The sequence below is a fragment of the Nuphar pumila genome, chromosome 14 (genome assembly GCF_984573655.1).
Source record: "Nuphar pumila chromosome 14, dmNupPumi1.hap1.1, whole genome shotgun sequence".
NCBI classification, from domain to species: Eukaryota; Viridiplantae; Streptophyta; class Magnoliopsida; order Nymphaeales; family Nymphaeaceae; genus Nuphar; species Nuphar pumila.
Genome location: NC_143262.1, coordinates 78,998,865 through 79,070,953, shown reverse-complemented (window position 1 = coordinate 79,070,953; position 72,089 = coordinate 78,998,865). Strand labels below are relative to the sequence as shown.

Sequence of the window (72,089 nt, the reverse complement as noted above, 5' to 3'; positions counted from 1 at the left end):
AGGTTTGTATTACAAGATTTTGCTCACTAGCTTGAGAATTCTTCCTCGTCACTTGTTTGACTTTCGCCTTCTTATTTTTCTTCTTCTTCATTGTTTACCCATCCACTTGGTACATCATTTGGATCACATTCTTCTATGAATGTTTCATCGGCCAATGGAGATATGAAATGCATATCATGCGCAACATCGTGACCATAAGCGAAGTCATAGATATCATCTGATTGATAGTAATCACTGTCTTCAGCTAACTTGTCTTCTTGTAACTGATCATACTCAGGTATAGTTTGGACTTCACCTTGCAAACTGCCCACCATTCATTTCTATCTAACTTTTTTATACTCCGATATGAAGTATAATAAACCTGTTGAGCTTGCGAGGCTAATATAAATGGTTCATATGTTCCAAACCTTGATTTATGATTCACCTCCACAATGCCTTAAGCTTTGTCGAGTCTTGTTGTAGTTGGATCAAACCAATGACACTTGAATAAAGTTACCCTATTATTTATGCCTAAGTAAGTCAACTCCATTATTTCCTCTATAACATCGTAGTAATCATGTTCATTTTTACCGTAGCTGCTACCCTTGACACACACGCCACTATTCATCATTGATTTGTTTATACCATAATCTTTTGTATGGAATCAATAATCATTTACGATGTACCCGTTGTAGCATTGCACAACTTTGGTCAGACCATTTTCTAAATCACATATTCCTTGATCTTTAACATCACCATGGCGGACCTACGCACAGACATAAACAATGATTGTGATCACGACCAATTAAGTAACTTAGTGTTGTTTACAAGTACAAAATTTATGTTAGCGTCTTTACCAACTGTTTCAACCACTCCGCAAACTTAGTTTCACGTTCTTTTTGTACTTCTGCATCAGTGAGATGTGGAACTTCTCTTTGCAAATCCAGATCAAATCGTCTGCAAACCACAAATACTTATATTACCAAACCATGTATGCACGTATAGAACATAAAAGGATTTATAATTGTGTTGCGTCTACATATACTTACTCGATGTATGGGTAAATCGCAGAGCAATTAAAAAAAATATAGATGTGTGCTGCGTTTTGCTCTCGATCTGTCAAGAGCCTTAATCGGCAACTACCAAATGCATGGCCAAGTGGTTGAAATATCAACAACTTGTCAGTTACAGTTACTTGTTCTCCATCATCGTTACGGGGCGGGCATGTTTAACGTGTTGGAATGTGAGGTTCAAAGTACATAGATGAGAAATTTGAAATCTCTTCTAAAGTGTATGCCTCACAAATAGAGCCTTCTACTCTTGCTTTATTACGAACCTTTTTTTTGAGGTCAAACATGCATCTGACAAAAATATACATTTCAAATTTTAAATAGTTGTCATTAAAGAGAGAAATATAAAAAAACATATACCTTTCAAATGGGTACATCCATCGATATTGCACATGGCCACCAACCCTTAGTTCATATGGCAAATGTATGATCAAATGTTCCATAACATCGAAAAATGTTGGCGGAAATATCTTTTCTAGCAGAGTGATGACAGAGTCCTCGAGATTCTTTACATCAGATACTACGACTTCCGATGCGCACAATGTTCTAAAAAATCCACTCAACTCAGACAATACCCCCCATATAGGTTTTTCTAACATATCATGAAATGCCAGGGGTATCAATCATTGCATAAAGATATGACAATCATGGCTCTTCAACCCATGTAACTGTCCATCGTCAATCTTCACAGCCCAAGCAATGTTAGAGACATATTCATCTGGAAATCTCAATTGTCTCAACCATTGACATACATGTTTTATTTGATCAGGTCCAAGCACATACTTTGCCTTTGGTTTCAGTACTTTGCCATTATACTCTTTGAGTTCCAATTCTGGTCTTTTACATATTAATTTTAAATCCATACGGGCCTTCGGATTATCCTTCGTTTTCCCTTTAACATTCATTACTGTATTCAACACATTATCAAACACATTTTTCTCTACATGCATCACATCCAAATTATGTTGTATCAATAGGATCGGCCAATACGGTAGTTCTCAAAAAATAGATTTTTTCGTCCAATTATGATCCTTCTCAAATCCACGGAAGGGTGTAGGACTGCGGGCATCTGTTAATACATCTGGAAAGTATCGCAATCTTCTTAGAATCTCTATGCCAGACAATCTTGTGAATGAACCTTCCATTTCAGTTGTGCCTGCTTTAAACACATTCTTTTGTCGTCGAAACGGATGGTCGCTGGGTAGAAATCGACAATGGCACTCAAACCAGCAAGGCTTCCTTCCATGCGTCAATCTAAAAGCTTTGGAATCCTCCATGCAGTATGGACATGCCAACCTCTCATGTGTGCTCCAACCAGATAGCATACCATATGCAGGGAAGTCACTGATTGTCCATAGAACAACGACCTTCATGTTGAAATTTTGTTTTTTGTGGGCATCATACGTGGTAACACCTTCATCCCACAGTACTTTTAGTTCATCAATCAATGACCTTAAATATACATCAAGATTTTGGCCAGGTGAGGTCGGACCAGGGATCAACAGAGACAAGAAAAGATTTGGACGTTTCATACACAAGCTTGGTGGAAGGTTGTATGGAGTTACAAATACTGGCCAGCATGAGTATGGAGTTGATCTACCCCCAAATGGATTAAATCCATCTGTACATAGACCGAGTTTAACATTTCGCATTTTCATTGCGAAGTTTTGATGAGTACGATCAAAGTGCTTCCAAGCTTCAGCGTCAACCGGATGCGTGATCTTATTTTCATCATGTCGAAATTTATTTGCATGCCATCTCATGTGTTTAGCTGTCCTTGAAGACATATAGAATCGTTGCAATCTAGGAGTGATAGGAACGTAGCGAAGCGACTTGTATGAAACTTCCTTTGATCTCGTGCTACCATTGCCTCTTGTCTTTGGCTTGAACCGAGGATGCCCACATGACGAGCATGATATGTTGTTTTCCTGCTCCTTGAAATACAACATGCAGTGATTTGGACAAGCATCAATCTTTTTGTACCCCATACCTAGAGCGTTGACCATAACTTTCGCACGATAGAAATTTTGTGGCAATTTCTCATCTTTGGGAAACATACTCTTCACAATCATGCACAAACGGTCAAAACATAATTGACTTAGATTATACTCGGACTTCAAATTCATTAGTTGAAGAACTGCAAACAAGATAGTGTGACTCTTGCAACCGTTCTAAAGTGGCTTATCAGCATATCTAAGTAAATCATAAAATCTACTAGCTGCATCGTTTGGTGATTTATCATCTACGACAATTCTTACATCACTAGGACTCATAGCAGAACCCAGTTCTGTTCCTGCGGCATCAAATATCAAATCCATATATGAATTATCGTGCACCACATTCACCCGTGCATCAAAATTGTTTCTGAATTCTTCTCCATGAAACGTCCAATTCTGATAATCACTCACAAAACCCTTTCTGTATAGGTGATGTCTAATGCCATGAGGTTCTACAAATCGATTATTCTTACAAATCTTGCAGAGACACCTAATCCGACCTGTGGGATCCACTATACTGACACTTGCCATGATAAATTCAAAAAAACTTTCAACACCATCCATATATTCTTGCGATAACTCATTGTTCATTATCCTACGGTACATCCATTCACGATTTGCAGTCATTTTCTTATGATGTTACGAATAATAACCTAACCAATTAAAAGAGAACCATCAGAATGCTATGATAAAGAAAATATCAAACTTATCATGCAATATATGATGTCATACAATAATAAGAATTATGATGCATGCATTGATAACTTAATATTTTCATGTGCAAACTATTAATGACATGATACAATCATTTAAAACATGCTTTCATTATACAATTTCACATGGAAGCCATAATCAAATTGAAAGTAACTACATGCAAGCATGGATACAATTACATCAAACATTGCAATACATCGTAATCATTCATATCAAACAAATGACAAGCATGTATCTGCAGCAAACACACTTCAATATTCCACTAACTACTACCATGCCTAGCATGAACTTCGTACTCCAAAAATAAAAACACTTCTACATTCATACATTAAAATCATGCTCAACATGATCTCCGAACTCCAACAAAGCAACCCTAAATATCAACAGCTAAGTGAGTGTGAGAATAATAAAGTGTTACATCTAATAAATTAAATAACATGTGATACACTTGCATCACTTACTCACCACGGGTATTTACCCGATTTGCATTGTTTTTGTCACGTACTTATCACGTGGGCTGAGCACAAGCTGGTTCCGTTGAGAAATCTGTAAAAAAAAATACTATTTTAAAATAAAGTCACCACAAAAAAAAACCGAGGCAAATGAAAACATTTTGCATAGGCCTTGAGAAGCCTAGTACCCAATGACCTACCGAAACCGCAGGGGGTCGACCCCCTGCAGGAACACAGGAGGTCGACCCTCTGCCGGAAGTCGCAGGGGGTCGACCCCCTGCCGGAACGTAGGGAGTTGACCCCCTGCGTTTCAACAGGGGAGTCGACCCTCTGCCAAAAAGGCAGGGGGTCGAATCCATTCCGGAACATAGGGGGTTAACCCCCTGCCTGTTTCGGCAGAGGGTCGACCCCTGCCTTTTCGATAGGGGGTCGACCCCCTACCGGAAAACGCAATACAACCAACCCCCTTAATACCTATTTCTGGGCGGCGACGAACGACGGGACAGGCGGACGGTGTGTCCGACGAACGAAGGAAGCGGCGGGAGCCGACGAACGGTGGGAGCGGGCGAACGATGAACGGTGGGAGTGGGCGAACGGCGAACGACGAGAGCGGGCGAACGGCGGGAGCGGGAGGAACGAAAGAAGAAAAGGAAAAGGGTTCTGGGATTAGGTATATCGAAAATTAGCGACGGCTTAGCGACAAATTAATTCTGTCGCTAAGCCGTCGTAAATCAAATTCACGGACATAGCGACGGAATATATTCCGTCTCTAAATAGCGACAAAAAAGTTTCCGTCGCAAAAAAAGTCGCTAAATGGCCGGACATAGCGACAAAATATTCCCTCGCAAAATCCGTCGCTAAATAGCGACGGAGTTTGCAAGGGGATATATTCCGTCGCTATTTTCGTAAATTTTATTGATTATAGCGACAGATATGTTTCTCTTGTTAATTCGTCGCTAACTAGCGACAGAATAATTCCCTCGCTAAATTTTGTCGCTAATCACCTATTTTCTTGTAGTGTTTGTTGACCGAGAGCCCAAACTAGAAGCAGTGAAATCACCCCCCAATCAAACCTACACCACCCTTCCATCCATACTGATGAGAGACCTTTGTCACCCATCCAGAAGGAGAATGGCTTGGGCTCTTTTTTAGTACGGTCTTTTTTACCTTTGAAGGGAGACGAGGCAGTCTTTTTTTGTCTAGTTAACATAGAGAAATGCATACTTAAATGACATATGGATTGCACCCATGATCAGAGAATGCATTGCATCTGATAGATCAGCCGTTCCTCCCACCCTTTTCGGTTGCCTCTCTGACTGATCTCTTCTGCTTGTTCCGAGCTCGTCTCAAGCAAAGTTTTGAGCTTACATGTCCTTATAGGTGTCTTTCCATTCAGCTTGGTGATGGCTCGTTTCTCGCTAGGTAACTAATGAATAAGATAAGTTGGTTCCGAGCTAGCTAGTTTTGAGATGTTCACTTAAGATAAACTAGGTGAACTTACGAGAAAAAGTGAGAAGTTTTCAATAGAGTGCAATCCCTCTCTATAGTGGTCTTTTCTGTCAGAGCCAAAAGCGAAAGTTGTAGCTACTACTGTTGCTGCTACTTCAGCTGCTGCAGCTCCAACAAAGCCGCTCCCTTATTGACTAACCGTGCTACTGTTGCTGCCCCAAATGGAAATAAAAATGGAATACCGAAACACTAATAGTGTGTCAGAAGCCATCACGAGTTCAAAAGAACATAACCATAATGAAAGGTTCCATAGTTCAATGAAGTGGCTACTACGTTAGATACACATAGCCAACATTCAGGTTCAGGCAGAATTCTTGGCTACCTCTACCACGAGTAATTTTGCTTGTGAAAGGATGTCACCCAACTTCACCTCTGGGAAACAAGAGAGGATATTGTGATGGATCAAAACATCCTACAATGTTGTTTATGCTCACCACTTTCCCTAAACATGTGTAGTAAAACTTGTCTTGTACACCTGATTTATCATTTCCTTGAACCCATATTCCACTGAACTGAAGAACGTCTAAAGGAGAAGCACAATCACGTTCTACAACAATATGACACACGACAACAATGCAAGCATCAACAATCTGCTATACAACATCAAACAAGAAACAAGAAACAACAATATGCTACATAGCTATATAATTGAACCAAAACTTTGATAGAATGAGAGCATCACAACTTGACACCACATGTTTTGACTCTAATACCATATCAGATACCAAGGACACATAAACATACTCAAGATTAACGTGGTTTGATTAATGGTAACCTATATCTATGATGCAATTCTCTTCTCTCTTCTTCACACCCTAAGAGAGAAGGTTCCCTTAAATATTTATCAAGTGAGAGTACAACACAATAAGGAGATAGATCTGGATCTTGCTCTAGACATGTACTTTAACAGAGTAGATATTTAACATTCCTTGGGTCAAATCTGATTTCATGGGGCTCTTCTAAGTAGCACACTAGGGCCGATCTTGTTATAGACATTGTACTCTAACATAGTGAATACTTGATGTAACACCCCAAAAATTTCAACTTAAAAATATACAATTTTAACTCTAATTTTATTTTCAAAATAGCACAGTGAAAATAGTTTGGGCTTTGAAAAGTTGAACAATTTCGACAGAATCCAGTAATGAGAAATATATTTGAAACAGAGTTCCATTGCATAATCGTAAGAAGTAATGACCATTCCATGCATTGCAAATAAAACAAAGTTTATACATTTTTAAAGGTTTGATAAAATATTCCATTAAAATGAGACACTTGACAACTGGTTCTAAGATCGAGAACGTAGTTAGAGAAGGTTGGATCAGGGCCCCGCCGCACATAGAGTTCTCGCACTGTATCATTCTTCGTTACTTGTACCCCATAACAATGGGGTCAAACTCTTTTGAGTAGGTAAACAAACTTAAACATCATGCATTATGATAAGAAATAAAAAATCTATCATATTCTTGGATATGAAATATCAATGTGCCTAACATACTAGTAATATGAAATGACATGTTCATAAGCTTGATAACAACATCAATAGCATGATCATAATAATGAGATATCAATAAGAATAATAATCTCAGATATAACAACATTATCTCGAATAAATTGCAGCTATGTCAATGAGTTAGCAGGGTTAGTATTAAGTTTTGATAGGCTTACTTCTCTGGGTACGCAAAGAAAATTGTCATCGAGTTAGCTAGAGTATACTACGGTGTTCATTACGCAATTTTTTATATTTGCTATAATACCTACAGACCAGATCCCAACCCAAGCTACGACCTCCAAAGGACCGAGAGATGATCAATGCATGGGTACATTCAGATTGCAATCCCTATCACTGCAACAACTAAGGTCTACCCTTTGTTTGGTGACCTGAACCTCCCCGACTCCAAGTGACAGAGGTCTGAGGATGCCGTGCTCCTAATTTTTCAAGTTAGTATGACATGTAGTTGTAAAACATACATGCGACAATTGTCACTCGAGGTTATACCATCCACCCTCTCTTAGATGAACCAATTTGTGAATGGGCAGTTCCATCTTCATTATGGATATGTTAGTAGTCATGCTCTCGTGTCAGACGAGGTGTTAAGGCTTAATAGCCCCATACTCCTCGTAGGGTAGTATGTCATGACAAGGTCTATGCCCAGCCTAGGTCACGTGCTTCTCAAATAAGTACTTTGCCAGTAAAGGCATATATCCAAGATTTAATGTGTGATAGTTAGTACATGTAGTGAGACTTCTTCTCACAACATGGGGTCGCAGCTCACTAAGCTCTCATTGGAGCACTAATGCCTTCCTCAGTTAGTTTATTCTACACATAAGTTAAGAGATGTTTATCATGCCTCAATGCATTAATTCATAGCATAACAATTTTAGATACAAATATCATTTCATGTAGGCATCATAGTCATATAAAGACAATTCATAAGAAACATGAACATCGAAATCATTGGCATTTGTGCAACATATGATAATTATGCATGTACATGTAATATGCATTTTCTTCTTCGCCTAACCTTTCATTTCGTAGTCAATATAGCACTCTATCACACAAGTGTTATTAAGAATGCATATACATTATTAGATTGATATTGAGCATAAGTATGATATTCTATGTCAACGTGCTTTTATTACATTCGTGAGCATATATATGTCATTCTTGTGAGTATTTGACGGACATCACATTGTTGCCTAGCTTATGTCATAAGCTTTAGAGAGTCTAGCTCATGCCTCTTGCACACACATAGACTTGTGAAATCTTTCAAAATTGTATTTACTAGAGTATAAGTATAGACACATCTAGTCTCTCTAAGGCAACAACATTGTGCACTCATAAGCGTTTAACTCTTGAATCATGCTATATCGATTTACTTATCCTAATCAAGTATTGAATACAAACTCCTTTCCCTTTCTTTGTTAATTAGTTGTATTGCCTTTTGAACACTTTGTTCATAAAGTGTGTGTGACCTTCATATTGATAAAATTTTTAAAACTTTGTATACTTTCAAAATAAAACCCTTTGTATGAGATATTCTCAAAAGTTGAATCATTGGTTTCTTTATTTTTTTTTGTTACTGATTTTCCTCAAAACACAGCCAAGGGGCTGCTGGTCTGTCTAGTCTGACCTGGGACAATCAGCACACCTTTGAACCACAGCTGAACCAAATCACTTGGTCCAGCCGGTTCCAGCTAGGTTTGGCACAAACCAACCGATTCCAGTTTGGTTGGCTGTGCTGACCCTTTTGTGACCCAAGTCTGAACCGAGTTTGGTTCAGACTTGTGTGGTTTGATTGGGACAGGCCTAGTCTGGACCATGCTGGTTCGGACTGGTCTGTCCAGCCATGTAGGCAGAATCAAGTATATTTTGAAAAATTGTCCAAGCCGTTGAGGAGTTATTTGAAGATTTGAAACCTCCAAGATAAGAACCCAAATTCAGTCCTGTGAACAAAATATCAAATACCCGTTTTAACTCTTGAAACCTTCATTTTTGGTTTATCTTGAAATGTGGAATACAAGTAGTTAATTCCTAAACAATCACTTCTCATTTTGAAAATCTATGTTCATCAAATTCGTTTGCTCTTGAGGGAATCATATTTATCTATATTTTCAAATTCATTGAGTGAATCAAATTCATCTGAATTTCTAAAACTCATTTTTCATTTGAGTGAATCATACTCATTCAAATTCCCAAATCCATTTTTCTTGAGTGGATTGTAATCATTCGAATTTTCTTTTTCAAATTCATTTCCTTTGATTGAAACATGTTCTCATCATGTGGTATTATCAAGAGATCATCAAGCCTTTAAAAATAACATTTTTCTTTTTGTTTTGTAAATTCTTCAAGTAGGCTTTCTAAATTATAAATCTTCAAGAACTATTTTCTCATATCACATTTATCTAAAGATTTTAAGAAATTAAATATGAATCTAAGCATCGTCTTCCAATATATAAATTTAATCATGTTTATATGGATTTTCAAGAATTTATTTTCCCCAAATGCATTTCATTACTTTTCAAAAAATGATGAGAAAATTTTCAATTTCCATATCCACATTGATTATTTTCAAGAATGCCTTTCTCATAAACCAATCTTATGACCTTCACACGAATTTTTATAAAATCAAGTTTTCAAGTCTCATATTCACATGGATTTCCAAAAACTTCCCAAATTAGAGAGTAGCATGATTTTCTTAAGTAGGCCTAGGTAGAGTTAAAATTTGTGGGATGCCTCAACTCTTGAAAATGAAAACTCCATGAAATCAACTAATTTCTATGGTTGATAATGGTTCTTAAAATGAGAAAACACCATTGGAATTGATGCTTCTCCATTTCAAACATGAACATAGCCAAAATCATGTAGGTCAAAAAAGAGACATAAGAGGAAAAGAAATCATCATATGCATATCTCTTTGCCATATCCACATGTGCTATGAAAACACATGTTTATATAGTTGAGGGGAGAGAGAGGATAGAAGAAGAGAGATGAAAGATTGAATAAATATCAAGATGCATAAATAATAAATTTACTTACCTTGACTTGAGAACTTAGCCTTGAGCTTCTCCTTCTCTTGGATCTTTCAAGTCACTAGAAGGATAAAGAAGAGTTCCTAAAATACACCCCTCACTACTCCTAAGTGAGAAAGAAGAAAACTCTAAAAAAATGTGAAAGGAGAGAAAAATAAGAGAGAGAGGAAAGATATGAACTCTTGGATGCTTCAACCTCTCCAATTGATGGGGTATTTATAGGAGAAAGGTAATGATTACTTCCAAGATGAATGACTTGGATCAAATACAAGGAATAAAGGGTTGAGATTAAATCATATCACTTCTCAAAAATTTTCTCCCAAGCATAACCCTTGACCCTCATATCTCATGTTGAATTTTCCTAATATGAAAACCTGTTCAAGTTAGATATTATAGCCTTTATACTTTATTGGTTTCACCTATGAAATATTTGGAGATTCACATGAGATTTAGTGTATCTCACTTGGATTCAAAAAATCTAATATGTAATCATTATGAAAAATTGTCCCCCTCTAGTGTACTTCAATTTAGTTTGATTCAAACTTGTCATTACTCCTTAGTTGTCCTTTCTATTTACTTTAACTAATTATTATTTTATTATTCCATTTGGTTAGATTCAAACTATCATTACTACTTAGTATGTCCTTTCCTCTTTACTTTAACTAATTATTATTTTATCATTTTTTAGATATTCTATTTAACAACCTTATTAATGCTAATTCCATATTGGATATTATTTTTATCAAATTCCATATTGAGTCTTTAATTTTCCAAAATTCTATCTCAAGGCTACATTTTTTCTGAAATTCCATTTCAAGGCTACTTTTTTCCAAAATTCTATTTCAAACTTATATTTTTCTAAAATTTTATTTCAAGGTTATATTTTTTTCAAAATTCTATTTCAAGGTTATATTTTTTCCAAAATTCTATTTCAAGGTTATATTTTTTTTAAAATTTAATTTCAAGGCTGCATTTTTCAAAAATTCAAGAATGACTAATCAAATTTAATCAGTCCTACCAACTTAGAATTCTATACTCTAGAGATACAAGCAATAGGTAAAATCAATCATTTTCATATTAGGGAGTGCATTAAAATACCTAAAAATTCATGGGTCTTACACTTGACGTTCCTTGGGTTGAATATGATTTCATGGAGCTCTTCTAAGTAGCACACAATGGCCAAATCTAACACTAAAGCTGAATATTAATCTCTTGTTGTTGTTGTTTTAGAATTAACATAGTCGAAGAGTTTGTTAAAGGAGTTGTGTGTTACTTAAACATACCTCCTATTATATAGTGTGACAATGTCTAATATTGCTTTTCATGCTTGGATGAAATATATAGAGATAGACTTTCATTTTATAAGGAAAAATCAAAAGAAAGAAAATCAAAGTTAGGTTCATTAGTTCAAAGGAGAAGCTAGTTGATATACTAACAAATCCATTGCCTTCTGACACAATATGATGCTATCAAATTCAGCCTTAATCTCTCAGGTAAATTGAAGAGCTTGCAAGGGAGTGTGAGCCAAGGTCAAGAGCCCACGTACCTGAAGAAGGTCTTGAAGATGAGAATTCTATTGAAGGAAGGACACATGAGGAGAATTCTATTGAAGCAAAGATGCTTGTTTCCTCATTAGCTATAGTAACAAATTTCTTGGAAGCCAAGGTAACTAAACACATTAAGAAACCAGACATGCAGCTTGTATATATTGGTAAACACACTATGACCACTTGAAGTGAAAGTGTGTGGTATGGTGTCTTGAAGATCAATTAGGATTCTTCATTCAAAGCTAATACTATTGAGGTCCCAGACTAACTAAGATTAAGTAACACTAACATAAGGGTCCAAACCCAAGATGTACCTTCGCCTATGCACTGAATCTTTGCAAACAACCTCTTGAGTCCTGTTCATATAGTTTTGATCGACGTGGGAGATTGTTGGTTTTTTGGCTCAAAATTACCTAAGTATATCCTCTATCTTTCCATTTATCCCTAAGTATGTGGGTGTAGGGTTCCCTATAAAAGTTTAGTTCTATATTGAAAGTTGTAAGAAATTTCTTTGTTCTTATATAAGAGGGTGGTGCCTTAGAGAGCATGACCCTCAAGGGCATTAGATTTTGGGCTTGAACAAACCTTGAATCTGGGAAACAAACAATATTTATGTTTATATTTGGATTTAAATTTGGTTTCGAGTTTTTGGTTTGCGGTTTCAGATTCAGATTTGGACCAAGACCCAGACTCGACCCGACTCAGTTCAGTTCGGTCTAGTCTGGTCTGGCTAGGCTTTAACCTTTTTGGCACTTGAACGATTTTGATTCCAAGTCCATATATGTTTGTTGACCTAGCCATAATACTATGCATTTATCCTACCAAACCGATTTGCATGACCTTTAAGACCCAAACATTCCAAGATCCACCGCCCTTATCCTAAGAACGTTGACCATTAACTTTGACCAGTCTAGGGATGATTAAGGGTCTGATAGGGTCAATTTGGACCCAACCAGTACCCTTTGTGTCCAGTTTTTTTTTACTTTACCTGCTGGATTGTTTCACCTTTTATGGTCTGACCGTTTGGTCCACTTTATGACCCTTTAATGGGGTTTGGGGGCTGAGAGCTTATATAAACCTAGCTCCCCCTTCTCATTTCTCATCCCTCAATACTTTCTTCTCTCTATCTAGAGCTATGCTCTCCTCTCTCTCTAAAATTTTCTCCCTCTCTCTCTCATTTTGGTGCTTCTCTCTCTTAATCTAGACTCAAATTGAGGTAGAGATCCAGATCTGCTTTAGCCCATATCCAGTTGTAGTTTATATCCAGATCTAGTTATGGTTCGGATCTAGATTCGGTTTGATATCTAATTTTAAGATTCAGATTCATTATAGTTTTGGATCTCTATCCAGGTTTCAGATCAGGTAATAGTTAGGATTCCTATCAAGGATTCAGATCCATTATAGTTTGAATCTCAACCCGCTAACCCGACCCGCCAACCCGCCCTGCCAACCCGCCAACCCGTTTTCCTGACCCAACCCATTTATCAAACGGGTTGGTGGGTCATGTCGGGTTACCCGTTTATTAAATGGGTCGGGTTAGTGTTTGCCACAGCCAACCCATTTAATAAACAGGTCAGGTTCGGGTTGAGGTATGCTGACCCGCCAACCTGACCCGCCAACCCGACACGATTGCCACCCCTATTAAGCAGACCCCCTACCAGTTATACAACCATACCATTTGGGGTTCGAACTTGCAACGTCCAAACACGTGAACCGAAAATTTTGTTGCCGGCGAAGAGTATCCCCAGGTCAGGAAACAAGTTGTTATTTTGAAAACCCGCGATCTTAAACGGGTCCTTGTTTTGTTCCGATTTTCTCGTTTCTTCTTCAAACTGAAGAGCCCTTTTTAATTTCAATCTCTCTGGAAATCACGGAATAAGCTGAGAAGTGATTCACGATTTACCAAAACTACGATCTTTACGCGTTCCTCCTCCCTATTTAAAGGGGTCCTCTACCAAATCTTGCTTTTGTCAGTTCTCAGTTTCTCCCCTTCCAGAAAAAAGGGGAGAAAACCTTGAAATTTCTCACCGAAAAAACCTCTTCCTTCTGGTCTCGACCCGCCGGAAAAAGCAAGAAAATGGCGGAGCAACCGAAGCCCGCCACCGGGTACCCTCCAGCGCCCGGCCAGTATCCCCAGGGATACCCACCGCCTCAGTCGTACTACCCCTCCGCTTATCCGCCGCCTCCGTACTACCATCCACCACCGCCTCCCCAGCCGAATCAGGCCTATTACTACGGCTCAGCTACCGGCGGCTACCGCTCCTCCACCTTCCTCAGGCGCCAGATCATCGGCGCTATCGCCGCCTTCATCACCATCAGCGCCATCCTCTGGATCGTCTGGCTCGTCTTCCGCTTCCAACTCCCCGATTTCACGGTCACCGGCGCCTCTGTCACCGGCTTCAACGTCTCCGGTAACCAATTGGCGGCCAATTGGGACGTGAACATCACCGCCTACAATGGGAACAAGAAGATGGACATCGACTACAGGATCATCCAGGTCGTCGTCGCGTACCGCGGAGAGCGCTTGGCCGACACCTCCCTCGCCCCCTTCTACCAGGAGAAGCGCAATACCACCACGCTCCGCGCCAGCTTTGCCGCGGACTCGAGGCATGTCTCCGACTGGACGGCGGGCTGGTTGAAGGCCGACCGTGGCGCCGGGAAGGTTTTCTTCAAAATCCGACTGTCGTCGATCGTGCAGTTCATGGACGGTGGGTGGCGGACGCGATGGCGAAGCATGAAGGTTTCCTGCAACGTTCTTGAGATCGATTGGGCGGGTTCAGGAAGCAACTCGCTCGTGGGAAGCTTGAAGGCACCCGTCCGGTGCTTTGTGTACATGTGACTTTGGTGCTCTTTTGTCCCCTGTTTCTTCTTATCTTTTGGGGGTTCTCTGTTCTTCACGTAAACAGTTTCAGGCGGTCGCTGATGGGATGAAATGCTAATTGAGTTCGCAATTATGTAAAATATTTAGCAGAATTATGCCATACTAGTTCCTTTTTTTTTGTAGTGGTTACGTTGATTTAGTTCTGGTTCTGGGTCCAACCCATCTGGGTGACCCGGTTTGACACCATTAGTGGACCACATAAATGAGGAGATATTAGGTGGAAGTTACGTAAGTAACTGTCTCTTTTTCCATTATATAAGAAGATTGGCATCTACGAAGATGATGAGAGATTCATGGCAATAGCCTACCCAAATTCCACATTTGGGTTTACGTGGTATAGGGTCCTACTCACCGTCGACCTAAGGCATGGGCTAATCGTGGGTCGCCGTGACATCCGGAGGAGAGAAACTGTTTCGGTTTCTTAGGGTTGTGTAAACAGAAACCCTCGGGTTTCTGTTTTAACTCCCGATAACCGAATCGGGTGTTGTGCGGATCGAGTATTCTAACCCAGTGGCATAATCGATCCAACTTGAATTTTGGGTGGATCGGGTCTGCTTGGACCCATAAGGCATTGGGTTTGGGTCAGATCCTGTAGAATCAGACCCATTCAGAACCGGGTCTAGGTATGGGTCAGAACCAACATTTTGGATCGAGCTTAGGATCCGATCTCCTAAAGGGACCCAGATACATTTGGGGTCTGGGTCGATGATAGGATCTGACCCAGTTGGATCAGAGTTGGACCCATTTGGTTTCGGGTTTGGACCAATCCGATTTAACTGGGTCAAGATCTAAAATATTTTGGACCGGGTTGTGATCCAAACCCATCAGGTATTCGAATCTGGGTCTAATTTGGAAGACCCAAATTCATTTTTGGATCAGGTTATGGTCCAGACCCATAAGGCATTCGGGCCTGGATCTAATCAGGAGGCCCAGATTCGTTAGTACTGGGTTAGACTCGGATCCAGTTTATACTGGGTCAGACTCGGTTTCGGTTTACACTGAATCTGACCCGGATCCAGATTGAACTGGTTCTGACCCGGATCCAGTAGGGTCCATGCACTATTTGGCCTGAACCAGATCAGAGACTGATTCGACTCCTTTCGAGACCGGTTTGGAACCATTTTTGATCGGTTCTTTTCAGTTTTTTACAAGTTTTGAGATGCTAAGACCCTGTTTTCATAAATATAAGAAAATACAAGAATTTTGGCATACAGTTATAGGTTTTTTATAAACTTTTGTTTATACTTGACACTGATTCATAAGGTTCAGAATCAGTTCAGACCCTTGGATGACCGATTCGGGTCCGTTTCACACTAGTTCAGAGTGTTTTCAGATCGGTTTGGGGTCGTATAAGACCAGTTTCTGCTTGAGGTCTCTGGGTTTTACCCATATGGGCTTGTTTTAGTTATTTTTCATGTTTTATAAAGTGTTTATTGTATAGAAAGCATGACTTATGCATATTAATTTATGTATTCCATGATGTTTAAGTCATGCATGATGGTTTTAAGCATTAAGCATGAATTATGACTACATTCATGACATTTTATCATCAAAATTAGTTTATGCATATAATTGAAAGCATGAAGTTGTATTTTTTGATGATATAAAGTATCTTGTCATGAATATACAAGCATTAATATGTGTGCATGGGCATGCTCCATAATACAAATATATTTTTTTGGTAAAAGATCTTGATTGATCGATTTATGTTATCACCAAAGTGATCTGAGTCATGTTGATTAAAGATTCTTTGGACCGTATTAAGATTTGTTATTATGATTGTGTGTGAGTTTATGAAACATCGATTCTACCAAAAGGTAGGTCGTTGTGTTCCGAATTCATACAAGGTGTTATAGTAGATGTGTTTTTCAGCCCATGAAACATGTTCGTACCCAAATGTATAGTGCTAAATTACCTCTGGTTAAATGATCTGCTAGTTTTACCAATTGAAGTTAATTCCTTGAGAATTGAAGAGACGAAGCAACTATCAGTATTGTTGTTTCCATCAAAGTGGAACGATAATGACTCAACTATGCTTGTCTCAGAAAATCTTAATAATAAGGAGTCTCATATTTACCTTTTCAATATAAATCCCATATAGATCGATTTATCTCACTCATACGAAGAATAGAACAACCGTTTTGAAGGTTGTCTATGAGAAGTGAGAGCGCTCAAAATGATGTCCATGAGAAGTGAGAGTATTCGAATAATCTTAGCTTGTTGCTTTTGCAATCTTGAGTGACTCAGAATAATCGAGGTGTTATCTCTCACTGCAGGACTAACGGAATTTCTGAAATCTATTGAAACAAAAATTATTGATTTTATACGAGGTTTTATCTCATGCCATTTGGATAAGAAACTTCATTATAGGTCTTGGTATTGTGGACTCTATTGAGAGACCACTAAAGATCTTATGTGATAATGAAGTAACCATGTCCTTTTCAAATAACAACAAGAGCTCAATCTCGTGTCGACACATAGAGTTAAAATACTTTGTTGTTAATGAAAGGACTAAGAATCATGTGGTATGTATTGATACAATTGAGATAAAGGAAATGACTCTGGATCCTCTTACTAAAGGGCTAGCACTGGGATTGTATTCCCAATATGTAAAGGGGATGAGTCCTTTTGATTCCTTCATATGTATGACAATACATTATGTGATCATATTTGATTCTCTATAGCTTTGTAAATTGTTGATTTTGCATAAAGAATCTCTCATATGGGTTAGAGAGAATAGCAGAATAATAACATTAAAGGACAAAAAATAAGAATAGGTAAGAGACAAACCTATTCATAAAGGTAATTTCAACATGCTTAAACACTGAAGTTAATTATAGTGTAGTACATGAGAATATGACATTTCATAAAAGAGTGTTCATCTCCATGACTCATATGATTCATCATTGTGATAAAGGGTAGCATGTGAACTCACATGAAGAATTAAATCGAGATGACGGTAAAAACCTCGATTTAGTGCACTTTTAGTGTCAATGGATCAAGTGGGAGAATATTGAACATAATGGATATGGGTCCAACCCATTTGGGTGACCCGGTTTGACATCATTATTGGGCCACATTAGTGGACCATATAATGAGGAGATAGTGGGTGGGAGTTACGTATGTAACTGCCTCTTTCTCCATTATATAAGGGGGTTGGCTGCTACGAAGGTGATGAGAGATTCATGGCAATAGCCTACCCAAATTTCACATTTCGGGTTTACGTGGTATAGGGACCTGCTCACCGTCGACCTAAGGCCTGGGCTTATCGTGGGCATGGATCGGATGAGGAGAACGCCGAACACCCGCACGCATACTATGTGGCATCAGCCGATACACTTTTAGTCGTTCAATATAGATTCTGTTTCGGTAACTCTAGTATACTGCCATCTCGGTTGTCGTTTTTGGTATGATATTTCTTTTGGTTGTCTTTCGATTGAATTAGTTCTCCCATCAGCAAAAGTTTGGACCATTTGAATTTTATCCTTTATATGAGAACCATTTGCTAATGAGAAAGCAATCTTCTCCTGTAACTCTCTCTCTCTCTCTCTATATATATATATATATATATATATAGAGAGAGAGAGAGAGAGAGAGAGAGAGATAGAGAGAGAGAGATAGAGAGAGAGAGAGAGAGAGTAACGACCTGTCCTTACGGTTGGGTCAAATTCGAAGTACAGTTATCAGCACTTGAAAACAAAAATAACAGAATTTTATATTTGTAAAATAGTTGCAGTTATGGTTGTGCACGAGGTAATTTCAGGTGCCACAATAATGAAGGTTCAGCTAATAATCCAGAAGCAATGCTAACCAGAAATAATCAAGGAAAAAGTTAAAACTGACGTTATTGAACTAACAATGACATACTTTTTTAATGATTCTAATAACTTATATAACACAAATCATCATCCACTATTAGCGTGCCAAAGAAAGAAAAAGAAACAATACATGCACCTTATGTCTAATTTGCTTCTACCAGTAACAGTGCAGAAATAGTCGTTCTTACGTGTACCATTTTGCACAGCCATTCTAAGCAGGAAAATGCCCAAAAATTTTTACTATGCAAACTCACCAACTCCAACAAAATTTTTCGCGACAACATTATTCAAATCTGAACTCAGGTGCTGCCCAACAGTCCCAATCCGTTGTAAACTATGCTCAGCTGCGAACAGCTTACCTCACACCTCTGTTGGCTTATTCAAAGAATTTCCTAGTGTGCAACTTGTGTTGGCTGTGATTTTTATGTTTGCATCTGTGCAATGGCGAACCACTACACTACCAAAGCAAATAGGATTTACACACCATGGCATTAAATGGTGGGAAAAAGATGGAAAACATAGAAACAATCCTTCACTTGTTTGCAAGCACACAGAAGAAGTCAAAGATAATGACTAAGAATAATGTATTGTTCTGAGCATTGGATAGTTATTAATCATTCAAACAATCAGTTTTGGCACAATTGCCTTGCTTTGAAGTCAAAATGGATCCATAAACAACTAAACTATATTTGCAATCATGTTTATAATTTAATTATAAAAATGCACAAAAAAATTGTTTGCACTTTTCACTTTTCTTGTTTTGAAAGTGATGAGGTAATGTCTCCAAAGGGCCACTTTTGCACGAACATTCCTCTTTTGAAGCTTTTTGACAGCTACCATTTTGAACTTCAACATGTTATGACGACAAAATTCTTTTCTCCATTGATCCAAACATACGAAGAAATCATAAAATCCATTTATTTTCATGCTCAATTCAGCCTCCAAACGAAGTGTATCATTTTCATGCTGAAAATTGAATAAAAAAACGTTATGCTTTAGTACACGAGTTTGGTAAGATTCATTAATCAAGTTAATTGTACATTTACCATTGCAGGCATCTTCATTAAAAACAGTAACACCAAGTTCTTTTTGTTTCTTATAATCCATAACAACGATCTTCAATAGATACATACAATGAGTTTGATAATACAAGGTAAGGAAAGACATTTGCATCTATAATTTATAAATTGAGAATAAGATAAAACATTACTGTTTTATTGTAGAAACAACCCCACAACAAACAAAATTTGCTTCCAATATTTCATAATCCACATAGCCTTTTTGCGATAATTTGTAAAAGCATCATATCATGGCAAGCTACTGAAATTTCCACATATTTTGTAGATCTTTCCCTATAAATTATAGATAAAAAAGATGTAATTTATATATTAAGAATTAATGATGAGCTAAAAAGTTGAGTGGTTGATGGAACTTAAGTAATTCTCGGGTTGTATCAAGAGATAATCAATACATATAGATTTTGCATCATCAAGTTGTTTATTGGATGTGGAGTCAATGATCTTATCAGGTGTTGCTAACAAGAAATTTTGACACAAATTTTCAAAAGAAGAAGATTCATTATCAAAAGCTTCAATATCAATATTCTGTCTTTGTAACCTACAATTGTAAAAGATATATCACATGAAATTCATGCTTTTAAAATAAATTGCTTCATGTAAGTATTCTATAAAAATTACTAATCATGCAAAACTTCTATTTTCTTTGTTTTAGGGTAAATTGTTGAATCTGTAGAAGAAGTTAAGAATCTTTCATAATTTAAAAACCTTCATTGTCGTTAATGCTAGAACATAAAGACATGAATTAAGTACTTCATTAAAAGGAAGCATGGTAGCAACTTAATTCCATAATGTTACCTTGATAAGATCAACTATATATATTATGCAAGATAAAGGAATTAGTGGAAAACAAATTATTAGATGAAAAATATTTAAATAATTGAATAACCCACACATTATTTATCATGGTTAAATATCGTAATATGAAATTGTCATCAGAATCCTTTCTTTTCCTCTCAGTGAATCTTTCAACTTTCAATAGGATGCCAATAATATCTATTTGTTCAATGCAAAAAGTTAGATAAAGAAGTAACATGGTCAACAACTCACAAATAATGTGTAACTTTTTACTGTACCTTTGGTAACACTTCTATTTATAGCCTGATAATGAATCAAATATGACAAATGAAAATGTCCCACAGGGTGAACTGAAACAAAATTGATCTATTTTTTGTATTATTGCTTTTGATTCAATGGTCACCTCCATCTTGTCATATACATGAATGAAATCATCTTTTGTTGGATTAACATCGAAGTTGCTTATATGATAGACTGACATGAGTACCAATAATGAGCAATATGAAAGAGTAGATTTGTAAAAAATAGCATATCAAAGATGTTCTCCTTAGAAAGCATAAAAAAATAGTTTTAAAACATTTAAAATTGAAATGAAAATAATAAAAAAATAGTCTAATTATGTATATACTTAAAATTGATCTTTCAATGACCATCTTAAACATTGAGGATAATTTTCTATTTATTGTGAATTGCTTGAGTGAACTCATCTTAAGGACATGACATGTCATCACTGAAGAAGTATCATATTTACCACAACATTTGTTTCAATCTACAAGTAATTGCAAAAATTGTAATCAATGTTATAAGATCTCCTTGCAGACAATATTTTTGATATATAATTCTTTTTTGCAAATCAATCTATGATTTTCAATGTAAACCTTGATTGCAGTTGAATCTTTATCACGCAATAATGCAACATATAGTTGGCCATGTGCGAAAATTGGTGTCGACAAAAATATTCCAACCTTCAGTATTGTTTGCCCCTGTGCTTTATTTATAGTTATCTCAACCACAAGTTTAATAGGAAATTGTTTGCATGTAAATGGTACAATAGATTGGACATTTTCTTCAGTACTTAATAAAATTCTTGAAATAAAAACATGTTCTCCCTGCTTTGGACCGGTCATAATGATTGTTTCAATTACATTAGGCTAAAGTCTTGACAAACTAATCTTGTTTTATTGCATAGGCTATTCTTTGAATTGAAGTTTCTTAGCAGTATAACTAGGCTACCTTTTTTAGTACTAACTTGTCTAGTGAAAATATAGATGGGCATAAAGTATTTAGAACTCCTTTGGATATAGAATTTAGGAATCTTTTGCAACATTATCGAAACTATAGTATATTGTTTCATTTCGATGAAATCAAGTTAACATTTCATTATTGATTAGATAGACATTTTCATTTGTATTAGACAAAATACCTTGATCAATCAACCATTGGTAGTTGTCATGATTGCTTTCAATGTCATCATAAACAAATTCAATCAACCTGATGTTGTCCTCAATTTCATCAATAAGCAACTTTTTGAGAATATGAACCATGTTTTTGCCCACCAGTAAACTATGGCCATTTCCAATTTGAAGAATGTGGTTTGTGAATTATATATCAGCTACTACTCTCATATTCTTCACCAATTGTAAAACATACACAAAAGGGCTCAATCTTTGACCTATAAAGTGAATGTTTGATTATACCTTCTTTTGAAGCTTTAGGAACAACTGGTAAGACTTGTCTAAAATCTCCTCCCAAAATGATTATTTTTTCATCAAATGATACATTACAATCTAAGATGTCTCATAGAGTTTTGTCTAATGCCTTAAAAGCACATTTTGTAACCATAGGTGATTCAACCCGAATAATAACCTTTGTAAATTTCAGAGTTGTTGCAAGACAAGATTGCTTGGATATTGCATATATAGAACTTTTAGTAACTTGTAATGGTATCTTGAATCTTGAATGAGTTGTCTACCTTCCTAGTAAAATAGTAGCAATGCTGCTGCTGTGACAATTACCATAAACTTGTTATCATGCAAAGTTGTTATGATTTCACTATACAAATGAGACTTTCCATCAAGCATATCAATTACCATAAAGCTATGACAATTATCATCTTGTTATCACATAAAGTTGTTATGATTGCATGATAAAAATAAATAATAGTTCACATCAAGCAGTGTTCTATTTAATATGGCAATGTCAGTCATATCATCATTATGTCTATAATCTTCTTACATATCTGCATAAATTTTTTACATTAATTACCTCGTAAAAAATCAACAATGTTGCAAATAGGCTCACAAAGCTTGTGGCATTACATACTCGGCAGCTTCTTCCATGCATTTTATTACACCATTGTCATCTTTGAGTAATCCTAATACAATTGCACTCTCTTTTAAAGTATTATATTTGTGCCCATGGACAGTCTTCAAATTATCGAATTATTTAGGAGAGACAACATGATTTAACAATAGAGATAAGTAGTATCTTTCTCCTTCAGTAGCCTTTGATGAATGAACTCTTCCAATCACATAGCGTCTTTGTCGTGGCTTCCAAATTTTGCTTTTCTTATCTCATACAAACTTGCTTGGCAATTCCTTGTATGTGTTGGCACTAGTAGTAGTTATTCTTTTATTCAATTTGAAATACTCTATCAACATGGTTTTTGTTGCTAGAGGATTTGCCAAGACATTGTTGATTGAGTCATGGATTTTAAATGTAATAATTTGCTCATTCGTTAAATGTAAAGGAAGGCAATGCACAACAGGATACATATTATACAATTTAAATCTCAAAATTTGCAACTCTGCTTCCTGAGGGTATATCCAACGTCCATCTTGAAAGTCACATATTTTATTAATAATACTGTCTTGATTTTCTTCTTCTCTAATCGAAAATCCAATCTTGTAATACCCTTGTTGTATGTACTTGTAAAGGTACTTAACGACCTTCAAGCTGTTATATATCCCCACATTTACGTCATAGTTAAAACACAAAAGGAGTTTCCAATTATATGAAATAACCCAATGATTATCCATTTCCGTATCGTGAACCATTATTGTTTGCCCAGTATTTTGACGTCTATACACGGGATATGAATCATGCCCATCCAAAGTTTTCTCAGCCTATGCACGGGGATAATTATACTTACATTTACCATCTTGCATGCATGAAAACTTTTCAAATCCTTCTCCACAAGGGTCATATCCTCTATCTTTCCATTTATCCCTAAGTATGTGGGTGTAGGGTTCCCTATAAAAGTTTAGTCCTATATTGAAAGTTGTAAGAACTTTCTTTGTTCTTATATAAGAGGATGGTGCCTTAGAGAGCATGACCCTCAAGGGCATTAGATTTTGGGCTTGAACAAACCTTGAATCATGGACCACAAACAATATTTATGTTTATATTTGGATTTAGATTTAGATTTGGTTTTGAGTTTGTGGTTTGTGGTTTCAGATTTAGACCAAGACCCAGACTCGACCCGACTCGGTTCAGTCTGGTTTGGCTAGACTTTGACCTTTTTGGCACTTGAACGATTTTGATTCAAAGTCAATATATGTCTGCTGACCTATCCATAATACTATGCATTTATCCTACCAAACCGATTTGCATGACCTTTAAGACCCAAACATTTCAAGATCCACCGCTCTTATCCCAAGAATGTTGACCATTGACTTTGACAAGTCTAGGGATGATTAAGGGTCTGATAGGGTCAATTGGGACCCAACCAGTACCCTTTGTGTCCAGTTTTTTTTACTTACTGTTTCACTTTTTTATGGTCTGACCGTTTGGTCTACTTTATGACCCTTTAATGGGGTTTGGGGCTGAGACCTTATATAAACCTAGCTGTCCCTTCTCATTTCTCATCCCTCAATGCTTTTTTCTCTCTATCTAGAGCTATGCTCTCCTCTCTCTCTGAAATTTTCTCCCTCTCTCTCTAATTTTGGTGCTTCTCTCTCTTGGGCTAGACTCAAATTCAGGTAGAGATCCAGATCTGCTTTAGCCCAAATCCAGATCCAATTGTAGTTCGGATCTAGATTCAGTTTCATATCTAATTTTAAGATTAAGATTCATTATAGTTTCTATCTCTATTCAGGATCCAGATCAGGTAATAGTTAGGATTCCTATCTAGGATTCAGATCTATTATAGTTTGGATCCTTATCTAAGATTCATATTCAGTTGCTAATCAGATCTATATCTAGTTGTAGTTTGGATCCTGACCCAGTCACTATTCAAATTTAAATCCAAACCCAAGATCCATACCTAATTCAACCTTAGTCAAGAGGCTATTCAAGGTGGTCTATGTCGAGGTTGTTGGGCTCACCCAGTGTAGGGTGTGGTTTGATCATTCATGAGAAGGTGAAAGCACGGATGTATCCTAGGAGCGTAGTTGCACAAATACCCATTACACTGAGGACTTGACCCTAAGTGAGGGCAACTATCGCTTAAAAGACAACATGTTTACACGTACCTCCAAGTTCACTGGAGCAATTTCAGTTGCCTGTCCCACTAAGTAAGATATAATTTCCAACAAAGCTTATACTTAGTCTTCTCTTGTAAAAGCTCTTTCGTCGTGACCAAATCTTTCTTAGAACAATGATTAAGATGAAATTCGAAGAGAACCTTGTTGTCTCTAGTGAATTTATTCACTGATAAAAGATTGTGAGAGATACGAGGCACATATAAGACATCTTTGAGAATAAATTTCTAATTTGAAAGATGAATCTGAAAGGATCCAATTTTCAAACTCTCTACGTAGAGTCTGTAATTTTACTACAGTTATCTTCTTGTCACCATGGAACTCTTGTTTAAGAATTTTCCATGCTTCACTCGAATTTGTAGCATTTGCTATTCGAGAAAAGATTGATTCAGATACTGCTTGCTGTAACACAAGAAGTGCCTTTGCATCTTTTTTTCGGACATCTTTCATATCCACCTTTTCTTCGGTCTTGCCATTATTCTTATTGTCATCTGTTTCTGCATATCCAGATTCAACTAATTCCCAAAGATCTTGAGAAATAAAGAAAGTACACATCTTAATACTGAAGAATTCATAATTTTCACCATTAAAAATGGGAACCAATGATTGTGAGAGATTAAGCATACTTGAGTTAGCCATCTTGACTTACCTCTTCACGTAGTCTGATTTATGTATTAGTTTTCTCTCACCAAAATATAGATTTCATGCTTCAACATAAACTCTTTCAGAGTATCAACTTGGATAGATCAGAACCTGTGCTTTGATACCATAAATGTTGGTAACAAAATGCTTTTACCTGCAAGCAAGACAACAAAGCAAAAGAACAGAGCACAAAAAATAACAGAGGCAACAACACAGGTAAAAATTACTAATACCTTAAAACATATTCTACTAAAATACGAGAACCAGAACATTACCCCTTTTAAAGCAAAAGACAATAACTAACCACTAACACAACTCTCAATCATGAGAGAAACTGACGCTACATGTTTCCTTAATTTCTAGTTCACGAAAGAAACACTAATAACAAAACAAAAAAAACTGAAATGAAAACCATTCCTAAAAATTAGCATCCATCTTCTGACACATTTCTGAAACTTACGGCATGTTCCTGAAACCATGTTTGCTGCAACAATCTACAGGCATGTCCTCACCACGAATAATACAATGACATAGCCCACCTTACATCTAAGATCTGATAGCGTCTTGATTCATCTAAATACAAGTTTGGCGATGTGTTTTAATCTTAATATACATGTCAATCAAGAACAAACAATCGACCAACATGTAAAAGAACATTAAAACTTCTCTTTTGTATCTGTATTTTGCAAGCATAATATTCGTTACAAGTTACTTTGCCCTTCTTACCACATCCCAATGAACTATACACCAGTAAACGATGATCAGTAGCCCCTTCCCCCTCCAGAGCAACAGCGTTTGATTCTGAAACAATCCAGAAGATTTTGTTGATCAAGAGCCCAGACTAGGAGCAGTGAAATCACCCCTAATCAAACCTACACCACCCTTCCATCCATACTGATGAGAAACCATCGTCACCCGTCCAGAAGAAGAATGACTTGGGCTCTTTTTTAGTACAGTCCCTTTTACCATTGAAGGGAGGAGAGGAAACGAGACCGTCTTTTTTTGTCTAGTTAACATAGAGAAATGCATACTTAAATGACTTATGGATTGCACCCATGATCAGAGAATGCATTGCATCTGATAGATCAGCCGTTCCTCCCAACCTTTCCAGTTGCCTCTCTAAATGATCCCTTCTGAGCTCGTCTCGAGCAAAGTTTTGAGCTTACAACATGTCCTTATAGGTGTATTTCCATTTCGCTTGGTGATGGCTCGTTTCTCGCTAAGTAACTAATGAATAGGGTAGGTCAGTTCTTGAGCTAGCTAGTTTTGAGATGTTCACTTATGATAAACTAGGTGAACTTACGAGAAAAAGTGAGAAGTTTTCAATAGAGTGCAAACCCTTTCTATAGTGGTCTTTTAAGTCTTTTCTGTCAGAGCCAAAAGCGAAAGCTGTAGCTACTGTTGTTGCTGCTATTGCAGCTGCTGCAGCCCCAACAAAGCTGCTCCCTTATTGACTAACCGAGCTACTGTTGCTGCTCCAAATGGAAATAGAAATGGAATACCGAAACACTAATAGTGTATCGAAAGCCATCACGAGTTCAAAAGAACATAACCATAGTGAAAGGTTCCATAGTTCAATGAAGTGGCTACTACGTTAGATACACATAGCCAACATTCAAGTTCAGGTAGAATTCTTGGCTACCTCTAGCACGAGTAATTTTGCTTGTGGAAGGATGCCACCCAACTTCACCTCCGGGAAACAAGAGAGGATATTGTAATGGATCAAAACATCCTAAAATGTTGTTTATGGTCACCACTTTCCCTAAACATGTGTAATAAAACTTGTCTTGTACACCTGATTTATCATTTCCTTGAACCCATATTTCACTGATCTGAAGAACGTCTAAAGGAGAGTCACAATCACGTTCAACAACAATATGCCACACAACAACAATGCAAACATCAACAATCTGCTACACAACATCAAACAAGCAACAACAATATGCTACATAGCTATACAATTGAACCAAAACTTTGATTGAATGAGATCATCATAACTTGACACCACATGTTTTGACTCTAATACCGTATCAGAGACCAAGCACACATAAACATACTCAAGATTAACATGGTTTGATTAATGGTAACCTATATCTATGATGCAATTCTCTTCCCTCTCCTTCACACTCTAAGAGAGAAGGTTCCCTTAAATATTTATCAAGTGAGAGTACAACACAATAAGAAGATAGATCTGGATCCTACTCTAGACGTTGTACTTTAACAAAGTAGATACTTAACATTCCTTGGGTCAAATCTGATTTCATGGGGCTCTTCTAAGTAGCACACGAGGACCGATCTTGTTATAGACATTGTACTCTAACATAGTGAATACTTGATGTAACACCCCAAAACTTTTAACTTAAAAATATAGAATTTTAACTCTAATTTTATTTTCAAAATAGCACAGTGAAAATAGTTTGTGTTTTGAAAAGTTGAACAATTTCGACGGAATCCAGTAATGAGAAATATATTTGAAACAGAGTTTCATTGCATAATCATAAGAAATAAAGACCATTCCATACATTGCAAATAAATCAAAGTTTATACATTTTTAAAGGTTTGATAAAATGTTCCATTAAAATGAGACACTTGACAACTGGTTCCAAGATCGAGAACGTAGTTAGAGAAGGTTGGATCAGAGCCCCGCCACACATCGAGTTCTCGCACTGTATTATTCTTTGTTACTTGTACCCCATAACAATGAGGTCAAACTCTTTCAAGCAAGTAAACAAACTTAAACATCATGCATTATGATAAGAAATCAAATATCTATCATATTCTCCGATATGCAATATCAATGTGACTAACATGCTAGTAATATGAAATGACATGTTCATAAGCTTGATAACAACATCAATAGCATGATCATAATAATGAGATATCAATAAGAATAATAATCTCAGATATAACAACATTAACTTGAATAAATTACAACTATGTCAATGAGTTAGCAGGGTTAGTATTAAGTTTTGATAGGCTTACTTCTCTGGGTACGCAAAAAAAATTATCATCAAGTCAGCTAGAGTATACTATGGTGTTTATTATGTAATTTTTTATATTTGCTATAGTACCTACAAACCAGATCCCAACCCAAGCTACGACCTCCAAAGAACTGAGAGATGATCAGTGCATGGGTACATTCAGATTGCAATCCTTATCGCTGCAACAACTAAGATCTACCCTTTGTTTGGTGACGTGCACCTCCCCGATTCCGAGTGACAGAGGTCTGAGGATGCCGTGCTCCTCATTTTTCAAGTTAGTATGCCATGTAGTTATAAAACCTACATGCAACAATTGTCACTCGAGGTTATACCATCCACCCTCTCTTAGGTGAACCAATTTGTGAATGGATGATATGGGCAACTCCATCTTCATTATGAATATGTTAGTACTCATGCTCTCGTGTCAGACGAGGTGTTAAGGCTTAATAGCCCCATACTCCGCACAGGGTAGTATGTCATGACAAGGTCTATGCCCAACCCAGGTCACGTGCTTCTCAATTAAGCACTTTGCCAGTAAAGGCATATATCCAAGATTTAATATGTGATAGTTAGTACATGTAGTGAAATTTCTTCTCACAGCATGGGGTTGTAGCTCACCAAGCTCTCATTAGAGCACTAATGCCTTTCTTATTTAGTTTATTCCACACATAAGTCAAGAGATGTTTATCATGCCTCAATGCATCAATTCATAGCATAACAATTTTAGATGCAAATATCATTTCATGTAGGCATCATAGTCATATAGAGACAATTCATAAGAAACATGAACATCAAAACCACTGACCTTTATGCAACATATGATACTTATGCATGTACATGTCATATGCATTTTCTTCTTCACCTAGCCTTTCATTTCGTAGTTAATATAGCACACTATCACACAAGTGTTATTAATAATACATAGACATTATTAGATTGATATTGAGCATAAGTATGGTATTCTATGTCAACGTGCTTTTATTACATTCGTGAGCATATATATGTCATTCTTGTGAGTGTTTGGCGGATATCACATTGTTGCCTACCTTATGTCATAAGCTTTAGAGAGTCTCGCTCGTGCCTCTTGCACACACATAGACTTATGAAATCTTTCAAAATTGTATTGACTAGAGTATAAGTATAGACACATCTAGTCTCTTTAAGGCAACAACATTATGCACTCATAAGCATTTAACTCTTGAATCATGCTATATCGATTTACTTATCCTAATCAAGTATTGAATACAAACTCCTTTCCCTTTCTTTGTTAGTTGTATTGCCTTTTGAATACTTTGTTCATAAAGTGCGAGCTTCATATTGATATAATTTCTAAAACTTTGTATACTTTCGAAATAAAACTCTTTGTATGAGATTTTCTCAAAAGTTGAATCATTGGTTTCTTTATTTTTTTTTTTGTTACCAATTTTCCTCAAAACACAGCCAAGGGGCTGTTGGTCTATCTAGTCTGACCTGGGACAGGCAGCATACCTTTGAACCATGACTTAACCAAATCACTTGGTCCAGTCGGTTCCAGCTAGGTTTGGCACAAACCAATCGAATCCAATTTGGTTGGCTGTGCTGACCCTTTTGTGACCCAAGTCTTAACCGAGTTTGGTTCAGACCTGTGTGGTTTGATTGGGACATGCCTAGTCTGGACCATGCTGGTCTGGACTGGTCTGTCCAGCCATGTAGGAAGAATCAAGTATATTTTAAAAAATTGTCTAAGCCGTTGAGGAGTTATTTAAAGATTGAAACCTCCAAGATAAGAACCCAAATTCAGTCTTGTGAACAAAATATCAAATATCTGTTTTAACTCTTGAAACCTTTATTTTTGGTTTATCATGAAATGTGGAATACAAGTAGTTAATTCCTACACAATCACTTCTCATTTTGGAAATCTATGTTCATCAAATTCATTTGCTCTTGAGGGAATCATATTTATCTATATTTTGAAATTCATTGAGTGAATCAAATTCATCTAAATTTCTAAAACTCATTTTCCATTTGAGTGAATCATACTCATTCAAATTCCCAAATCCATTTTTATTGAGTGGATTGTAATCATTCAATTTTTTTTCCAAATTCATTTTCTTTGATTGAAACATGTTCTCATCATATGGTATTATCAAGAGATCATCAAGCCTTTAAAAATAACATTTCCCTTTTTGTTTTGTAAATTCTTCAAGTAGGCTTTCTAAATTATAAATCTTCAAGAACTATTTTCTCATATCACATTTATCTAAAGATTTTAAGAAATTAAATGTGAATCTAAGCATCATCTTCCAATATATAAATTTAATCATGTTTATATGTAATGGAAGGCGATGTACAACAGGATACATATTGTACAATTTAAATCTCAAAATTTGCCACTCTGCTTCCTGAAGGTATATCCAACATCCATCTTGAAAGTCACAAATTTTATTAATAATACTGTCTTTATTTTCTTCTTCTCTAATCGAAAATCCAATCTTGTCATACCCTTGTTGTATGTACTTGTAAAGGTACTTAACGACCTTCAAGCTGTTATATATCCCCACATTTACATCATAGTTAAAACACAAAAGGAGTTTCCAATTATATGGAATAACTCAATTCCTTATCACGAACCATTATTGTTTGTCCAGTATTTTGACATTTATATATGTGATGTGAACCTTGACCATCCAAAGTTTTCTTAGCCTATGCACGGGGATAATTATACTTGCATTTACCGTCTTGCATGCATGACTAACTTTTCATATCCTTCTCCACAAGGGTCATGCATCATGTGCTTCACCACACGGCCGATCATGAAATTTACTTTTATCAAGTAACTTTGATAAAATAATTTTATCATCGATCATCTTGAGGTGTCCTGGGTTTGCAATCAGGATTTAGAATCAATAAGAAATGAACATGAAGTGATCCTCTCTTTTGAAACTCAATAACATAAATGTAAGCAATTGACTTTTCCCAATAGGCGTTTTTTAAATAACATCTTTAACTTTTCAAGTTTCGATATGAAGATACGCTGACATAAATCTGGTCTATCTGTAAGCTGCTGTCCAGGGTATAAGTTCTCTAATATATCTAACCAATTGTTATTGCATGTCATTGTAATAAACAAATCTGGTTTGCCAAATTGCTGCATAATTGCCATAGCATCACGATATTGAGCACATGAGCCACCTATGAAAGTAAGAAATAGAAATACTTGTTTGCCAACCAAGCATGGCATGTCCTCACCACGAATAATACAATGACATAACCCACCTTACATCTAAGATCTGATAGCGTCTTGATTCATCTAAATACAAGTTTGGCGATGTGTTTTAATCTTAATATACATGTCAATCAAGAACTATCCAAACAATCGACAAACATGTAAAAAAACATCAAGAAATTCTCTTTTGTATCTGTATTTTGCAAGCATAATATTCGTTACAAGTTACTTGGCCCTTCTTACCACATCCGAACGAACTATCCACCAGTAAAGGATGATCAGTAGCCCCTTCCTCCTTCATAACAGCAACGTTTGATTCTGAAACAATCTAGAAGATTTTGTTGACCGAGAGCCCAGACTAGGAGCAGTGAAATCACCCCCAATCAAACCTACACCACCCTTCCATCCATACTGATGAGAAACCTTCGTCACCCATCCAGAAGGAGAATGACTTGGGTTCTTTTTTAGTACGGTCCCTTTTACCATTGAAGGGAGGGGAGGAAACAGGACCGTCTTTTTTTGTCTAGTTAACATAGAGAAATGCATACTTAAATGACTTATGGATTGCACCCATGATCAGAGAATGCATTGCATCTGATAGATCAGCCGTTCCTCCCAACCTTTTCAGTTGCCTCTCTGAATGATCCCTTCTGCTTGTTCCGAGCTCGTCTCGAGCAAAGTTTTGAGCTTACAACATGTCCTTACAGGTGTCTTTCCATTCAGCTTGGTGATGGCTCGTTTCTCGCTAGGTAACTAATGAATAGGACAGGTCAGTTCCTGAGCTAGCTAGTTTTGAGATGTTCACTTAAGATAAACTACGTGAACTTATGAGAAAAAGTGAGAAGTTTTCAATAGAGTGCAAACCCTCTCTATAGTGGTCTTTTAAGTCTTTTCTGTCAGAGCCAAAAGTGAAAGCTGTAGCTACTGCTGTTGCTGCTACTGCAGCTGCTGCACCCCCAACAAAGTCGCTCCCTTATTGACTAACTGAGCTACTGTTGCTGCCCCAAATGGAAATAGAAATGGAATATCGAAACACTAATAGGGTGTTAGAAGCCATCACGAGTTCCAAAGAACATAACCATAGCAGAAGGTTCCATAGTTCAATGAAGTGGCTACTATGTTAGATACACATAGCCAACATTCAGGTTCAGGCAGAATTCTTGGCTACCTCTACCACGAGTAATTTTGCTTGTGGAAGGATGCCACCCAACTTCACCTCTGGGAAACAAGAGAGGATATTGTAATGGATCAAAACATCGTAAAATGTTGTTTATGGTCACCACTTTCCCTAAACATGTGTAGTAAAACTTGTCTTGCACACCTGATTTAATCATTTTCCTTGAACCCATATTTCACTGATCTGAAGAACGTCTAAAGGAGAGCCACAATCACGTTCAACAACAATATGCCACACAACAACAATGCAAGCATCAACAATCTGCTACACAACATCAAACAAGCAACAACAATATGCTACATAGCTATACAATTGAACCAAAACTTTGATAGAATGAGATCATTACAACTTGACACCACGTGTTTTGACTCTAATACCATATCAGAGACCAAGCACACATAAACACACTCAAGATTAACGTGGTTTGATTAATGGTAACCTATATCTATGATGCAATTCTCTTCTCTCTTCTTCACACTCTAAGAGAGAAGGTTCCCTGCTCTAGACGTTGTACTTTAATAGAGTAGATACTTAACATTCCTTGGGTCAAATCTGATTTCATGGGGCTCTTTTAAGTAGCCAGGGCCGATCCTGTTATAGACATTGTACTATAACATAGTGAATACTTGATGTAACACCCCAAAAATTTCAACTTAAAAGTATAGAATTTTAACTCTAATTTTATTTTCAAAATAGCACAGTGAAAATAGTTTGGGTTTTGAAAAGTTGAACAATTTCGACAGAATCTAGTAATGAGAAATATATTTGAAATAAAGTTCCATTGCATAATCATAAGAAGTAAAGACCATTCCATGCATTGCAAATAAATCAAAGTTTATACAATTTTAAAGGTTTGATAAAATTTTTCATTAAAATGAGACACTTGACAACTGTTTCCAAGATCGAGAACGTAGTTAGAAAAGGTTGGATCAGGGCCCCGCCGCGCATCGAGTTCTTGCACTGTATTATTCTTCGTTACTTGTACCCCATAACAATGGGGTCAAACTCTTTCGAGCAGTTAAACAAACTTAAACATCATGCATTATTATAAGAAATCAAATATCTATCATATTCTCCGATATGCAATATCAATGTGACTAACATGCTAGTAATATGAAATGACATGTTCATAAGCTTGATAACAACATCAATGGCATGATCATAATAATGAGATATCAATAAGAATAATAATCTCAGACATAACAACATTATCTTGAATAAATTGCAGCTATGTCAATGAGTTAGCAGGGTTAGTAATAAGTTTCAATAGGCTTACTTCTCTGGGTACGCAAAAAAAATTGTCATCGAGTTAGTTAGAGTATACTACGATGTTCATTATGCATTTTTTTATATTTGCTATAGTACTTACAAACCAGATCCCAACCCAAGCTACGACCTCCAAAGGACCGAGAGATGATAAGTGCATGGGTACATTCATATTGCAATCCCTATCGCTGCAACAACTAAGGTCTACCCTTTGTTTGGTGACCTGGACCTCCCCGACTCCGAGTGACAGAGGTCTGAGGATGTCGTGCTCCTTGTTTTTCAAGTCAGTATGACATGTAGTTGTAAAACCTACATGCGACAATTGTCACTCGAGGTTATACCATCCACCCGCTCTTAGGTGAACCAATTTGTGAATGGGTGATATGGACAACTCCATCTTCATTATGGATATGTTAGTAGTCATGCTCTCGTGTCAGATGAGGTGTTAAGGCTTAATAGTTCCATACTCTCTGCAGGGTAGTATGTCATAACAAGGTCTATGCTCAGCCCAGGTCACATGCTTTTCAAATAAGCACTTTGTCAGTAAAGGCATATATCCAAGATTTAATGTGTGGTAGTTAGTACATGTAGTGAGACTTCTTCTCACAGCATGAGGTCGCAGCTTACCAAGCTCTCATTAGAGCACTAATGCCTTTCTTAGTTAGTTTATTCCACACATAAGTCAAGCGATGTTTATCATGCCTCAATGTATCAATTCACAGCATAACAATTTTAGATACAAATATCATTTCATGTAGGCAGCATAGTCATATAGAGACAATTCATAAGAAACATGAACATCAAAAGAACTGCCCTTTATGCAACATATGCTACTTATGCATGTACATGTCATATGCATTTTCTTATTCGCCTAACCTTTCATTACGTAGTCAATATAGCACACTATCACACAAGTGTTACTAGGAATACATAGACATCATTACATTGATATTGAGCATAAGTATGATATGCACTCATAACAACATTATGCACTCATAAGCGTTTAACTCTTGAATCATGCTATATCGATTTACTTATCCTAATCAAGTATTGAATACAAACTCCTTTCCCTTTATTTGTTAGTTGTATTGCCTTTTGAACACTTTGTTCATAAAGTGTATGTGAGCTTCATATTGATATAATTTCTAAAACTTTGTATACTTTCGAAATAAAACCCTTTGTATGAGATTTTCTCAAAAGTTGAATCATTGGTTTCTTTATTTTTTTTTGTTACTGATTTTCCTCAAAACACAACCAAGGGGCGGTTGGTCTGTCTAGTCTGACCTGGGACAGTCAGCATACCTTTGAACCACGGTTGAACCAAATCACTTGGTCCAGCCGGTTCCAGCTAGGTTTGGCACAAACCAACCGAATCCAGTTTAGTTGGTTGTGCTGACCCTTTTGTGACCCAAGTCTGAACCAAGTTTGGTTCAGACCTGTGTGGTTTGATTGGGACATGCCTATTCTGAACCATGCTGGTCCAGACTGGTTTCTCCAGCCATGTAGGCAGAATCAGGTATATTTTGAAAAATCGTCCAAGCCGTTGAGGAGTTATTTAAAGATTTGAAACCTCCAATATAAGAACCCAAATTTAGTCTTGTGAACAAAATATCAAATACATGTTTTAACTCATGAAACCTTCATTTTTGGTTTATCGTGAAATGTGGAATACAAGTAGTTAATTCCTAAACAATCACTTCTCATTTTGGAAATCTATGTTCATCAAATTCGTTTGCTCTTGAGAGAATCATATTTATCTATATTTCCAAATTCATTGAGTGAATCAAATTCATCCAAATTTCTAAAACTCATTTTCCATTTGAGTGAATCATACTCATTCAAATTCCCAAATCCATTTTTATTGAGTGGATTGTAATCATTCAATTTTTTTTTCAAATTCATTTTCTTTGATTGAAACATGTTCTCCTCATATGGTATTATCAAGAGATCATCAAGCCTTTAAAAATAACATTTTTCTTTTTGTTTTGTAAATTCTTCAAGTAGGCTTTCTAAATTATAAATCTTCAAGAATTATTTTCTCATATCACATTTATCTAAAGATTTTAAGAAATTAAATGTGAATCTAAGCATCATCTTCCAATATATAAATGTAATCATGTTTATATGGATTTTCAAGAATTTATTTTTCCCAAATACATTTCATCACTTTCCAAAAAATTATGAGAAAATTTTCAATTTTCATATCCACATTGATTATTTTCAAGAATGCCTTTCTCATAAACCAATCTTATCACCTTCACACGAATTTCCATGAAATCAAGTTTTTAATTCTCATATTCACATGCATTTCCAAGAATTTTTCAAATTAGAGAGTAGCATGATTTTCTTAAGTAGGCCTAGGTAGAGTTAAAATTTGTGGGATGCCTCAACTCTTAAAAATGAAAACTCCATGAAATAAATTAATTTCTATGGTTGATCATGGTTCTTGAAATGAGAAAACACCATTGGAATTGGTGCTTCTCCATTTCAAACATGAACATAGCCAAAATCATGTAGGTCAAGAAAGAGACCTAAGAAGAAAAGAAATCATCATATGCGTATCTCTTTGCCATATCCACATGTGTTATGAAAACACATGTTTATATAGTTGAGGGGAGAGAGAGGATAAAAGAAGAGAGATTAAATAAATATCAAGATGCATAAATAATAAATTTACTTACCTTGACTTTAGAACTTAGGCTTGAGCTTCTCCTTATCTTGGATCTTTCAAGTCACTAAAAGGATAGAAAAGAGTTTCACCCTTCACTACTCTTAAGTGAGAAAGAAGAAAACCCTAAAAAAATGTGAAAGGAGAGAAAAATAAGAGAGAGAGGGAAGATATGAACTCTTGGATGCTTCAACCTCTCCAATTGATGGGGTATTTATAGGGGAAAGGTAATGATTACTTTCAAGATGAGTGGCTTGGATCAAATACAATGAATAAAAGGTTGAGATTAAATCATCTCACTTGTTAAAAATTTTCTCCCAAGCATAACCCTTGACCCTCATATCTCATATCTCATGTTGAATTTTTTTAATATGAAAACCTATTCAAGTTTAGATATTATAGCCTTTATACTTTATTAGTTTCACCTATGAAATATTTGGAGATTCACATGAGATTTAGTGTATCTCACTTGGATTCAAAAAATCTAATATGTAATCATTATGAAAAATCATCCCCCTCTAGTGTACTTCAATTTAGTTTGATTCAAACTTGTCATTACCCCTTAGTTGTCCTTTCTATTTACTTTAACTAATTATTATTTTATTATTCCATTTGGTTAGATTCAAACTATCATTACTACTTAGTATGTCATTTTCTTTTTACTTTAATTAATTATTATTTTATCATTTTTTAGATATTCTATTTAACAACCTCAATTAATGCTAATTTCATATTGGATATTATTTTTATCAAATGCCATATTGAGTCTTTAATTTTCCAAAATTCTATCTCAAGGCTACATTTTTTCTGAAATTCCATTTCAAGGCTACTTTTTTTCAAAATTCTATTTCTATGTTATATTTTTTCAAAATTCTATTTCAAGGTTATATTTTTCTAAAATTTTATTTCAAGGTTATATTTCTCAAAATTCTATTTCAAGGTTGTATTTTTTCCAAAATTCTATTTCAAGGCTATATTTTTTCTAAAATTCTATTTCAAGGCTATATTTTTTTAAAATTTAATTTCAAGGCTGTATTTTTCAAAAATTCAAGAATGACTAATCAAATTTAATCAGTCCTACCAAGTTAGCATTCTATACTCTAGAGATACAAGCAATAGGTAAAATCAACATTTTTTATATTAAGAAGTGCATTAAAATACCTAAAAAATCATGGGTCTTACACTTGACGTTCCTTGAGTTGAATATGATTTCATGGAGCTCTTCTAAGTAGCACACCATGGCCAAATCTAACACTAAAGCTGAATATAAATCTCTTGTTGTTGTTGTTGTTCTAGAATTAGCATAGTCGAAGATTTTGTTAAAGGAGTTGTGTGTTACTTAAACATATCTCCTATTATATAGTGTGACAATGTCCAATATTGCTTTTCATGCTCTGATGAAATATATAGAGATAAACTTTCATTTTATAAGAAAAAAATCAAAAGAAAGGAAATCAAAGTTAGGTTCATTAGTTCAAAGGAGAAGCTAGTTGATATACTAACAAAGCCATTGCCTTCTGCACAATATGATGCTATCAAATTCAACCTTAATCTCTCAGGTGAAATGAAGAGCTTGCAAGGGAGTGTGAGCCAAGGTCAAGAGCCCACGTACCTCAAGAAGGTCTTGAAGATCAGAATTCTATTGAAAGAAGGACACATGAGGAGAATTCTATTGAAGCAAAGATGCTTGTTTCCTTATTAGCTATAGTAACAAGTTCCTTGGAAGCCAAGGTAACTAAACACATTAAGAAACCAAATATGCAGCTTGTATATATTGGTAGACACGCTATGACCACTTGAAGTGAAAGTGTGTGATATGGTGTCTTGAAGATCAATTAGGATTCTTCATTCAAAGCTAACACTATTGAGGTCTCAAACTAACTAAGACTAAGTAACACTAACATAAGGGTTCAAACCCAAAATGTACCTTCACCTATGCATTGAATCTTTGCAAATAACCTCTTGAGTCCTATTCTTATAGTTTTGATATACGTGGAGGATTGTTGGTTTTTTGGCTCAAAATTACTTAAGTATATCCTGTATCTTTCCATTTATCCCTAAGTATGTGGGTGTAGGGTTCCCTATAAAAGTTTAGTCCCATATTGAAAGTTGTAAGAACTTTCTTTGTTCTTATATAAGAGGGTGATGCCTTAGAGAGCATGGCCCTCAAAGGCATTAGATTTTGGGTTTGAATAAACCTTGAATCATGAATCACAAACAATATTTATGTTTATATTTGAATTTAGATTTAGATTTGATTTTGTGGTTTCAGATTCAGATTCTGACCAAGACCCAGACTCGACTCGACTCGGTTCAGTCTGGTCTGGCTAGGCTTTGACCTTTTTGGCACTTGAATGATTTTGATTTCAAGTCCATATATGTCTGCTGCCCTAGCCATAATGCTATGCATTTATCCTACCAAACCGATTTGCATGACCTTTAAGACCCAAACATTCCAAGATCCACCACCCTTTCCCAAGAACGTTGACCATTGACTTTGACCAGCCTAGGGATGATTAAGGGCCTGATAGGTTCAATTTGGACCCAACTAGTACCCTTTGTGTCCAGTTTTTTTTTTTACTTTACCTGCTGGACTGTTTCAACTTTTATGGTTTGACCGTTTGGTCCACTTTATGACCCTTTAATGGGGTTTGGGGGTTGAGAACTTATATAAACCTAGCTCCCCCTTCTCATCCCTCAATGCTTTCTTTTCTCTATCTAGAGTTATGCTCTCATCTCTTTCTGAATTTTTCTTCCTCTCTCTCTAATTTTGGTGCTTTCTCTCTCTTGGGCTAGACTCAAATTCAGGCAGAGATACAGATCTGCTTTAGCCCAGATCCAGATCTAGTTATGGTTCAGATCTAGATTCAGTTTCATATCTAATTTTAAGATTCAGATTCATTATAGTTTGGATCTCTATCCAGGATCCAGATCAGGTAATAGTTAGGATTCCTATCTAGGATTAAGATCCATTATAGTTTGGATCCTTATCTAGGATTCAGATCCAATTGCAAATTAGATCTATATCTAGTTGTAGTTTGGATCCTGACCCAATTACTATTCAAATTTAAATCCAAACCCAGGATCCATACCTAATTCAAACTTAGTCAAGAGGCTATTCAAGGTGGTCTATATCGAGGTTGTTGGGCTCACCCAGTGTAGGGTGTGGTCTGATCATTCACGAGAAGGTGAAAGCTTGGTTGTATCCTAGGAGCGTAGTTGCACAAATACCCATTGCACTGAGGCCTTAGACCCTAAGTTAGGGCAGCTATCGCTTACAAGACAACACATTTACGCGTACCTCCTAGTTCACAAGATCAATTTCAGTTGCCTGTCCCACTAAGTAAGATATAATTTCCAACAAAGCTTATACTTACTCTTCTCTCGAAAACCTCTTTCCTCGTGACCGAATCTTTCTTAGAACAATGATTAAGATGAAATTAGAAGAGAACCTTGTTGTCTCTGGTGAATTTATTCACTGATAAAAGATTGAGAGAGATACGAGGCACATGTAAGACATCTTTGAGAATAAATTTCTAATTTGAAAGATGAAACTGAAAGGATCCAATTTTTGTCCTTCCCTTTATATGGAACGTGTATTGACAGATCGTTGAGATCATGGGTCACATGGTAAACAGCAGGGCTGGGAATATCATTCTGGCCCAATTGTTGTTTCAACAATTGGGATTCTTGACTCGATAAGAGCCCACGTAACTCACTACGTTTGACAAATTCTCTCAGGGTATTCCAAACATCAAAAGATGTTTTCAGGCCCACAATCTGTGAATGGCCACATCCTTACAAGTTTGTCCTTCGAATACTTTAGCCCACAGTGCAACTAAAAGTGACATAAATCAGCTTCCATTCATATGTTGCTGGGACCTAGGTTCCAGTCTTCCAGACCCAAGTATCCAACACATATCAGATACATGTATATCGTGGAAACTATATTATAATGACATGCCATTTAGAGTGTGTGCCATGTGTAAAATGATCCGATGATACACCTTTAGGGTGTTGAATAGCTTGACCTAAACAGGCCGAGTACGAGCAAATTCATTTAAGAAATATGCATATTTTTTCAGAGTTGCAAATAATTGAATTTGGACCTTAAATCCATTGAGCAAAGCTTGAACTAGCTTATTTATAAAATATGTAATTGTTTTTATACTTGTGAGTAAAAGGATGTGAATTCTAAAATTAAGTTTATTTGGGAGGAGAAGACAGGAGGGGAGATGGTATTCAATGAGGGTGTAGCTAATATCAACAACCTCCACAGGTGTTTGGGAACCCTGTTGAGGATGGAGATAGTCGTCATTTCAGTTACATCCTCTCACAAAGATGTAGTTGACAACACTAGCTTCATCTTCTAACAAACTTCCTTGGTCCTTGCTTTTTAATTCTCGTTTATGATTTTTTGGCCAAAAAAGAAAACCAAAATTTTGTTTTTTTTTTTTACGGAGAAAGGTGGGGTTAGGCAGTAGGGGTGGCAAAACCTGGCACGACCCGCCAACCCGCCTCTTAGGCGGGTTCGGGTTGGGCTTAAGCCAACCCGTTTAATAAACGGGTTGACCTGCCTAACCCGTTTATTAAACGGGTCGGGTTCGGGTTGGGGGTATGCCAACCGGTCAACCCGGCTGACCCGTTTAATAAACGGGTTAGGCGGATGGGTCAACCCGCTAACCCGACCCGCCAACCCGCCCGCTACCCGCCAACCCGTTTTCCCGACCCAACCCATTTATCAAACGGGTTTCTGGGTCATGTCGGGTTACCCGTTTATTAAATGGGTCGGGTTAGTGTTTGCCACAGCCAACCTGTTTAATAAACAGGTCGGGTTCGGGTTGAGGTATGCTGATCCGCCAACCCGACCCGATTGCCACCCCTATTAGGCAGACCCCCTACCAATTATACAACCATACCATTTGGGGTTCGAACTTGCAACGTCCCAACACGTGAACCGAAAATTTTGTTGCCGGCGAAGAGCATCCCAGTAACAACAGGTCAGGAAACAAGTTGTTATTTTGAAAACCCGCGATCTTAAACGGGTCCTTGTTTTGTTCCGATTTTCTCGTTTCTTCTTCAAACTGAAGAGCCCTTTTTAATTTCAATCTCTCTGGTAATCACGGAATAAGCTGAGAAGTGATTCACGATTTACCAAAACTACGATCTTTACGCGTTCCTCCTCCCTATTTAAAGGGGTCCTCTACCAAATCTTGCTTTTGTCAGTTCTCAGTTTCTCCCCTTCTTCCAGAAAAAAGGGGAGAAAACCTTGAAATTTCTCACCGAAAAAACCTCTTCCTTCTGGTCTCGACCCGCCGGAAAAAACAAGAAAATGGCGGAGCAACCGAAGCCCGCCACCGGGTACCCTCCAGCGCCCGGCCAGTATCCCCAGGGATACCCACCGCCTCAGTCGTACTACCCCTCCGCTTATCCGCCGCCTCCGTACTACCATCCACCACCGCCTCCCCAGCCGAATCAGGCCTATTACTACGGCTCAGCTACCGGCGGCTACCGCTCCTCCACCTTCCTCAGGCGCCAGATCATCGGCGCTATCGCCGCCTTCATCACCATCAGCGCCATCCTCTGGATCGTCTGGCTCGTCTTCCGCTTCCAATTCCCCGATTTCACGGTCACCGGCGCCTCTGTCACCGGCTTCAACGTCTCCGGTAACCAATTGGCGGCCAATTGGGACGTGAACATCACCGCCTACAATGGGAACAAGAAGATGGACATCGACTACAGGATCATCCAGGTCGTCGTCGCGTACCGCGGAGAGCGCTTGGCCGACACCTCCCTCGCCCCCTTCTACCAGGAGAAGCGCAATACCACCACGCTCCGCGCCAGCTTTGCCGCGGACTCGAGGCATGTCTCCGACTGGACGGCGGGCTGGTTGAAGGCCGACCGTGGCGCCGGGAAGGTTTTCTTCAAAATCCGACTGTCGTCGATCGTGCAGTTCATGGACGGTGGGTGGCGGACGCGATGGCGAAGCATGAAGGTTTCCTGCAACGTTGTTGAGATCGATTGGGCGGGTTCAGGAAGCAACTCGCTCGTGGGAAGCTTGAAGGCACCCGTCCGGTGCTTTGTGTACATGTGACTTTGGTGCTCTTTTGTCCCCTGTTTCTTCTTATCTTTTGGGGGTTCTCTGTTCTTCACGTAAACAGTTTCAGGCGGTTGCTGATGGGATGAAATGCTAATTGAGTTCGCAATTATGTAAAATATTTAGCAGAATTATGCCATACTAGTTCCTTTTTTTGTAGTGGTTACGTTGATTTAGTTCTGGTTCTGGGTCCAACCCATCTGGGTGACCCGGTTTGACACCATTAGTGGACCACATAAATGAGGAGATATTAGGTGGAAGTTACGTAAGTAACTGTCTCTTTTTCCATTATATAAGAAGATTGACATCTACGAAGATGATGAGAGATTCATGGCAATAGCCTACCCAAATTCCACATTTGGGTTTACGTGGTATAGGGTCCAACTCACCGTCGACCTAAGGCCTGGGCTAATTGTGGGTCGCCGTGACATCCGGAGGAGAGAAACTGTTTTGGTTTCTGAGGGTTGTGTAAACAGAAACCCTCGGGTTTCTGTTTTAACTCCCGATAACCGAATCGGGTGTTGTGCGGATCGAGTATTCTGACCCGGTGGCATAATCGATCCAACTTGAATTTTGGGTGGATCGGGTCTGCTTGGACCCATAAGGCATTGGGTTTGGGTCAGATCCTGTAGAATCAGACCCATTCAGAACCGGGTCTAGGTATGGGTCAGAACCAACATTTTGGATCGAGCTTAGGATCCGATCTCCTAAAGGGACCCAGATACATTTGGGGTCTGGGTCGATGATAGGATCTGACCCAGTTGGATCAGAGTTGGACCCATTTGGTTTCGGGTTTGGACCAATCCGATTTAACTGGGTCAAGATCTAAAATATTTTGGACCGGGTTGTGATCCAAACCCATCAGGTATTCGAATCTGGGACTAATTTGGAAGACCCAAATTCATTTTTGGATCAGGTTATGGTCCAGACCCATAAGGCATTCGGGCCTGGATCTAATCAGGAGGCCCAGATTCGTTAGTACTGGCTTAGACTCGGATCCAGTTTATACTGGGTCAGACTCGGTTTCGGTTTACACTGAATCTGACCCAGATCCAGATTGAACTGGTTCTGACCCGGATCCAGTAGGGTCCATGCACTATTTGGCCTGAACCAGATCAGAGACTGATTCGACTCCTTTCGAGACCGGTTCAGAACCATTTTTGATCGGTTCTTTTCAGTTTTTTACAAGTTTTGAGATGCTAAGACCCTGTTTTCATAAATATAAGAAAATACAAGAATTTTGGCATACAGTTATAGGTTTTTTATAAACTTTTGTTTATACTTGACACTGATTCATAAGGTTCAGAATCAGTTCAGACCCTTGGATGACCGGTTCGGGTCCGTTTCACACTAGTTCAGAGTGTTTTCATATCGGTTTGGGGTCGTATAAGACCGGTTTCTGCTTGAGGTCTCTGGGTTTTACCCATATGGGCTTGTTTTAGTTATTTTTCATGTTTAATAAAGTGTTTATTGTATAGAAAGCATGACTTATGCATATTAATTTATGTATTCCATGATGGTTAAGTCATGCATGATGGTTTTAAGCATTAAGCATGAATTATGACTACATTTATGACATTTTATCATCAAAATTAGTTTATGCATATAATTGAAAGCATGAAGTTGTATTTTTTGACGATATAAAGTATCTTCTCATGAATATACAAGCATTAATATGTGTGCATGGGCATGCTCCATAATACAAATATATTTTTTTGGTAAAAGATCTTGATTGATCGATTTATGTTATCACCAAAGTGATCTGAGTCGTGTTGATTAAAGATTCTTTGGACCATATTAAGATTTGTTATTATGATTGTGTGTGAGTTTATGAAACATCGATTCTACCAAAAGGCAGGTCGTTGTGTTCCGAATTCATACAAGGTGTTATAGTAGATGTGTTTTTCAGCCCATGAAGCATGTTCATACCCAAATGTATAGTGCTAAATTACCTCTGGTTAAATGATATGCTAGTTTCACCAATTGAAGTTAATTCCTTGAGAATTGAAGAGACGAAGCAACTATCAGTATTGTTGTTTCCACCAAAGTGGAACGATAATGACTCAACTATGCTTGTCTCAGAAAATGTTAATAATAAGGAGTCTCATATTTACCTTTTCAATATAAATCCCATATAGATCGATTTATCTCACTCATACGAAGAATAGAACAACCGTTTTGAAGGTTGTCTATGAGAAGTGAGAGCGCTCAAAATGATGTCCATGAGAAGTGAGAGTATTCGAATAATCTTAGCTTGTTGCTTTTGCAATCTTGAGTGACTCAGAATAATCGAGGTGTTATCTCTCACTGCAGGACTAACGGAATTTCTGAAATCTATTGAGACAAAAATTATTGATTTTATATGAGGTTTTATCTCATGCCATTTGGATAAGAAACTTCATTATAGGTCTTGGTATTGTGGACTCTATTGAGAGACCACTAAAGATCTTATGTGATAATGAAGTAACCATGTCTTTTTCAAATAACAACAGGAGCTCAATCTCGTGTCGACACATAGAGTTAAAATACTTTGTTGTTAATGAAAGGACTAAGAATCATGTGGTATGTATTGATACAATTGAGATAAAGGAAATTACTCTAGATCCTCTTACTAAAGGGCTAGCACTGGGATTGTATTCCCAATATGTAAAGGGGATGAGTCCTTTTGATTCCTTCATATGTATGACAATACATTATGTGATCATATTTGATTCTCTATAGCTTTGTAAATTGTTGATTTTGCATAAAGAATCTCTCATATGGGTTAGAGAGAATAGCAGAATACCAACATTAAAGGACCAAAAATAAGAATAGGTAAGAGACAAACCTATTCATAAAGGTAATTTCAACATGCTTAAACACTGAAGGTTAATTATAGTGTAGTACATGAGAATATGACATTTCATAAAAGAGTGTTAATCTCCATGACTCATATGATTCATCATTGTGATAAAGGGTAGCATTGAACTCACATGAAGAATTAAATCGAGATAACGGTAAAAACCTCGATTTAGTGCACTTTTAGTGTCAATGGATCAAGTGGGAGAATATTGAACATAATGGATATGGGTCCAACCCATTTGGGTGACCCGGTTTGACATCATTATTGGGCCACATTAGTGGACCATATAATGAGGAGATAGTGGGTGGGAGTTACGTATGTAACTGCCTCTTTCTCCATTATATAAGGGGGTTGGCTGCTACGAAGGTGATGAGAGATTCATGGCAATATTCTACCCAAATTTCACATTTCGGGTTTACGTGGTATAGGGTCCTGCTTACCGTCGACCTAAGGCCTGGGCTTATCGTGGGAATCGATCGGATGAGGAGAACGCCAAACACCCGCACATCAGCAGATACACTTTTGGGTACTTTTTATGTGTATGTTGATACCGAAAATGCCAACACTTGTTCCTTCTTGAGTTGTAGTGTTTCTGGTCGTTCAATATAGATTCTGTTTCGGTAACTCTAGTATACTGCCATCTCGGTTGTCGTTTTTGGTATGATATTTCTTTTGGTTGTCTTTCGATTGAATTAGTTCTCCCATCAGCAAAAGTTTGGACCATTTGAATTGTATCCTTTATATGAGAACCATTTGCTAATGAGAAAGCAATCTTCTCCTGTAACTCTCTCTCTCTCTCTCTCTCTCTCTCTATCTATCTATCTATCTATATATATATATATATAGATAGAGAGAGAGTGAGAGAGAGAGAAAGAGAGAGAGAGAGAGAGAGAGAGAGAGAGAGAGTAACGACCTGTCCTTACGGTTGGGTCAAATTCGAAGTACAGTTATCAGCACTTGAAAACAAAAATAACAGAATTTTATATTTGTAAAATAGTTGCAGTTATGGTTGTGCACGAGGTAATTTCAGGTGCCACAATAATGAAGGTTCAGCTAATAATCCAGAAGCAATGCTAACCAGAAATAATCAAGGAAAAAGTTAAAACTGACGTTAATGAACTAACAATGACATACTTTCTTAATGATTCTAATAACTTATATAACACAAATCATCATCCACTATTAGCGTGCCAAAGAAAGAAAAAGAAACAATACATGCACCTTATGTCTAATTTGCTTCTACCAGTAACAGTGCAGAAATAGTCGTTCTTACGTGTACCATTTTGCACAGCCATTCTAAGCAGGAAAATGCCCAAAAATTTTTACTATGCAAACTCACCAACTCCAACAAAATTTTTCGCGACAACATTATTCAAATCTGAACTCAGGTGCTGCCCAACAGTCCCAATCCGTTGTAAACTATGCTCAGCTGCGAACAGCTTACCTCACACCTCTGTTGGCTTATTCAAAGAATTTCCTAGTGTGCAACTTGTGTTGGCTGTGATTTTTATGTTTGCATCTGTGCAATGGCGAACCACTACACTACCAAAGCAAATAGGATTTACACACCATGGCATTAAATGGTGGGAAAAAGATGGAAAACACAGAAACAATCCTTCACTTGTTTGCAAGCACACAGAAGAAGTCAAAGATAATGACTAAGAATAATGTATTGTTCTGAGCATTGGATAGTTATTAATTATTCAAACAATCAGTTTTGGCACAATTGCCTTGCTTTGAAGTCAAAATGGATCCATAAACAACTAAACTATATTTGCAATCATGTTTATAATTTAATTATAAAAATGCACAAAAAAATTGTTTGCACTTTTCACTTTTCTTGTTTTGAAGGTGATGAGGTAATGTCTCCAAAGGGCCACTTTTGCATTAACAATCCTCTTTTGAAGCTTTTTGACAGCTACCATTTTGAACTTCAACATGTTATGACAACGAAATTCTTTTCTCCATCGATCCAAACATACGAAGAAATCATAAAATCCATTTATTTTCATGCTCAATTCAGCCTCCAAACGAAGTGTATCATTTTCATGCTGAAAATTGAAGAAAAAAACGTTATGCTTTAGTACACAAGTTTGGTAAGATTCATTAATCAAGTTAATTGTACATTTACCATTGCAGGCATCTTCATTAAAAACAGTAACACCAAGTTCTTTTTGTTTCTTATAATCCATAACAACGATCTTCAATAGATACATACAATGAGTTTGATAATACAAGGTAAGGAAAGACATTTGCATCTATAATTTATAAATTGAGAATAAGATAAAACATTACTGTTTTATTGTAGAAACAACCCCACAACAAACAAAATTTGCTTTCAAAATTTCATAATCCACATAGCCTTTTTGCGATATTTTGTAAAAGCATCATATCATGGCAAGATACTGAAATTTCCACATATTTTGTAGATCTTTCCCTATAAATTATAGATAAAAAAGATGTATTTTTATATATTGAGAATTAATGATGAGCTAAAAAGTTGAGTGGTTGATGGAACTTACGTAATTCTCGGGTTGTATCAAGAGATCATCAATACATATAGATTTTGCATCATCAAGTTGTTTATTGGATGTGGAGTCAATGATCTTATCAGGTGTTGCTAACAAGAAATTTTGACACAAATTTTCAAAAGAAGAAGATTCATTATCAAAAGCTTCAATATCAATATTCTGTCTTTGTAACCTACAATTGTAAAAGATATATCACATGAAATTCATGTTTTTAAAATAAATGGCTTCATGTAAGTATTCTATAAAAATTACTAATCATGCAAAACTTCTATTTTCTTTGTTTTAGGGTAAATTGTTGAATCTGTAGAAGAAGTTAAGAATCTTTCATAATTTAAAAACCTTCATTGTCGTTAATGCTAGAACATAAAGACATGAATTAAGTACTTCATTAAAAGGAAGCATGGTAGCAACTTAATTCCATAATGTTACCTTGATAAGATCAACTATATATATTATGCAAGATAAAGGAATTAGTGGAAAACAAATTATTAGATGAAAAATATTTAAATAATTGAATAACCCACACATTATTTATCATGGTTAAATATCGTAATATGAAATTGTCATCAGAATCCTTTCTTTTCCTCTCAGTGAATCTTTCAACTTTCAACAAGATGCCAATAATATCTGTTTGTTCAACACAAAAAGTTAGATAAAGAAGTAACATGGTCAACAACTCATAAACAATGTGTAACTTTTTACTGTACCTTTGGTAACACTTCTATTTATAGCCTGATAATGAATCAAATATGACAAACGAAAATGTCCCACAGGGTGAACTGAACCAAAATTGATCTATTTTTTGTATTATTGCTTTTGATTCAATGGTCACCTCCATCTTGTCATATACATGAATGAAATCATCTTTTGTTGGATTAACATCGAAGTTGCTTATATGATAGACGGACCTGAGTACCAATAATGAGCAATATGAAAGAGTAGATTTGTAAAAAATAGCACATCAAAGATGTTCTCCTTAGAAAACATAAAAAAATAGTTTTAAAACATTTAACATTGAAATGAAAATAATAAAAAATTAGTCTAATTATGTATGTACTTAAAATTGATCTTTCAATGACCATCTTAAACATTGAGGATAATTTTCTATTCATTGTGAATTGCTTGAGTGAACTCATCTTAAGGACATGACATGTCATCACTGAAGAAGAAGCATATTTACCACAACATTTGTTTCAATCTACAAGCAATTGCGAAAATTGTAATCAATGCGATAAGATCTCTTTGCAGACAATATTTTTGATATATAATTCTTTTTTGCAAATCAATCTATGGTTTTCAATGTAAACCTTGATTGCATTTGAATCTTTATCACGCAATAATGCAACATATAGTTGGCCATGTGCAAAAATTGGTGTCGACAAAAATATTCCAACCTTCAGTATTGTTTGCCTCTGTGCTTTATTTATAGTTATCTCAATCACAAGTTTAATAGGAAATTGTTTGCATGTAAATGGTATAATAGATTGGACATTTTCTTCAGTACTTAATAGAATTCTTGAAATAAAGTTCTCCCTGCTTTGGACCGGTCATAATGATTGTTTCAATTACATTAGGCTAAAGTCTTGACAAACTAATCTTGTTTTATTGCATAGGCCATTTTTTGAATTGAAGTTTCTTAGCAGTATAACTAGGCAACCCTTTTTAGTACTAACTTGTGTAGTGAAAATATAGATGGGCATAAAGTATTTAGAACTCCTTTGGATATAGAATTTAGGAATCTTTTTCAATATTATCAAAACTATAGTATATTGTTTCATTTCCATGAAATCAAGTTAACATTTCATTATTGATTAGATAGACATTTTCATTTGTATTAGACAAAATACCTTGATCAATCAACCATTGGTAGTTGTCATGATTGCTTTCAATGTCATCATAAACAAATTCAATCAACCTGATGTTGTCCTCAATTTCATCAATAAGCAACTTTTTGAGAATATGAACCATGTTTTTTCCCACCAGAAAACTATGGCCATTTCCAATTTGAAGAATGTGGTTTGTGAATTCTGTATCAGCTACTGCTCTCATATTCTTCACCAATTGCAAAACATACACAAAAGGGCCAAATCTTTGACCTATAAAGTGAATGTTTGATTATACCTTCTTTTGAAGCTTTAGGAACAACTGGTAAGACTTGTCTAAAATCTCCTCCCCAAATGATTATTTTTTCATCAAATGATACATTACAATCTAAGATGTCTCATAGAGTTTTGTCTAATGCCTTTAAAGCACATTTTGTAACCATAGGTGATTCAACCCGAATAATAAACTTTGTAAATTTCAGAGTTGTTGCACGACAAGATTGCTTGGATATTGCATATATAGAACTTTTAGTAACTTGTAATGGTATCTTGAATCTTGAATGAGTTGTCTACCTTCCTAGTAAAATAGTAGCAATGATGCTGCTATGACAATTACCATAAACTTGTTATCATGCAAAGTTGTTATGATTTCACGATACAAATGAGACTTTCCATCAAGCATATCAATTACCATAAAGCTATGACAATTATCATCTTGTTATCACATAAAGTTGTTATGATTGCACGATAAAAATAAATAATAGTTCACATCAAGCAGTGTTCTATTTAATATGGCAATGTCAGTCATATCATCATTATGTCTATAATCTTCTTACATATCTGCATAGAACTTGTCCCATAAATTTTTTTACATTAATTACCTCATAAAAAATCAACAATGTTGCAAATAGGCTCACAAAGCTTGTGGCATTACATACTCGGCAAGTTCTTCCATGCATTTTATACACCATTGTCATCTTTGAGTAATCCTAATACAATTGCACTCTCTTTTAAAGTATTATATTTGTGCCAATGGACAGTCTTCAAATTATCGAATTATTTAGGAGAGACAACATGATTTAACAATAGAGATAAGTAGTATATTTCTCTTTCAGTAGCCTTTGATGAATGAACTCTTCCAATCACATAGCGTCTTTTTCGTGGCTTCCAAATTTTGCTTTTCTTATCTCATACAAACTTGCTTGGCAATTCTTTGTATGTGTTGGCACTAGTAGTAGTTATTCTTTTATTCAATTTGAAATACTCTGTCAACATGGTTTTTGTTGCTAGAGGATTTGTCAAGACATTGTTGATCCAGTCATGGGCTTTAAATGTAACAATTTGTTCATCCGTTAAATATAATGGAAGGCGATGCACAATAGGATACATATTGTACAATTTAAATCTCAAAATTTGCCACTCTGCTTCCTGAGGGTATAACCAACGTCCATCTTGAAAGTCACAAATTTTATTAATAATACTATCTTGATTTTCTTCTTCTCTAATCAAAAATTCAATCTTGTAATACCCTTGTTGTATGTACTTGTAAAGGTACTTAATGACCTTCAAGCTGTTATATATCCCCACATTTACATCATAGTTAAAACACAAAAGGAGTTTCCAATTATATGGAATAACCCAATGATTATCCAATTCCGTATCGTGAACCATTATTGTTTGCCCAGTATTTTGACGTCTATACACGGGATATGAATCATGACCATCCAAAGTTTTCTCAGCCTATGCACGGGGATAATTATACTTGCATTTACCATCTTGCATGCATGAAAACTTTTCAAATCCTTCTCCACAAGGGTCATGCATGATGTGCTTCACCACATGGCCATAGAGATCATGAAATTTACTTTTATCAAGTAACTTTGATAAAATAATTTTATCATCATCTTCACGTGTCCTGGGTTCGCAATCAGGATGTAGAATCAATAAGAAATGAACATGAAGTGATCCTCTATTTTGAAACTCAATAACATAAATGTAAGCAATGACTTTTACCAATAGGTGTTTTTTAAATAACATCTTCTTTAACTTGTCAATTTTACATATGAAGAGATGCACACATAAATATGGTCTATCTGTAGGCTGTTGGTCCAGGGTATAAGTTCTCCAATATATGTAACCAATTATTGCATGTCATTGTAATAAACAAATCCGGTTTGCCAAATTGCTGCATAATTGCCATAGCATCATGACATTGAGCATGTGGGCCACCTATGAAAGTAGGAGATATAAATATTTGTTTGCGAACCAAACATGCCATGTCCTCACCATGAATAATACAATCACGTAGTCCACCATACATCTAATCTCTGATAGTGTCTTGATTCATCTGAACACAAGTTTGGCAATGTGTTTTAATCTTAATATACATGTCAATCAAGAACTGTTCAAACAATCGACCAGCATGCAAAAGAACATTAAAACCTCTCTTTGGTATCTGTATTTTGCAAGCATAATATTTGTTACAAGTTTCTTTGCCCTTCTTATCACGTCCACCTCTACCATGAGTAATTTTGCTTGTGGAAGGATGCCACCCAACTTCACCTCTGAGAAATTGGGAAACAAGAGAGGATATTGTAATGGATCAAAACATCCTAAAATGTTGTTTATGGTCACCATTTTCCCTAAACGTGTGTAGTAAAACTTGTCTTCTATACTTGATTGATCATTTCCTTCAACCCATATTCTACTGATTTGCCCTTCTTAAGGTGTGTAGTAAAACTCCCCATTTGGATGCCATCGCCTTTGTTGGCATCAATGGATTGATGGACCCTGTTGAGCCCGGTTTGGCCTGCGGGAGTGACACTGCCCACCTCTCCCTTCTCGAGTACAACCCAAGAGTTTATTACAGAGGCAGAGGGGCCTTTGAATCGATGGGTGCCGGTTTGGGGATGTCCCTTGGTGATATTGCATTCAAGGTACCCACTTCTTTTTTCCTATACCTTCTCTGTTTCTTGGCTTTGAGGATTTGTTTTGTTGCTAATTAGCGACCAAGAATATGCGATGGATGCTATTCGTCGCTAAACACTTTAGCAACGGATTTGCGACGGATAGCGTCTGTCGCTAATATGCATTTTTCTTGTAGTGTTCGGATAGTTCTGGTATCCGATAAAATTATTTTAGGGCACTAGAGGGTGTATGGGATATCAGGTAGATTTTTATTTTTTTAGTAATTTTATTTTACTCTAAAATTATTTGAGATCTATTTGCATAAATTGGATTTTGTACCAGATCCAATTCATCTTAAATTGATCCATATTGGTGCCCTCTATGGCTAAACCAATATGGATCTCATTTGAATTAGTTTGACCAAAGTCAAGAGGAGTGTAGCTTGACTCCCTATTGGTGCAGATGGAGGTGGACTTAAAGTCTCTCTAAGTCCAAGTCACCTTTAAGGTGGTCAATAGCAAGATACCTCTTTCTATCCAAAAGCAAAACATTTCAAATTTAGCCTTCTCATTAGCTACTAAGGAGGTGGCATCTAATATGGCCAATGAGAGGCCATGCTACCTTTCTTCCTCTCTTAAATAATCCCAGAAAAAACATTGAGGGGGTCTTCTCTCTTTGCTGGAAAATTTTGTTGAAGAAAAAATCATGGTGGATCTTCCCTAGTTGTCTCCTACATTGAGACATTTTTGTTGAAGCTTGCTGTAGTCAGACCGTGGTGCAGACCATAGCTTCAGCTGAGCGTGAATCAGAGCTGCAAGTGAACCGTTCGTGTGTTCGTAGTTGTCAAAAATCTGTATCAACTATTGTGGCTACTTCCTTGTTCGTGGTGCTCTTGCCGAGCTGGAAGAGAGTAGATTCCCTGATGTTTGTATTTGCATGATACTTTGCTGGAGCTTTATATTATAACTTCTAATCGGGTTTGCTTAAACTTATGAAGGCAGACTCGGCGTAGAAGCCGATCCATGATCTGAGATCTAAATTGATCTCCACGTGCAAAAGCTAAAGTTATAACAAGTGAGTCTAAACATGAATCATACACCCAATGATTCAAGATAGTAGCTCTCTGTTTCAACAGGAACGGTAAACACGGAAAAGTTATGCAACGAGCACACCTTTTCAACGGATCCAAGATCACAAAATTTGGATTTGTGATGATCGAATTACGATAGGACCTTTGGGACAGATGGACAGGAAACCCGAAACAGACTGGTGACCAGTCCGATAGCTTCGAAATGGTTTTCAATCTCTTTGACGATTGAGTTTGGAAAAACTCAGAACAACAAACTTATGCAGGATTATAATATCTTTCCAACAAATCAAACTTTGTGAATTTTTGAGAAGTCTATTAAAAGTTATGATGAAATTTTGTAGTAGTATTTTCAGAACCTCAACAGTCAGAAACATGATATGGTGAATAATCATGCAACAAACAAGCTAATTTTCAAAGCAGTAGATGGACGATTAAGCAAAAACATCAAACATGAATGATATGCATCAAGATGTTACTAATCCAGAACTTCAATCAGATCAAAAGAAAAAGCTGAAATGAACGAGATACGACAGAAATACGAAATCCTATCAAAACTATAAATAACAGAATCTAACTCAGACCACATGCAACAAGATTTTCAATGCCAAACTAAATCGAATTAGGTAAAATACTAAACAAGAAAATTATAGAGCCAGACGTTATCTTTCCAACAAGCTATGGCTCATAAATTTTTATTTAACAAATAAGAAAATATGATAAAAATATGAAACACTAGCAGAGATGCAATTAACAGGACAAAACTTTGGTCTTGTCTAGACGACTGAAATTTTACAGGAATTTTGAGGGCCTAATGAAATCGATTCAGGTAAAATGCTAAACATCAAACTTGAAGAGCCAAACGTTAGATTTCCAACAAGCTATGGCTTGCAAATTTTTGTTCAGCTGTTTGAGAGAAAAGGGCAAAATACAGAACACTGTCAGAGTGTTCTGCTACACAAACTGGTACAATGAAGCAGATCGAATCTCAAAACGAGAACGAAGATTAACAAAACGAAATTCCACCAGATCTTAAAACAAGTCAGGAACTTTACTTCAGAACGAAATGATAACAATAACAGTTATTTCACACCCAGATCAAATCCAACACAATCAAATTCAACACAAGTTAGGCTAATATTCATAAGCTTGCAATAAATATCAAAAGAGCAAGTGAAGGAAATGTGTATCACTTGTGGCCACAAACTGTCAAGTTCCAGCAGCACCAACAAGCTTCTTCCTTGTTAAAACAAAGCTCTCCACAAAATCACAAGAGGTATCCTTCTTGAATCAACACCCTCACACAAAACCACAAATAGAACCACACCAATCTCCAACCGAAAGTTGGCTTCCTTTGATGAATCAGCCAACAATAGCTACCACACCTCTATGACCTCTCCAGATTTTTTCTTAGAATTGAAAGAAAGCTCTAGCCTCTTGGTCAACCCCCCCTTAGCATTTAACAACATGGGTAAGGGGCGAGAGAGCCCTTCCCCAAGTTAGAGCCCTCCCAAGGCATTGCATAAGCCATTTTTAGAACAAGAGCTTTAAAGCCTTTTTAATAGCCATATTGACTTTCAAAGTCAATATGATATTCAAACCAGAGCTATGAAAGTCCACACTAAGTGATGCCACCCATATGGGTCCAACGAGGTTTGGATCTTGGGCAATATCCAAACAATATAAGATTCGCACCCACAAGCAAAAATGCATTAAAATTAAATACGATAAAAAGAAAACTACCCTTTATCCTCGTACACCCTCTAGTGCCATAAAAAGATCCTACAGGGCACCAGAACTATCTGAATCTATAGAACTCGACATGTAAATAAAAAAAGAAATAAAAAAAAGAAATGTCTAATATGATTTCTAAATTTGACAAAATGAAATCAAAAAATAAAAATGCAATTTTAGTAATTGAAATGGAGATCCAATTAAATTCGGACAGTCCTGTATGTCATTGGATCTACATGGAACACATCTCAGATCAGGTCTGGTGAGTTGGATTTGGATCCAACTCATCTGCAATGAATTGATGACCCGAATGCTCTACATCATTCTCTCCTTGGTCGAAAGGCTTCATCCTCGGAGCCTTGTCATTCGTATGTGACACTCCAAATTCCCTGCAAAAATTCAAAATAAAATCAATGTCGAATCTGTTTCAAGGAAAAATAAATAAACTATATAATGCAGACAACATCAGATATATAAGAGAATAATTATGCATGCTCTACAAATGTTGCAAAGTGCTATCAGTCATTAACACATTAACATTTTTATCATGCAAGGCAAACATATTTATTTTTTCACTTAAAGATTCACATTGATTCTTGCAAATATTTATGGTTTGATAAAAAAATATGCATATTAATATTCCTCGCAAAATGTAATTCAGGGAAATTTGAATGAGGCACAAAATTTTCAAGGACATGATACTTAATAATTTTACCTTGCATTAGAGCTTTACTGATTGCAACAAAATTCTGATCAGCAACAAATAGAAATTATTTATGTATCATGCTATTCAAAATATTAAATTTTGCAAAAAGAAGTTGGCAATCACAAGACAATTAATTGTTAAAACAAACAACATAATATAACAATAATGCAAACTTATTATTAGAATTTGACAAAGGTATAGAAGCAATGTTATCAACAAAAACCTGATAATCCAAAGAAAATTTTGAGGTTTTCATATTTGCCATTTCAAATGTATTCGACTCACATTCAAGACAAAAACGAGTCTCAGAATTTTTGAACAACTCAATAAGAGAAATTTCATTTTGAACTTCTAGATTTTCAATGACACATGTTTCTTATTGATCCTCAATATTAGAATCCATCTTTTCAATTCTTATATTTTGCACAAAGATGGGGTTATTAATGACATGTGTGAGGTCATTGTCGACATCCTCAGATTCAAACGATGCTTCATCTTTTATGCTTTTGTCAACATCTTCGTAGATTAGATTGTTAAAGATGGATTGGTCCTCAAACATGGATAGACAACCTTTAGGATTCTCAATGAACAAAGGGTTGTCAAAATTGATATGAGAAAGTCCTTCACAATATTCTATGACATAAAGTGAAGAAATTTGGGACAACTCGTCGAATGCTTGATCGAGGATAGGTTCTTTCAGGGGTTCCTTGCGAACCTCCTCAATCCCAATGATGTCTTCAAAAACATACGGGGATTCATCAACAAGTTCACACATAGGAACATCCTCAATTTCAGGTGAGGGTTCTTCTTCTTCTTCCTCATCGACCTTGTTGAATATGGGATTTTCAATGATTTCATGAATAAGCTCCTCTTGGGGATATTTCATGAAGATACTCAATACAGGGTCAACCACTTCACATTTGGGCTCCTCTTCTTGTTCATCAAAAGTTTCAATCTCAAGATCCAAGAGGCAGCTCGATCCTTCAACCTAAGACTAACTAAATCTACCTTCTTGCGTTCGAGAATATCCAAAGACTTCAGACTAATTTTGACTTTCTCCAGCCATTCTAAAAATTCTTCAGAGTCAGATGCCACCTTAAATTCTGAGATTTCAACTTCATTGCCTATCATCTGGTTAGATTTCCCAGGTTTGTTAGGTGTTCTACTCGAACATGTTCAAATAGAAATATCATGTTCGTTATTGGGACCAAACTGATGAACTATTTTTTCTTACTTAGAGAATTCTTCTATTTTCCAACTTATATCTTCTATTTTTCTATTAGAATCCTCAAATTGATGTCGTAGGTCACTGTTTTCATATCGAAGGTCTTGACCTTCATTTTCTAGATTATACTCCTTTTGTCCTCTACCGCTCATTCACCCAACCATGGCGAATCAACTACATAAAAAAAATTTGCCGATAGTAAAAAATCCTTGAATTGTGTTGGATTAAGAAATCCAACAACCCACGCTTTGATACCAAAATAATGGTGGATTCGGTGTAGAAGTCGATCCACGATCCGAGATCCAAATGGATCTCCATGCATGGAAGCCAAAGTTATAACAAGTGAGTTTGAACCGGACTTAGACACTTAGTGATTCGAGATAGTAGATATTTGTTTCAACAGGAATAGTAAACATGGGAAAGTTGTGCAACAAGCACACCTTTCTAACGGATCCAAGATTAAAGAATTTAGATCTGTGATGATCGAATTACGACAGGACCTCTGCGACAGATGGATAGAACAACCATAATAGACTGGTGACCAGTATGACAACTTTGAGAGGGTTTTTGATCCCTCTAACGACTGAGTTTAGAAAAACTCAAAACAACAAACTTATGCGAGAATATAATATCTTTCCAACAAATCAAACTTTGTAAATTTTAGAGAAGTCCACTAAAAGTTATGATGAAATTTCTCTATGGTATTTTCAGAACCTCAATACTCAGAAACATGATATAGTGAATAATCATGCAGCAAACAAGTTAATTTTTGAAGTTGTAGATGGATGATTCAGAAAAACCATCAAACATGAAAGATATGCATCAAGATGTTACTAATCCAGAACTTTAATCAGATCAATAGACAAAACTAAAATGAGTGAGATATGACAAAAATACGAAACTCTATCAGAACTACAAATAATAGAATCTAACTCAGACTACATGTAATAGAGAAACTTTGCCAAGGATTTTTGATACCAAATGAAATCGAATTAAGTATAATGCTAAACAAGAAAATTATAGAGCCAGACGCTAGATTTCCAACAAGCTATGGTTTATAAAATTTCATTTAGCAGATAAGAAGATATGATCAAAATACAAAACACTAGTAGAGATGCAATTAACAGGACAAAACTTTGGTCTCGTCCATATGACCAAAATTTGCCAAGAATTTTGAAGGCCTAATGAAATCGGTTCAGGTAAAATGGTAAACAAGAAAATTGAAAAGCCAAAAGTTAGCTTTCCAACAAGTTATGCTTGCAAATTTTTGTTTAACAAGTTTGCAGTGTTACAAGAATCAGAAACTTTAAGAGTTAGTAGGCAACAACTATGAAACACAAACTAAAACACGTTATCTGGGTGTAGGGAGAGATGGAGTGTCGCTGGGAAGCAAGAAACACCAGCTTGAACACTTGAGCAGAAGGGCATTGTAGGCCTGTTCAGATGTCCAGCAACACAGACTGAAACAACCACAACCCAACCACATGTTCGATCTCCACCACCAACAAGATGCTCAGGTCCAAACTTGAGTTTCTTCTTCACAAAGAAAGAAACTTGCAGAAAAGTTTTTTCTCTTTTTTTTTAACAGCCACCCCCATGGTCGACCTCCATTAGGGTTCTTAAGCCCTCAAGGAGGAGAGGCCATGATTATGCCGCCCCCTACCACCACTCACACACAGGGGGAGGGGCTTCTCTAAAGCTTCCACCGACTTGCCCAATGAGTGTGCAAGTTTTAAAAAAAAATCATAATACCTTTCCAACAACCATAAGGCTTTCAAAGTCAAACTGGGCTTTTTAAAGTGAAGTCTTTGGTTGTCCATATGCAATGGTGTCATCTGGGTCCAAGATAGTTTGGATCTTGGGCAAGATCCAAACTGTCTATAATGTGGATCCTATCAAAAAGAAAACACGTGGAAAAATTATATAAAAAGAAAAACTACCCTATCAACCCCATACACCCTCTAGTGCCACAAAACAATCCTATAGGGCACAAGAACTATCTGGATCTGAAGAATCCAGCTCCTAAAAAAAATAAAAAAAATATTTAAAAATTACATAAAATAAATACTGAAGACAAAAATATCCAAAAGATGATTCTTCGTAGAATGCCATGGAACCAAAACATCTAGCGAAGGAAAATGATAAGCATCGGCTAATTTGCGGATCCACTAAGACAAGGGACATCCTGCAAGCATGTGGATCACCTTGGGTAGCGATGGTCGGATCGGGTCTGGAGAGTTGGATTTGGATCAAACTCCGCTTCTAAAATCTGAACCTCTGGATGCTCTGCATCATCCCTTCTAGGTTGAAAAGGCTTCATCCTCGAAGTCGGCTCCTCACCCTTGGCATCACCATGGTACTGCTCCAAGTGTTTGATGTTGAACACGTTAGAAGTCTTGAATTGAGGTGGCAACGGAAACCTGTAAGCATTAGAATTAATGACGTCAATAACTGCACAAGGACCAATGCACTTATGCACCAACTTACCATATAATTCAGGAGGCAAATGTTCTTTAGTAAGAGTTACCCATACTAGATCTCCAATTTGAAACAATACCTGTCGATGCTTCTTGTCATAACTTGACTCATACTTACTTATGCTGTGTTGAAACTTCTGATGTACTTGTTCATGAATATCTTGCAGAAAAGAAATACGATCTTGAAAAAAATTAAAACAGAACCAACAATAGGAATAGTAGCTAAATCAACAAGAGAACATGGATTAAAACCATAAAGAACAATAAAAGGGCTAAATCCAGTAGAATGATTCACAGACTTATTGAAGGCAAATTCAGCTTATGCAAGTATTTGAGACTATGTCTTTGGTTTATCATTAATTAAAGCTCGCAACAGGTTTCCTAAAGATTGATTTGCGACTTAAGTTTGATCGTCGGTCTGAGGATGATGTACAATGCTAAATTATAGATTGGTTCCCAATTTTTTCCATAATTGTCACCAAAAATGCCCTACAAATTTAACGACTCTATCAGAAGTGAGTTTTTAGAATGCCATGTAATTTGTAAATTTCCTTGAAAAATAAATCTGCAATATGGGATGCATCCATGGTTTTCCTACATGGAATAAATCAGGCTATTTTTGTATATCAATCGATGACCACAAAAATAGAATCAAGACCATGAGAGGTCTTAGGCAACCCTAAAACAAAATCCATGGTTATATCTTGCCAAGGCTTCTCAAGAATAGGCAAAGGTAAATATAACCCTGCATTGGTGACATTTCTTTTAGCGATGTGACACGTATGATATTTTCCATAAATTTATTCACATCCTTTCGAATGTGGGGCCAAAAGTATGTTGAAGATACCAAATACATTGTTTTATCATAACCAAAATATCCCTCATTATGTATCTCAAAAATTAAACGATGTCTCAGGAAACAGACTGGGATACAAAGCAAATTGCCTTTAAATAAAAACCCATCGTCTAGAGAGAAATTGTCATGAGAATGAGTATTCACTTCATTAATAATTTTAAAAAAATAACTATCTGACTCATATAACGATGCAAATTCTTCAAAATCATAAATGAATAATTTCATAATAGATAGAAGAATGGTTTTTCTGCTTAAGGCATCTGCTACAACATTATCCTTTCTTGCCTTATGCTTCAGAATGGATGTAAACTCTTGCAGGTATTCAACCCATTTAGCTCTACGAGCATTCAATTTATGTTGACTATTGATGTATTTGAGAGCTCCATGGTCAGTATGGAGAATAAATCCTCGATGAATCAAATAATGCCTCCAGTGCATTAATGCTCTAACGATCACATAAAATTCTTTATTATAGGTGCTATACTTCAATTTAGCTTCATTCAGCTTCTCACTAAAGTAAGCAACAAGCTTACCTTTCTGACTCAAAACAGCACCTATACCTACTTCAGACGGGTCACACGACAATTCGAAAGCAAGTTCAAAATTGGGTAAGACTAACACAGACGTCAAATAGCGATAGGATTTTAAACGCTTAAATGATTGTTGAGCTTTTGGATTCTACTGAAAGGTCTTTTCTTTGATACAATCGGTCAATGAAGCAGCTATATTGCTGAAATATGGAATAAACCTCCTATAGAAGGAAGCTGCGAACAACAGTGATCGAATTTGGCACAGGGCAATCTTGAATCGACTCGACCTTCGAAGGGTCAACAGATATACCCGATGTTAATACCACATAACCGAGAAACAAAACTTCAGTGACCCAAAAGACACACTTATCTATTGATGCATAAAATTGTTCCCTTTTAAGGATGTCAAACACTAAACGTAAGTGTTCCAGATGTTCGAGCTTAGTTTGACTGTAGATGAGAATATCATCAAAATAAATGACCAAGAATTTGCCGATGTAGGGTCAAAAAATTTGATTCATGATTCTCATGAAGGTAGATGGAGCATTGAATAATTCAAATGGCATTACGAGCCATTCATACAGACCATCACGAGTTTCAAATACGATTTTTCATTCATCATCAGATCTAACTCATATTTGATGATATCCACTATGTAGATCTAATTTGGAGAATATTTTTGAACCAGTCAGCAGGTTTAAGAGGTCATCCAATTTGGGAATGGGGAACCTATACTTGATGGTTATTTTGTTGATAGTTCTGCTATCAATGCATATTTATCACGTTCTATTCTTCTTTAGCACGAGAAGAGCATGAACTACACAAGGAGTAAGACTCTTATGAATGTGACCCTTAGTCAATAATTTCTCAACTTGTCTATGAAGTTTTTCATACTTTGTAGGACTCATGCAATAATGCGGGGCATGTGGTAATATCGATCTCGGATGGAAGTCTATATGATGTTGGACTTTCTATAGAGGGGGCAATCCATCGGGTAATTCATTGGGAAAGACTTCAAGAAATTCTTCTAACAGAGGTGTGACTCTAGAATTCACAATAGTAGGACTTAGCTCACCATGTGAAGAATCAGAATCAACCGATAATAAAAAGTAGCACATGCTAGATTGACTCAGAGCCTCTTGGAGCTCATGTCTAGCAATAAAAGCACTTGAAAGCTTAACCTTCGATGCATTAGGCTTGGATGAAGTGGGGTGAGAGATTTAGGTGGTAGATGGAGTATGAGATGACGATGCAGATGAAGATGAAGAAGACAAAGATGGTAAATCCTTGAACGACTTCAAATGAATCTTTTGTCCTTCAAATGTGAAAAAGTAGGAGTTAGATCGACCATTATGGATAACAAAATGATCATACTACCAAGGCCTATCAAAAATGAGATGGCTCACATCCATAGGGAGCACATCACACCAAATTTGATCGAAATAAATGTTCCCAATAGAAAATTTAACCAAGCATTGTCAGGCGACACAGACATCAATGCACTTTTGAAGCCATGACATCTGGTACGAATGGGGGTGAGTCTGGCAACTCAAGCTTAATTTGGTCATGGCTTCGACCGATATCACATTTTCACAGCAACCAGAGTCAATGATGAATCAACATACTTTTCCATTGATGGTATATGCAGATTCAAATATGTGAGTCAGAAGCCAATGATCATTCATTTCTTGATGCAGAGCTAAATAGATCCACCTCGTGATGAGTGCTTCACCTTTATCAGGCAACAACACTTCCTCATCCACGTATTCTTCTTCCTATTCTTCTTCAAATGATTCAATTTCAAGATCATAAATGGGATCAAATTCGGGATGGAAATGGACATCCTCCTCTTTATGAGATCCTTCAATGAATAATGCTTTGCCACAACACTCTGTGGACTTATGATCAGGTTTCCCATAAGGATAACATTTAATGGGATTACTCAAACTAGAGGTCCTCACCTTATTTTCTACCGGGTCATTCTAGCTTATAACCCTAGGTGGGTTTGACGTATTGGGGTGACGGTAGGCTGGGACAACCATTGTATTGGGGACCGCAGAGGTCCGCGCTACTGGTGTTGTCACAGGACTAGGCCTAGCTAAGGTATTCCTCTAGGTAGACTTCTCTCATTGCTGAGCCATTTGATGTGCCTCAGACACAGTCCAACACTCCACAAAATTCAGCATATCTTGTAACTGAAAGTTCAGTCTTCCAATATACTTCGATATGAGTTGTTCTTCACTCTCACAGATGTTATTCCGTGCAACAAGATCATAGAATTCTTTAGTGTATTGATCCATCGATCGGGTTCCTTGCTTTAGGCTTTGGCATTTTTGATATAACTCACGGTGATAGTTCAATGGCAGGAATTGAGCACAGAGTTTCTGATCCATGTGCTTTCAACGCTCAATCGGGGCATGGCCCTGATGTCTGTGTGTTTGCTTGAGTTGACGCCACCACGTTGCAGCTCGACCCTTTAACTTGAGGGATATCAATCCCACATGACGATCCTTGGGGACATCCTTGAACTCCAGGATTTCGCAAACTTTGCTAATCTAATCTAAGAACTCTTCGGGAGTTGCAGTTTCCTTGAACTCAGAGATATCGAAACGTAGGCCAGAATCACAATGAGATCTCCTCCGCTGGAGGTTATCTCTTCTCTCTGGACTTCATCGATTTGACTTAAAGTTCTTCATCATGTCATAACTAAGCTACAAGACTCCACATGATTATATCATGTTGTAATTAGGCTCCACATGACTATATCATGCCGTAATTCGGCTTCACATGATTACATCATGCTGTAATCATCTCCACATGATGTCTTTATGTTGCAACTAAACTATCAGGCTCCATATGATTACATCATGTTGTAATCAGCTCCACATGATTTTATCATGTCACAACTATTTACTATCATGCTCCACATGATTACATCATGTCGTAATCGGCTCTACATGATTTTATCATGTCACAACTATTCACTATCACACTCCATATGATTACATCATGCCATAAATGGCTTCACATGATTACATCATGTCACAACTAAACTATCAGGCTTCACATGATTATATCATGCCATAATTTGGCTTCACATGGTTATATCATGTCACAAATAAACTATCAAGCTCCACATGATCACATCATGTCACAACTATTTGTTATGTGGCTCCACATGATTATATCATGCAGTAATTGGATCCACATGACTTTATCATGTCACAACTATTCACTATCAGGCCGCACATGATTATATCATGCCACAATCATCTCCATATGATTTTATCATGTCGCAACAATTCACTATTAGGCTTCACATGATTACATCATGCCGCAATCAGCTCCACATGATTACATTATGTTGTCGCAATTTGGCTCCATATGGTTATATCATGTCACAACTAAAGTATCAGGCTTCACATGATTACATCATGCCACAATCAACTCCACATGATTTTATCATGTTGCAACTATTCGCTATCAGGCTCCACATGATTACATCATGCCACAATCAGCTCCACATGATTATACCATGTCACAACTATTCACTATCAGTTTTGCCTATTCTAGCAAGGGTTCCTCTGCCTATTTAGTAGGTTCCTGGTTATGCCTTATTGCATACTTCTATCCCACACTTTGCACAACAAAGGATAAGCCAAAATATCATGATTGTATTTTAAAAAGTGCAATCTTATAAGTTCACAAGTAGATAGGTTATTGGGTGACACTCTTGTTAAACAAAGTTAAAATGATTGACGATCAATTCTATCACCATGTATCTAGTCACCGCTTATCAAGACTATATACTATCGTTGTTGTAGAAGCAGAACATCCCTAACATTCTTCTTCCATTCATTGGCATCCTTCTTGAGGCAATGCTTGATATAATGCCCTATCTCTCTGCAATAGAGGCAGACACCCATGTCACTAGGGCACAAATTTCTACTATAAAAATGATAGCATTTTTGGTACCTTTGGTGTGACTCAAGAGGTGGTCTTGTTTCTTCGTGCTGCACCACCTTGTTCATAGGTGGGTGAACTGCTTTTGCTTCTTGTAGGGTGGTTGTTGCACCCCATTATCAAAGAAAGATTGCTTATTGCCCCTACCAGTCTCAACTGGCGCCTTCGTCGGTCCTTGGAGATATTTCAGTCTTCATTTAATATGGTGGTTGTGGCTATGGCAACAAAAAATGTCTGCAACATACTAATTATGACTCAAAATCATAATCCTTTCTTGAGCCCTCTAACATACTTGTTCTCCCCTTTCATGATTGTCAGCGAAAAGATGTGAACAATAACATTCTAAATTCTGGAATTTGGTAGTATAATCCACCAAATTTAGATATTCCTGGCTCATTTCTAGGAACTCAACCTTCTTCTTAACTCTAGTGTGAATCAAAAAATAATTCTTTAAAAAGGATTCTTGAAAACCTTCTTAGGGAATCATTGTGTTTATAGGAAAATGTACCCTCTTGGTGGTGTCCCACCATTTAAGAGCATTGTCTTTTAATCTGTATGTGCCAAAATGTGTCTTTTTATCTTTTGACACTGATAATACTCAAAAGTCTCATTCAATCTCATTGACCCAACTTTCTGCCATCTTTGGGTCAGCTTTTTCGTTAAACATTAGAGAATCTAGCTTAAGAATTTTTTTTTAGGTAATCCCTTCCACGTTACCATTCGCGTCTTTGGGTACTGCCACACCTTGCCTATCATGAGCCTAGTCTCTAATAACCATGGCGAAAGTGTTGAGGGTCTCCATAATGAATCCTCGTTGCTCTGTCCATTCATTGTGAGGTCCTTGCCTCATTTGGTGAGACATCCTTAGTCAATAGATGCAATGGAATATAATCATGTCATAACTTATTGTATCAGAAAATATATTAATAGCAATGACATATGTATATATCTTTAAATATACATACTTCAATAGTTTATAAAAACTACATAAAAACCCACATATTCTTTCTTATGGATATCTTTATTCATAATTCTACCTAATGTAACACTCATAGTGAGTATGCCCTAAGTTTATACTGAGTTCTATAATATCCTACAGATATTCAAATAATAATCTATGCAGAGAAATACTTACAGAGCAATGTTGGTTGCTAGACGTCCTGTGAGCCAATCTTTTTAACCTGCTCTGATACCATCTATAATACCCATGATTTTAAACCTTTTAAAAATTACCTGAGAATTAAAAACTTTTCTTTATCATTTGAAATCAATAGCAAAACTATTTCAAAATAGGGTTCAAAACCTCATGTGGGTTACATTTCACTCAATGATAATTATACTAAATTTAAAGTGGATAACAATACTGACAATTCAGTGCTTGCAAAAGAAAAAAGATTGGCTCATCGACAGCACTGCAACAGCCCACATCTGCTTTATTGCGTAGCTCTAATAAACATGTTCTCCACAAAATGGGGTCAAACTTATGAAAGTCTATCTGGAATATACACCAAATTGCAATGAACCACACAATATCTAAATATGTCACATCATATATCATGTATCACATCATGTGACATTAAGATATAAGCATATCATCAAATCATAGTCATATGTCATATTACATAAAGATCCATATGTTTGTAAATTGAACCTTGAAGTATGAAGTTTCATGCATGCATATGTGAACAAGCGTATCTCATAATACACAATGACTAAATCTCAAGCATATGTAATTTTTATGTAATTCGAATTATACATTATGCATATTCAGTCTCATATATATATATATATTTGTGTTCTATACATATTATTATATTTGTCTTTTATCCAAGCCCAAAACATCACAAACCCATGGACAGAGTTAAAAGAGATACAATTCTAACTTAGGAGTTGACTCTTCCAACTCAAGAGTCGACTCACCAAGTTTTGGGGTTGGCTCTGGTGCAGAAGGGTTGATTTCTGAAGCATAAGGGTCGACTTTCTCTATAAGAGTCAACTCAATAAATCAAGGTTCAACTCACAGTTAGAAGAGCCAAATCAACAAGAAGAAGGGTCAACTCTTAGTCAGAAGAGTCGACTCAACAAGAAGGGTCGACTCTTAGTCAGAAGAGTCGACTCAACAAGAAGAAGAGTTGACTCAAACCATCACAGGGATCAAAACAATATCTGAAAAGAGTTGACCTTCAGCGAAAAAGGATCGTCGACCCTCGCATTCACTAAGCAATCGAGAGTCGACTCTCCAAAATGTGAGTCGACTCAACACAACAATCATTTAAACAAAACTACTCGAGAGTCGACCCTTCTGGTTAGCAGGGTCCAATTGATTGCCCTGAGAGTCAACTCTTCAAGATAGAGGGTTGACCCTCAGGTCTCACTGAACATGTTCAGAATTACAAGGGGTTGACTCCTGCATTGCAGGGGTTGACTCTTGTGAGAGTTCAAGAATATAAAATTGAGGTAAAACAACAAAGGTTCAACTCCTATAGCACAAGGGTCGACTCCTGTATTTCTCTTAGCCTATAATCACCAGAAAGAACTCTGTTTAAATATATATACATCTAACATAAATTCATGAGAATAAGCACATAAACCACATGCAATCATTCGCCATTTCAATATATATATATATATATATATATATATATATATATATATATATATATATACATATTTCAATGTCATATGATGTTGAGCAATTTGCATAAGAAGACCTACTTCAAAACTTGTCCAAGACGATGACCAAATGTGGTGGAGGCTGCGAGTATGTAGCAAAACCAGCAAGGTGGTGGTTCAGTAGGGTGTTCAGGTGGTGGTGGAGTTGAACCAAAAAGTGCATATTGGTGGTGTGTGGTGGTGAAGCTACGAAGAGGAAGATAGGAAGAGACTAGGTGAGGGAGTGAGAGAGAGGGTTAGAGAGGAAGAGAAGAAGCTCTCGTATAAGCTGAATGAGGATTATAGAAGGGCTGGGAGCTATTCATGGAGGGGAGAGTAGGGGAAGTAAGGTGCCGAGTGTTGCAAAGTATGCAACACTTGGGAAATGATTTTTACCAAGTGCTAATGAAAGCCACCACTTGGTAAAAAGAGAAATATGTGTTGTGGCTTTGAATTGTGGGTCTTGGGTTTGGGTTGGGTCCCATGTGACCCAATCTAGATCCAAACTTGTTTAATTTAGTTAGGTTACTTAGTTACTTTAACTAGATCCTAATCTAGTTAAGGTAACTAAGTCTCAACTAGTATTTGGGATTTAATTGATTTTTAACCAAAGTAATAATTTACTAATATGCCTGAAAGTCAAATTATAATGACAGATATGACCCTAAGTTGGTCAACCCAGTTTAGGACTGTTATAACCCTCAGGTTGTACATGATCCTGAACTTTTTTGAAATTATCATTTTACCCCTGAAATTTATCAGGCATATCCCGAATCTATTTATAACGCCCCAACAATTTGGACATGAAATTTTTGGATAAATATATATATATTTTAAATAGCGGAAGTGATCAGTCCAAGTGTCGGGCGAGTTACAGGTAAGCCAGAGAGGTACTGAAATTATTTCATTCATTAATTAAAACATCAACTACATCTCATAAATGAAATTACAAATCTAACTATTCAGAGTTTAAACAGGAAACACTGAAAACTGAGATCTCTTGACTACTTCCAAATGTGACGCCACAATGCTCCATTTATTCGCTACCTGAAAATTTTTAAAGCAGAAGGGTCAGACTCCCCTGTCTGCGTAAGAAGTATTATATTATATGTTGTGCTTAGTGTCCTGTGTACAAATATATGCAATAATTTAAATTTTGGAATATCATGTAGTGCAACATATTAATAAGAAGATTCTACCGAAACATGCATGCTTTCTACATCGCTATGCAACAAGGAATCAATACTAAATCTAAGTTCATTCATACAGATATGTCTTGTTTCTATAACTTTTATAATTCTATACTACGATTTACAGTATTTACTCAGAAACCAGTACTAGAAATAATTCAACACCTTTTTATGTTTATCTTTTACTTACCTTGTGGGTACGCACAGGCATTTAACATCGTATCCGACCCTCTCCAAGGTAGACTATGGGTCCGGTAACATACATCATTTCTCTCAGGTGTACCTAGAGCCCGGAGAATCCGGTAACATACATCATCTTTCAGGCGTACCCAGAATCTCGAAGGTTTTTATATTTATGCATACATTTACATTTCTTTAAAACCAGGTGCGAGTCATCGCACAACGAGGGGTCCGGTAACATACACCATCTTTCAGGCATACTCAGAGCCCAGACACTCCAATAACCTATACCCTCTTTCAGGTATACCCAGAATCTCAAAAAAATTTACATTTATGCATACATTTATATTTTCCATTTATGTTTTTGTGCGAACCTTAGCACCATGAGAGATTTTCAAAAATCTCGAACTCGTCACTGGGTTCACGCACATAGTATGCATCTTACCATTTGGGTGCCTAATATGCACCGACAAGAAAATTTCTAGAGTTTGGCTCAACCTTCAATCAAGCACTTCCATCAATGAACTTTCATTCCGAAATTTAGGTGTACGCTTTCGTACCCCACTAATATTGCTACCACAGGGCAAGTACAATGCTCACATGGCACTATAAGGGTCCTGCATTTTTTTTTGGGTTCAAATTTCGTCATATTCATGTGTGAACCAATCATACAATCTACGTATAACCCACTTTACATGTGTTATCATGTTATGCATACCTCTAGTATTTGCGTCCAGTACATGGCCCGTCTACCTCGGTCACACCGAGTCCACCCAGATTAGGCTGAGAGCAGGTCGACCAACCGGGTGGTCAGCATGTCCATGGTCGTGAAGGCACCGAGAAACGCGGCTGGGGTCAATCCGACCCCTGTCCATTCTCCATGTCCATCTCATCTCCCAATAGATACATTTTTTTTACAACAGAAAATGCTACCAATTACATGCTTTCCAACATGATCACGTTGTATTCTTTACAAACAAAGAAATCACATGCTTTCTATATGATCTCATTGGATCATAAAAAAAAAAAATCTTTTTTTTTTTTGGTCATATAGGGTACAGACCTAGCATGTTCAACCTGCATGTTGAGGTCATGTGTCCGCTTGTCGACCCGCCGATAGCCTGCTGCCATGAGGTGCAACAGTGCCCAGTTCGGGGTCGGTGAAACCCCAGCTTTTCTGATCATGTTTGACCCACCAGGTCTGAATGGACAAATCAAGAATTTTAACGTTATGTAGGAACCAGTATGCATATGGATCTGATAAAAAAAAAACTCTAATGGGGTTCACATGAATGTGTGTTCTTTATAACCAAAGAAAATTTAACGTACTTCCTAATGTTAGCACACTTTAATAATTTTTTTTCTTAAACTCGTGGCCCTAGCCTTGTTGGGAAGGCTGACCATCATGGCTGTCCACGATGGAACCCAGCCCTGAACTGGGCGTCAAACAGGGATCCTGCTACGAATATAGAGTCTTGATCTACACCAAAAAAAAAAGAGGCATACGTATATGCAAGGAAAATTTTGAATTTTACCCTAATATGCAGGTTCTCGGTTAATGACATGGGTCTATGCAAGGCAAGCATCGTCTAAGTTTGATATACATTTTCATGTTCAATGACCTACGTGGGTGTAACTCCATGTTTAACAGCATATGTAAAGGTAGATAAAAACAAAGATCTGTTTAACGACACGAGTAAAGATAGACAACAAAATATCTATTTTCCTTAACATCCAGGAAATACCACCTAATATTAATAAACCCTATCGGTTTGAGGTTCAGTCCAAACTGAACCCATCACTCCCTATTTGGGTTCCATCATTCTAGGTCTTTCACAGAGGTTTAAGAAGAAACCGTCTATGTGCAGTTAGCAGGTTAACCATGCTACCTAAATAAAGTATTTCAACTTGTAACCTTAATGTAAACAACCCATTCGTGCATGCACCATGTAAAAGTGTCATTCACCAAAGTTTTCAGATAAAATGCAACAGTCATATCCAAATGCCTAAATTTAAATAAAGGTGTATTAAGTCCTCGGTAAGATCTCAAGGCATTATTTCACACTATAACGTAGCTATGCAATATATATATATTTCATTCTGAGAACTCCTGAAGACATAGCCATGATGCATTTATTCAAAAGAGATCTGATGTTAAATGATCGCTGCATCATTATATATATATATATCCACTTAGCACAAGATCGTGTGCATGCTTGTAGTAGCCACACCCGACCCCTGCATCAATCAGGGCGAGGGTTGGTGATCAAACCTTCATTGGTCTTCATTAGAGCTAATGAAGGTTCGGTACAAGCCCAAGCATGTCTTATAATGTCGATCATTTCCCGTGTCGACAGCGTCGTCCACGCTCAACATCGACCTACTACAATATATTTGTATTGCAGGCCATCACACACGTACATATAGATTAGAATACTCCTTACTTCTTGTTGGAGCTTCAAGCGAGTGAGGCGACGTTTCTTCTTCGCGAAGGA

General features: G+C 36.7%; 2 protein-coding genes across 2 annotated transcripts; both read left to right on the top strand.

Moving 5' to 3' along the window:
• Positions 1 to 13,878: 13,878 nt before the first annotated feature.
• LOC149817047 (NDR1/HIN1-like protein 26) lies at positions 13,879 to 14,640 on the top strand. The gene has a single exon (XM_089987013.1). The coding sequence runs from the start codon at positions 13,879 to 13,881 to the stop codon at positions 14,638 to 14,640; it is 762 nt and encodes a 253-aa protein (XP_089843139.1).
• A 27,486-nt stretch (positions 14,641 to 42,126) lies between these two features.
• On the top strand, positions 42,127 to 42,888 carry LOC149817046 (NDR1/HIN1-like protein 26). The gene has a single exon (XM_089987012.1). The coding sequence runs from the start codon at positions 42,127 to 42,129 to the stop codon at positions 42,886 to 42,888; it is 762 nt and encodes a 253-aa protein (XP_089843138.1).
• Positions 42,889 to 72,089: the final 29,201 nt, after the last annotated feature.

What these genes read in the sequence shown, in the direction of transcription:
- LOC149817046 (XM_089987012.1), top strand. Translation starts at nt 42,127, where the DNA reads ATGGCGGAGCAACCGAAGCCCGCCACCGGGTACCCTCCAGCGCCCGGC.
- LOC149817047 (XM_089987013.1), top strand. Translation starts at nt 13,879, where the DNA reads ATGGCGGAGCAACCGAAGCCCGCCACCGGGTACCCTCCAGCGCCCGGC.